Source organism: Neoarius graeffei, chromosome 8, assembly GCF_027579695.1.
Source record: "Neoarius graeffei isolate fNeoGra1 chromosome 8, fNeoGra1.pri, whole genome shotgun sequence".
Taxonomy (NCBI): domain Eukaryota; kingdom Metazoa; phylum Chordata; class Actinopteri; order Siluriformes; family Ariidae; genus Neoarius; species Neoarius graeffei.
Window position 1 is genome coordinate 66,437,340 of NC_083576.1, and position 72,089 is coordinate 66,509,428.

The 72,089-nt window shown below is 41.8% G+C and overlaps 1 protein-coding gene across 4 annotated transcripts; it reads right to left on the reverse strand.

Moving 5' to 3' along the window:
- Positions 1-918: 918 nt before the first annotated feature.
- Positions 919-54,714, reverse strand: arhgef37 (Rho guanine nucleotide exchange factor (GEF) 37). Of its 4 annotated transcripts, XM_060928044.1 has the most exons (15): positions 54,292-54,714; positions 43,754-43,829; positions 32,888-32,923; positions 31,166-31,501; positions 29,139-29,268; positions 28,419-28,566; positions 22,596-22,795; positions 22,326-22,456; positions 20,391-20,495; positions 20,053-20,166; positions 14,605-14,922; positions 14,132-14,260; positions 11,116-11,311; positions 5,751-5,923; positions 919-3,441 (listed from the first exon to the last, which is right to left on the reverse strand). In XM_060928044.1, exons 4-15 carry the CDS (start codon positions 31,481-31,483, stop codon positions 3,232-3,234), a joined length of 2,172 nt encoding a protein of 723 aa, XP_060784027.1. In that variant the 5' UTR covers positions 31,484-31,501; positions 32,888-32,923; positions 43,754-43,829; positions 54,292-54,714; the 3' UTR covers positions 919-3,231. The 4 variants fall into 4 exon arrangements, with proteins under 4 accessions (XP_060784027.1, XP_060784030.1, XP_060784026.1 ...); XM_060928047.1 differs by lacking the exon at positions 43,754-43,829; XM_060928043.1 differs by lacking the exon at positions 32,888-32,923.
- Between the last annotated feature and the right edge of the window lie 17,375 nt (positions 54,715-72,089).

The following is a 72,089-nucleotide window of genomic DNA, read 5'->3' on the forward strand; positions in this document are numbered from 1 at the left end:
CATTTCTTTCTGGAACGACACTAGTGTTCTACCATTGAGCAGAGCTTTGAAAAGAAGTTTAGACGAAGGGACTAAAGTGAGATGAACTCATTCTGTGGAAAGCCTGGAAGAAGTTCGAAGGATCACCAACATCGATTAGAGTGACTTTAATCCCAGGTTATTGCTGCACTGCAGCTCTGAGCAGAACTGTTGTGCGCTCTGAAATTCACTTGCTTGACTGGAACTAACGCTCTCCATAGGACTGGATACAGATGGAAACCGAAATGGAAAAAATCCAATCTAGCACTAGGTCTTCTATATTCCTATTAAACTCTTATTCGCTGCTTATTTCCTCTGCACATGGTACTTAACACTACACGCACACACGAGAAGACGTAAGGAAGCCATAGCATGTGACCCTGGCTTTGAGAGGAGTTAAAAAGGAAGGGGGAGGTACAAAAAAAAAAAAAAAAAAGTGTTACGGGAGAGAAAACAGACGCAATAACAGCGTCACAGAGGGAGTACAGCAGGGCAGAGGGATCCTACCGACAAGCAGCTATTTTTAGCCCACTGAATAGAAAAATTTATTTATAGTGTGTTGTGCCACAGTGAGGGGGGAGTCAATGCATCAAATCATTGCCGACAAGCAACTGTGGCTGAAGGAGGAGGAGATAGTGACTGACTGACACAAATACAGCCATCACTGGTGGTGCAGTGACATTCACACGCTCTCATAGGAATGGCTGCGTTTGGCTAAATGCAGCATCGAACCCTGGTTTCTGCTTTCAAAAATAAAATCACTAAATCAGACCAACAGACTCCAGGTCGTGCATGTAAATCTCCAGATATCAGCAGGTTACCGAGAGGTCATTAATAAGTCATTTACATGACTATCATGTGACAGGAGGAAGAAAAAATAAATAAAATGAAGAAAAACTCTTCTGAGCAATTGGACAATTTAATAAGTTATAAGCAATCTGATATTCTTGTCCTTAAACTTAAGGTAAAATAAATTAAAACAGATTCCAGGATCAGAGTAAAACTGTACCATTGAACAAGACATATTGCTTCTCAAAAGGAGTCCAAAGATTATTTTACCACTTGGTTTAAAGCTCAATATTAACTGAGGTAATGCTTAAACCAGAAGCTACAGTTCTTTGAGTTTGGCCACAAAGCAATTCCACACAACACCGGACACCAGAGAGAGTCTGTGATTACTTCTGAGTAAACCAGTAGACAGAATCAGCTAATTCCAGTGAAGAGAGAGGCTGTGAGAATGGAACTGTGCTGCCCCTAGTGGAGTGCTAGAGTAGCTGCAGATGGGCAGACACTGCAGCAGGCTGGGTGTTCTCTCTGCATTCGATGCAACAGATACACAAAATGCTCAGTAGGTAAGTCAGTGTAACGCAGTGGGGGGGGGACAAAAAAAAAACCCAATTACAATGCAGTGCTAATCCAGTGTGAAAATGAAGTAAATATTTCACAATTCATAATCATACATGTCAACCTTTGGTCAATCAAACCTGTATAACCAACCTCCAAAATACGTATTTCCCTTATAAAATCCGTATAAGATGCAAATTAAAATCTCATTATCTGTAGCCGCTTTATCCTGTTCTACAGGGTTGCAGGCAAGCTGGAGCCTATCCCAGCTGACTACGGGCGAAAGGCGGGGTACACCCTGGACAAGTCGCCAGGTCATCACAGGGCTGACACAGACACAGACAACCATTCACACCTACGGTCAATTTAGAGTCACCAGTTAACCTAACCTGCATGTCTTTGGACTGTGGGGGAAACTGGAGCACCCGGAGGAAACCCACGCGGACACGGGGAGAACATGCAAACTTCGCACAGAAAGGCCCTCGCCAGCCACAGGTCTCGAACCTGGACCTTCTTGCTGTGAGGCGACAGCGCTAACTATTACACCACCATGCCACCCGCAAATTAAAATAATTTACCTAAAATTTGAATGATAATTAACAATGATATAGCCAAGTTACTTTTTATTCAATATTAATAACAATAAACCTTCAGAATGAATACAAAGCTCCAATGTTTGACAAAAACACAAAGTGTCACTCTAATGTTCTGAATTGTACTCCATGACAGCTTTTTTTAGCACTCTGCACTAATACCTCACTAGGCTGCATGTCACAGCAAGTGTCTGTGTTGATCTTGACGGAGTGCCCATTCAGAATCTTTTCAGTCGCTAGTGAAAGTCGCTCAGGTGGAAATGCGCGTTTCAAACAAAATGTTACTTCCCGGTTGGCGGGATTCTCGCAATGTGGTGTGCACATGATCAAAAGTGGAACGAAGTCTCGCTACCACAAGATAACGCACGATTTCATAAGACTCTTTACTGGCTGTTTGTGCTTTCTGTGGTGTACAGTACGTTTGTAAATGTTATGCGCTCTTATCATCGTGAGAATTGATTATAGCTCTAAATAAATATTGAAGTTTTTTTTTTTAAAGAATCCGTATATTCCGTATAGGTTGACATGTACACATAATTCCAGTTTTAAAACTACACACTTCCATATACCAGTGTCCCAATTACAAAACCATCCCAGTACCTTCTATTTATTTCACTCAGGAATTATTTTACATTCTGTTCAAATAAAAACCATCAGTAGTGAGCCTGGTAATGTGACGCTAACAACACTGTCACGGTGTTTAAAAAAAATAAATAAATAAAGCTCAATCTCATCCAGTCATCAAATAGAGATTACATCCCCTTCTGCATGGTAGTCAGGTTTATGCTCCTGCCTTCAGATCCACATTCAACACCAAAGCTCAAGGTTCCTAAGTTCCTCCGAGAGTCAGAGACAGATATTGCAGAGTAGGGCTCGAGGCACAGAACCCGTCCATCACCCTTCATCTTCTCACTCCGTCATGCTACGCCCTCCACGGTGCTCAGTCAGAGAGCGATTTGCAGAGAGAAATAATTCTGCTGAAGAGTCTGTTAGGCCCACACAGTACACACTCCATCAGTGCCACACAGCTCATCTCCACCTGGTAGCGTGGCTGTGACAAACAGCTCGCTCTGCAGCAGATTTAAACAGAGCCGATCTGCAGACGAGACTCCTGATGAGGCCCGAGCACCACTCCAATTCGCAGACTGGACAGCAGAATCATCACCTGCCCACTTGCACATGGAGAGCCCTTCAGTAAAAGTGTGTGCACAGGGTGACCAGTGTGTGTGTGGGTGTGTTTGGAGTGCACATGCAGATATACTGTGGTGGGTAGATTCTATTGGTAGGGCAGGGTGGGTGATGCCACCACTGAAGGCAGAATGGTGAGGTAGTTTGAGGGGACATAGCCTTTTTGACCTCGCACCTCCACCAGACTCCACTCGGCATTGCCCCGCTTATCGTGCGACTCCAGTACACGCACCGGTTCCCCAGCCCGCAGAGACAACTCATGACTGCTCCGTGCTGTGAAGTCATACCCCGCGAACACCTGGAGAAACAAAAACAAGGGGGAGCTTGTAATGCATCAGAGTAGTTGACGTTCATGTCTGCTTCACTGTAGAGCAAACTGGGATGCAATCCAATCTACATAATTCACAGCAACTATTTATAGAGGATAAGCACATTAATGATACCTTTAGTAATAGCTGTACACAGCAGTTGGAAAATCTATTTGCAGTGCACCATTAGTTCATATTCTGCTTCTTTTAATACAGGCTACAACATTCAAAACATTCACTGCAGCAGCAGAGGGTTATAATAATGGGAACGTTTTGATACGTTATTTTTATGCCAACAATTAACACATGTATAGTGGATGCACCACAAACTAATCATTGATAAGGTGTAGCTTTCTGCGAGATTTTTATTCAGCACTGGATTCTCCAGTGTCCGGGTCTTTGTAACAAATCAGAGGTAAAGCTGGATTTTTTTTTTTTTGACACAGGAAAGTCTTCAGGACTTCAGCACATCCTTGATAACAAAATGCAGCTTGTGATGTTCTCATTAGCTTCGGGGGGGGCTCACGAGGAAACAGCTGTTTATAGCCGTTATAATATTAAGCGAAAACAGGACTTCCATAACATTAAATGCAAACAAACAAAAACGGTGTTTTTTAATTTAAAAAAAAAAAAAAAAAGTTAGCATTTGCAAACTTCTATAAGAGAAATAAAACGTTTTTGGGATTTGGGGGGGCGAACAATGTGCCAGTCAAAAGTTTGGACACACTCATTACTCTGAATGAACTGGTACTGTACATCACACCACCCTGCCCTTGAATATTTTCCTATAACATCCTGTCAGGTTTTTATTTCCTTTTGTAATTAAAATAAAGAAGAAAATGGTGAATACTTGAGCAAAATACACCAGAGTGTTTCACTGTTGCTGTGCCGACTTGGTCTATTCTGCTATTATACTCCAGAATATACATTATAATGATATTAACATGCACTCATTTACTAGTGCGAGACTCAAATCATAAAAAGAAGCTCAAGTATGCCCCCATGCGGCCAATATAAGTAATGTCTTCTACAAACGAAACAGCCATCCATCCTCTGTACCACTTATCCATCAGAGTCATGGGGGAAGTTGGAGCCAATCCCAGCTGAGTTTGGTGGAGAGTCGGGGTACACCCTGGGCAGATCGCTGATCTATCACAGTGTTAACAGACATCTATGGGCAATTCGGAGTTGCCAGTTGACTAATCTGCATGTCTGGTCTGTGGGAGGAAACTGGAGGACCCAGAGGAAACCCATGCAGACACAGGGAGAATATTCAAAGTAGACATAGAAAGGCCCCAATCAGCCATGAAGTTCAAACCCAGAACCATCTTGCTGTGAGGTGACTGTGCAGCCCCAAATAAAACATCTAAGAAAATTAATAAATGCATTTATTTATTTACTGTCTGTAACCATTTATTCAGTTCAGGCCCATGACAGATCTAAAGTCTATTCTGGAAACAAGGCACAAAAGTACTCCCTGAAAGGGATGTCAATCCATCACACAGAATATATAAACTAGAGGAGCAACCCATAGCACCCAAAGGAAATCAACACAGATGAGGGTAGAAAGATGCTTGGCAAACTCATGATCAGCTTCTTCAGAAATCACACCAACACGACCCGCTGCATCACTGAACCGCCCCACCAAACGGTTTTTTAAATGGAGATCTTGCTGGCAAATTAACAACCTCTCCCACCCAAGCTGACAAAGGTGAAAGATCCAACACATCTCTGAAATTGGCGATTGCTTGATTGTGTTTAATGATCCAATGATTAATGACTCTGCTGGGGGCAAGAGGAAGGAGGGAAACAATAAACTAAAAATCAGCCACACTTATTGTCACAGCTGCTATAAATCTCATACTCGCACCTACACCCACCCAGCTAGACAGCAAGTCATCTTGGCTTCAGATGTCTCAGTACAAGCTGGCAAAATAATATGCAGTTTGACAGCCAAAGCACATGAATGAATAATTCAGTGCGAGTACGTAACCATGGAGAATTAAAATCCAATATGGCTGGCCAGACAATGCTGCTCATTTCTGTGCTCGTGATTTTATTGTGCTAATATTCTACTGCTACACAAAGCTCACACCGACAGTTAACCTTCCTTAAATGTGGGCATACTCTTTTGGATTTGTCCAAGTGTGTGTCTTCGTGATTGATGTTCTTGAGGCGGAGCAGGATTGCCATCAATCTCTGCAGCTCTCCATCTCTCTGACACACAAATCAGACTGAGTAACGAGCCAGCATTCATAACCTGTCACTTAATGCTCACAGCAGTGTCCGTGTTGTTCACCTGGAAGCAGGGCGTAGTCATGGTGATGGTGGGCTGAATTCCCGGTGTGTACGAGTGTCTCCTTGTTCCTGGACCACTGGATGTGGCATCGAGGAATGGGGAAGGAGGCGGCTGTGCCATGGCAATGTGGTTGTAGTGAGTCAGCTTGGATGCTGGAACATAACCCTTGGGACCTGAAGAGAGAAAAAAAAAAAAAAAAAAAACACTTTTTTTTTTTTAAATGTATACTTGAATGTTTTTTTTTTTTTTTTTGGGGGGGGGGGGGGGGGGGTACACATGTAAGCTAGTGCAGCGGCAGCAACTGAACAGTAGATGTCCCCACTGATGCTCGAAACACCTCACTCATAAACGCAGTGTCAGTGCCACAGCAGTTTACGGTCATTTAGCACAAAAAAGTCTTTTTGCACAAGCCATTTAGCACAAATCCAAAGTCCTATCTAAAACTAGAAAAGCACTCGGAGAGCGCAGACCTCCGCCAAGAATCCTTTAAAAAAACCTGGGATCCAGAAGGTGATCCCAATCACCGCCAAAATTTAATGGATTGTTACTTGTGCCCAGTCACATCTCTGGAAAAAATTTCAGAGCAATCCGTTCATAACTTTTTCCGTAATGTTGCTAACAGAGAAAGCAACCAACAAACCAACGCTACCGAAAACATAACCTCTTTGGCGGAGGGAACAATGGGATCGATGGAGATGATTTTTAAGCTTAACAAATGTCTTGTGTTGTTAAATTGTTTGGAGGGAGGATTGGTGACTACCAAGGTGACCATCTGTCCAGTTTTGAAATAACACATCCGTCTACTGGTGCAGTTTTGAACCGGACACTCGTTTGTCCTCCTTTTGAGATCTCAATTTTATACTTCCTCTAATGGTATAAAATGAATATTTTTTGTTCAGGTCAATTCAAAGTAGTAAATGGTATTAATACATAGGTTTTGCCCAAATATACACTCACTCAATAAAGACTTTTGATTTTACAAATCTTTAGATGGTGTCAAATATTGGAAATTTGATTGGTCAATAGCCGAATGTAACCAAATGGGCCATGTGGCTTGAGGTCATGTCACGCCAGGTCAGAGACAGTTTGGCCAGCTACAGACCCAGTTCTGCAAAGATCATCAATTTATCGCAAAAAGCAGAAAGGATAACTTGCTGTACGTTGTCGTTGCAATGTGGATGTAAGCAGAAAAAGTAAAGGCACAATTGAATGACGTGCTGCACAGACGAGCACAAAGGCGACTCAGAGTGTAGGTGCCTCTTCATTTTTATTATTTTTCCATGAAGCTTAATCATCTAAAGATGACAAAACAAACCTCATTCATGGTAAGTGTGCCAGAGTCTCATTATGTGTTAGGGATTATTTTCCGTTTTTGTCTTTGCTTCATTGAATTTTGAAAAAAAAAAAAAAAGTGTCCTCCTTTTTGGTGTCATGGAAATGGCCATCCTATGGCTAACATGCAGGCTACATCAAACATGGCAAAATACAATCACAACTTCCATAAAACTTATTTAAACATGATCAGTATGTATTTAAAATAAAGATTAAATGTTCTTATAATGGGCGGCACGGTGGTGTAGTGGTTAGCACTCTCGCCTCACAGCAAGAAGGTCCTGGGTTCAAGCCCAGTGGCTGACGAGGACCTTTCTGTGTGGAGTTTGCATGTTCTCCCCGTGTCCGCGCGGGTTTCCTCCGGGTGCTCCGGTTTCCCCCACAGTCCAAAGACATGCAGGTTAGGTTGACTGGTGGCTCTAAATTGACCGTAGGTGTGAATGTGAATGGTTGTTTGTGTCTATGTGTCAGCCCTGTGATGACCTGGCAACTTGTCCAGGGTGTACCCCGCCTTTCGCCCGTAATCAGCTGGGATAGGATCCAGCTTGCCCATGACCCTGCACAGGATAAGCGGCTACAGATAATGGATGGATGGATGGATTGGTGTTCTTATAACTTGTGCGAAAAGACTTTTGTGCTAAATGACCAGATACCTGTCGCAGCTATGCCAACAAAATGGATTAGCGTAAAACAGACAACTGTACTTTAGGATCCACAAATAAAACAACCACAGCACAGAAATAATCCTTTGAGAATATATAAAAGTAGTAAACACCCTATTAATAAAGCAATAAGTCAGGACAGGGTGTGTCTTGCAGTTTTAAAATCCCAGGTAATGGTGTTCTGAGGCACATGAAAAGGCACCAAAAACAACTTACACTTATTATTAATAATATTCACAATAAACAATTGTTCCATCACGGACTGTAGTTTGTTAAGAGTAAGCTCTGATTAACATAACAGGCAAATATTAAGGTATTCTTTGGATAGCACAATGACTGAAGTGCAACAATGGTTTAGTTCATTTAATACTGATGCCCCGTAGGCCAAAGGCTGTCTGCATCTATCGAGAGCATACTTTATCCACCGCTGGCTAGGCTAGGCCTGTCACAGCTTCCTAGACAACCAACCATTCATTCACACATACTTTCACATCTACTGTATGGGCAAGTTAGAGTACCCAGTTAACCTAACTGCATGACTGTGGGGGAAACCGGAGGAAACCCACACAGACGCCCCCATCAGCTACTGGGCTTTGAACCCAGAACCTTCATGCTGTGAGGAGACAGTGGTAACCACTGCACCACCATGCCGCCCCGCAAGAGTGGTTATTGGTTTAAAACCTGGCGTGTTAATATAGAAAATCAATTATTGTGACGCGCTCACAGGTGTATGTGTATTGAGGATTTTTACAACCACTTCAACGGCAGTTCAGACAATCGGATTTTAGAATCAAACTATCCATTTTATAATTAAGCAATTGCTGGGTTTCATGTGACATCACATCTGCCTCAGTTATTCAAAACTTTAGCTGGTGGGCTACCAAAGCTCAGTTGACAAAGCGTTTGTATGGAGAAGATGCATTACTTGCATGAAAAATGCCTCACGCTTGCGTTGTTTTAGGTTGTTCGAATTGATCAAATCGTGAAACTGATAAGTTTCTTCAGGGTTCCCCGTGAACTAATAAAAAAGGCCATGTGTATGTTATCTATGGATATTTAATGTAACCCTCAATAAAAAATGTTGAAATAAATAAATAAAAAAGGGTGAACGAAAACAGGATTTCATAAAAAGACGACGTCGAGAAAGGTGGCTTTTGAACCTCTCACTGAAATCGAAGGGAGCCGAGTCGAAGCATGCTCGAGTTTGCAGTGATCACTTCGTGAAAGGTTTGTATCTCCCTCTCAGCTATGGCCTTATGTTTTCCAAGTACTTTTCTTGCCATGTGGTGTTACTTTATGGTACATTTCTTTCGTCACGAAGCGCTAAAGTCCCCAGCTGTTTCTTTGTTTACTCCTCACAAAGTCCATATGCATGAAGGTCGCGACAAAATTCTTACCCAGCCATACAGTTAAGCCCCATCTACACGATCATACATTTGTCCAAAACATTATCATACAAATGTATGATGTTCAAGTTTGTATGATCATGTTGTGGATTTCTGTCCACACGATCATACATTTTGTAAGTCACATGACAGGCAGTGTAGATCACATGACCCGAATTAACAATCTGATTGGTGGATGACCCAAAATGTTGTAAGATGTTGAACATTTGTTGGAAAGTAGAAACACGATTCTAAAAATTTGAACATCATACAAGTATGACGTTGTTCAAGTTTGTTGGGAAAACCGTCCACACGATTATACATTTGTCCATGAACATCATACATTTGTATGACGATGTCCATGGACAAATGTATGATCATGTAGACGGGGCTTTACAATGCACCATGATCACTTCTCTGTCTTGTTTAACTAAGATCCAGGTCTTTAAAGGGGTTTCTGATGATCTTTATGAATGATTTACCTGAGAGATAAGAGCCAACACAAGTGAGAATCAAGCGAACTGTTGTTTGTTTACACTTCAACTTGCAGCGCTTCATTGTAAAGATGCAAATGAGAAGCTTTTAAAAAAAAAAAAAAACGGGCAAAAACAATACAGGATTCATTCGGCAGTGACTTGATCCCGAGGTCCTTTACCCAGCCACATAAAAAAGCTGTAAGCCTCCATACTCTTCCATGCTTTCATCTGTTTTGCAGTGTAGAAGGATGTCTGCAACACCAGACAGTTCGAGATGTCAGAGAACTCGACTGAAGGGTAGTTTTCGAGATCGTATGACAAATCCTTCTTTCCCAGACTGTAGGGGTCGATTCCATCGCACATAGCAATCTCCTGAATATATCTAAAGCGAGCAGCGGCTTCTAGATTACGAGGATACTCTGATATGTTATTGCTAGTTGTTTGCACTACGGCAGCTGTTTAGACCACCAGCTATATCACTTCTGGTAAAACCGCGAAGAAAAGTCACGTGATTGAAACCCAGCAATATCACATGAGCAAGAGTGCTGTTGTACTGAAGATGAGCACAGCTGTGATTTGGCTGTAGGCACATATTCTGCATTGTTTTTATATCACATTCTATTAACAAGAAATTAAATATCAAGCAAATGACACTTCAGTTTGATGAAAAAAAGAAGATATAGCTGGATAGATAATTGCGCATTGCCAAGCAATGTACAGACTGACAGCTTGTAGGAAGTGGAGAGACAGTTTCTATTGCTAGAACTGGAATTGTATGTGAGAATTGACAGATATGTGAAGTGATATAAACCGTGAAATGTACCAGCACCGTTACATCAGTATTCTGAATGCTACATTTCCAGTAACAGTGAACCATTTTATAACATTTAGAGAGAGAGAGCTTCAAATCAATGAAATGACATCAGAAAACCTATTCTAAAAAGTAACAAATGGGCATCTAAGAAAATTAATGCGGCTTTTAATTTTATTAGAAACTGTCTACATACAGTATATTATACCTTAATACTAGCACCGTCAATGTATTTTATCTATAGCATTAACCATTTTCCCCCTCAATGTGTCTAGCCTTTCATAAAAGGCTCATTTAGAGTCTCATGAGGATCTTTGAGTGGCCAATTAAGAAGTTCTTTCATACAAACATTTCGGTTTATGTTGCAAGATTTCTCCTTATTTATTTGCCATTGTATGCTGCTAGGTTTTGTCTAACTGTAAAGGAGCTATAATAATAACCAAGACACGCCAGGTTCAACAACTCTTGTCTGGCAGGAAGTTTGAAATTGAAACAGCACATGTTCTAGGAATGCACATAAACATAGAATAAAAGGACCAACAGGGAACCCTAGAGTGCTTAAAACAATCAATTTATGTTCTATTCCTTTGTCTCTACGTCTCGTCACCTTGCACACGTTACGATAGCTTGTCTTCACAGATATTATTAGATCAGCCTTTCTTGCAATCTTGCTATTAGTGTCGTTTTTAATGATAATACCTCCTGCATCCACCAGCCAGCGGCGTCGATCCCCTCGCGTGTCCATTTCACTGATCACAGCCACCAGCTCGCCTGTGTTCAGGGTGAGGTCGAGGTCACGCGTAGCCACCACAGGCCCGGTCAGCTGGTAGAGCTTTTTTGTGCCATGTCTGCCTATCAAGTCTTTCAGACGCTTCTCAGATACTGCAATAGCAGGCTGACGGATTACATACACAAAAAGGACAGTAGATTTTATCAAAGCAAAAGAAATACACAGGTTATTATAATACTACTATACCATAGCACATCGTCTATATACAAGTTTAATAATAAATTAATAAAAATAAATGACAGCATGTTTTTAATGTGTCTAGTCACTGACATGGGGAAACTCTAAGACGACATTTATGCAATTTCTCTACTGGAGTCTCCATTGCCAGCACTTTGTAACAGTAAGTTAGTTTTCCATCACAAGAAAGTCTTCGCACTGTCTGGTTTCTCTGTAACATGACAAGCTATGCCTTTTTCTGTCTAATCAAAATCAAGTGGGGGGTGGGGGAGGAGACTGGCAATGGAACGACTTTTTATAGCTGCTACAATGCAAGTGATAAATAGGAACAAATTTGTCTCATAGACATTCCAAAACATTAACTGTAATTATGAATTCACATTCAAAAGTATGCGCCTCTCATTAATAAATTGTACTCATTGGCAAATTGCAGTGTTATAAGAGGAATAAAACTATATGACGTGCTGCTGTTGGAAAATGTGCACGCCAATGGAAAGAGTGCTCTGAGAGCACAATATCCCCCGCTGCCAACTATGCCGTAACTCTGGTAAAATGCAACTGAATTGAACAAAATTGCATATATTACCGACATATAACAAAATCCTATCAAGTTTTGTGAAATTCCTCCAAAAATTGAGTTGATTTCAGAAGGTGAGCACCCTTGCTGGGAGGGAGGGAGAGAGGGAGGGAGGGAGGGACGGACATACATCACAATCCCTCTTTGGGCCTTTTGGCCAGCGGGGGATAATAAAAACTGTGAGGGAAATTGATTTCAGTAAGCAAGCACACCTTGATGAAATTGCCAAAAGTACGTTTGTTAATAATCAAGGGCATAACTCTGGTAAAAAATAAATAAATAAATAAATAGATAAATATTTGCCCAAATTAAACGAAATTTCAATATGCACATGGTGAAATTCTTCCACAAATTGAGAGAAGAGTTCATTTCAGAAAAACATACACCCTCATGAAATTGTCAGTTATTTAATCAAGGGTCAAAACTCTGGTAAAATTTTCACAAATTAAATTAAAAATCGCAATGTGTATTACCGTCATATAACAAGGCCTTTTGCCAAGCTTCAAGAAATTCATCCAAAAATTGAAAGGAGTTGATTTCAGAAGGAAAAACACACTCATGAAATTGTCAAAGTATCATTTTGTTAAATCAAGGGCTGTAACTCTGGTAAAACGTGACCAAATTTAACAAAATTACAATATGTGTAGTACCGACATACAACAAAGAATCCTGCCAAGTTTCATGAAATTCCTCCAAAAATCGTGAGAGGAGTTGATTTCAGAAGGTGAGCACCCTTCCCGGGACGGACAGACGGATGTCGCCACGACATAATCCCCCACGACATAATCCCCCTTGGGGCCTTTCAGCCACCGGGGGATTTTAAAAAAAAAAAAAAAAAAAAAAAAAAAACACCCTGTTGATTTATTTTCTGTAGCAGCGCACCCATCCTTATTTCTTATTGCTACGAACCTGGTAAGCTCGTCACGGTGTTCATAATGAATTTTAAACATATTTGAGTTAACAGGAATAATGAACCTGACTCACATGCACAAGGCACTGCTGAAGTCACTGCAAGGAAAGTAATGGCCTTAGCCAGTCATACAAAAGCACAAGTGGCAAAATCACATTTCAAAATGAGATTATTGAAAGCATGATAGTAGTGTTGCTGCAACTTCTTTTCTCAAACCAAACAAGAGAGTTGTTATAATAACAATAATAATCATAATCTGATGTGGAACAGTCAACCTACAGAACCTTTTCAGTCTGGTAATAATAATAATAAATAGTGTGACTCACAGTTCTAATCATTACCCAGGACACTGTGAAAGCCATTGTCTTGCAAGCTACTGCCAGGATGAATTAAACCAGTGCCACAAACTACAGTATACTGAGATGAGATCACCACAACAGGACATTTGAATTGTTCGTTTGGTGCAGCTGTAAGAGAATGTCTCAGGCACAGAATTAGAAAATGTCTTTAAATACCCCCATCACCCAAAATAGTGCGCAACTAGACCAGTCAGCTATTAAGTTAATAATAAAATCATCTCTACATGCCCCAAATGAAATAAGACCGGGCACTGATCATACACAGCATTTGGCCTTTGATGATTCAAAGCCTGTTTATGAAGATGTTAGTATAAATGTCAGCAACAGGCATAAGCTATTGATTAGAAACTATGCGCTGATACTATGCTGAAAAGATCAGACACAACCCATCCATCAGAATCTGCCTGTTCAACATTCTCATCAGATGAAGAAATGACCACACACCCATCGTTAGTAACCACAGACAGTGAAGTAATGGGATTTACCAAACAGGACAGCCACACCATTACGAATAATGACAACTATGTCACATTTACTTATTTTGTTAAAATAAAAGCAAAGGCTAAGGAATACAACTATTTTTAGACACATACTTTGCTATCTTTCTTATTTCTCATAGCCTGGTCATATGCTCCATGTTAAAAGGAATTGTGCAAATAGATGACAGATGTTTGCGACCAGCTGCAATATAGGTGTTGTTGTCAGTGTCTGGCTTGGATAAGGAGTTCGCTTAATGGGCAGGCTCATCTGAAACATGACCCTTGAGCTTGCTAATTCAAGGTGAATGGCTCTACTGAGTACATCATCCTGCTATGGCTCACAAACTCCATAACAAGTTCAGCGTGGATGTGCCGTAACCCATGCAGCATGTACAAATAACTGGGCTCTGTTCTGGGACGGACCTGCACAATGGGAGCGTTGAGCGCATCCTGAACACTCTGACACAGTGTCTCCAGCTTCCTGGCACCCTCCAGCACTGAGCTCTCTGCCCACTCCCAGAACGCACTGCTGTCCAGATAAGCATGTGGGAGCTGCATAAAGGAAAAAGAAAGAGAAAAATAAAATCATAACAGATCTATTCAGCCTCTAGATTGAGATGTGTTTCCTGGTTGGTGGGCTCCACCTCAGAAGTACAGTACTGTATGTGACCGGATAATATGAACGAATCAAGGTTTTGCTTTTATTCCAGTATAGTAAAATACAAGACTTGAATTCAACCTCTATATCCAGCCAAGCTCCTACTAACTGGAGCGGAGTGCAGAACAAAGAGCATCTATTTTCACTGACTGGATTACAGGAATTTTTTTCCCCAAGCTACGCCTTAACTCTTTACACAAGTGGTTCTGTTATTCCCAATTGCCCTTCTCCTACCAACCTCATGAGTAAAGCTAGTGGCGAGCTGTTCCATGTCCATAGCCAGGTCCTTTTGCAGGCAGCTGAAGGCACCCAGAGTAGCCCACAGTAGCTGCAAGGCTTTGGCATTGAACTGAGGCAACTCGTTAAGCAACAGTGTGTTGATCGTCTTGTAAGTGTTGGCAATGGCCTGCTCATCATAGCTCAGGCTACTCTTCTCTTCAATCATCTCAAAGTCTAGCAGCTTGTCCTGCCTCTTGCGGATCAGGTTGCGTGGCCCGGCCATCAGCTCACGTAGAGAAGACAATGGCTTGAATACTAGAGTCTTCAAGCGAGCCTCCTGCAGGAACCAAGGGTACAATTATTAATATGGGGCATATCACCACAAAAGGAGTCCAGTTGGTCAAAAAATGAAAAAGTTGTTTTATTGGATATTCTAAATCTTACAGTTAATAGTCTTTACAATTCATTAATTAAAATTGGTGCAGCCAATCCAGAGAAATTAGTGAAAAAAATGTTTAAGGCATCATCTTAACAGGACATCAAGTTTTGGAGAAAATCAGCTGTAAACTTGTGATGTATAAACTGAAATTAATGCATAGCACACATTTATTTGGCCTACAATGTCATTTATAGGCTGTTTTACAGTATAATATTCTGGTTACCAATACATTATAGATTAAGAAATGTATTTATGGCAAAATTAGAAAAAACCCAATCGGTGGGCCATTTTGCGATGCAATCTTGTTTCAAGTTAATACATCTCAGATTGAACTTTAGCAACACTGAACTCATTGTGGTGGCACGCCCCCATATGCTCAGTGTATAATCCCAATTACAGGACGGGAGGAGTATTGGCTCTGAATAGGTTAAAAGTGTTGGAATGAGGCCCTGTCCACACGGCAAAGGATTCAGGTGAATCTGATAAAATTGCTTATCGTTTCGGCCTGGCGTCCACACGGCACCGGCGTTTTGGGTGCCCCAAAACGATATTTTTTGAGAACGGGTTCCAGAGTGGAAAAATCTGGCAACGGCGCCGTTGCGAAGTCGTCTGGATGAGTAGAACGGATTTGTTTACGATGACATCACAACCACATGACTAGAACAAGCAGCACTCTCGCTGTTTTGTATGAACCACTGCATTGCATTCACTTTTGTATACAGCTTTTCTTTTAAATAAACAAGTAACTGAACCATTTCTTGAATTTCTTTTTTTTTATTGGACAAGACTGCTTTTCAAAATGTTCACACACAATAAGAAAATTAAGTTATATAAAACTATGCACACTAATAAAACTAATTTGTACACACAGAAGGCACGATTTCCTTGCGTAGTCGCAGCCATCTTCTTCTTCTTGTGTGTTTGTTCCTGTGAGTACTTCACGCCGGGTAGAAGAAGGGCATGTGTATTGCATTGTTTTCAGCAAGCGTTGCGTTGCCATATGTACCTAATATTTTACTGATCCGTTGCCCATGTGGACGCGATTTTTTTTTTAATAAAATCTCGTTGCCGTATGGCTGTAGCCTGAAAATTAATTTTACTGTGATGAACCTTCTACTCTGCACATTTGCACAACATATCCTCCTCAGTGTAGCTCAAGATGACTCAGACATATGACGCAAGAATGGTGTTGGTGCAGGCACAGGATGATAATCTCCAAATGTCATCTCCCAAAAAAAAAAATAAATAAACACCCCACCACCCCACACACAAAAGAATGAAACTGAACAAGTTTGTTGTGTGTGGCAGAGCTAATTATATACACCAATCAGCCAAAGCTTTAAAACCACCTTGTATAGGTTCCCCTTGTGCCCCCAAAACAGCTGTGACCCATTGAGGAATGGACTCCACAAGACATCTGAAGGTGTGCTTTAGTATTAACCATCTGATGCTGCTTAGGCTGCTGGGCCATAGAAGGTTCACGCTGCACGCTACACGCGTGTAAAGAAAAGTGGACAAACGTAGCATGACTTGCTCTGGGCCATAGAACGGCGTTCACGTTGCACGCGGCACGCTTCACGCGTGAAGCATGAAATGAACATGCACACTTTTTTCTAGGCGTGAAGACGGAAATTCCAGTCAATGCATGCGGTCACCGCCGCGCCAGCCAATCAGAACGGGTCTAGGGAGATAACTCTATGCTTTCAGGGGAAAACTTCAGAAAAAATATAATTGAATGGTATAATTGAAAAATAGTTCTTCATCGGGATTGTCAAGCAGATTATAGAATGTTCGGTGAAATTCACCACGGGTTTCTCTCAGAAGGAAGTGTTCTCGGCTCCAAATTCTGTTCCTTTTTCTCTTCCTCTGTCTCAGTAAAAGCAGAATGAGGCAATCGTCGTCATCCGAAGAGTCCGTATTGTTGGTTACTCGGTCAAAGTAGAACAGACGCAACACGTGAACATCCAAGCATGAAGTTTAATGGCCCAGGGTCCGGTTCTTCACGTGAACGTGTAGCGTGCAGCGTGCAACATGCAGCGTGAACCTTCTATGGCCCAGCAGCCTTAGCTACACTCTCCCATGCCATCACTTTGCAGTCTCCAACATAAAATATAGTCCACCTGAGAACACCTTCCATTATCCTGCTGACTACGCCTTTGATAATGGCCATCAATAATATAAAGCTACACTCTCCCATGCCATCACTTTGCAGTCTCCAACATAAAATATAGTCCACCTGAGAACACCTTCCATTATCCTGCTGACTACGCCTTTGATAATGGCCATCAATAATATAAAGTTTGATTTCATATTTTAATTTATATTTAGTTTAGACAGACAAAAGGTTAATAAACGTATCCCCCTTTTCATGTCGGCATCATATAGCCTAAAACCAGTGTTTCTCAACCTTGGAGCTGCAGCTCACGCGCCATCTAATGGGCCACAAATTTTTTTTCAAGTTTGAATTCAAATATGAAATAGGTCAGGATGTCGTAGTGTCTCAAACCCGGTAGCTGGTTTGACGTACACCTTTCCAAGTGGAACAAATACATTTGTGGGTAAATTAAGAAGTCTTTATTAGTGACACCTGCTTTGCATTTAACCCCCGCGCGCACACAGTGTGCATGTAGCAGGCTGAATAAATAAATACACTTGTGGGTAAATTATATGGATCTGTGATACCTGCTGGAAAAGAAGAGCAGGGAGGATTGAGAATTGAACAGCTGTGATTTGTTTACACCCGATACTAAAACTTGTAGCGTCCTAGCAACCATCGCAAAGATGCATACAAAGCCCAGAAACTCCTCCTTGCCCAGGCAAAAATGATACAGGATTTATCTTGTGTCCTGATCCACAGATCTTTAACCTAGCCACATTTAAAAAGTTGTACACCTTCATGCTCTTCCAGATTTTCATCTGCGTAGAATGATGTCTGCAGCACCAGGTAGCTTGAGATGTCGGGGAACTCAACGGATGGATAAATTTTCCAACTCAATGAATGAATGAATGAATGGATAACTTTATTTAAGCACGATAAGTTGATCAGCAGAGCTGGTGGGGTCGTGTACAGATACAAAGAATTCCGAATACAAAAGACTACAAATAAACACAACCTTAAAAAACAAACAAAAAACCCTGAAAATATATTGATCTGTTAATTACTGTCACATTAAATTAATAGTATGCATAACTATTGTCTTTGTATTTAGTTACAGCTATAATAGGATCAAGATTTATTCTACTAATGTCAAATTTAGCTAGTAAATTTTCTCTCTTTCACAAGAAAAATCCTTCTTTGTTAGCATATAAGGCTCTATCCCATTGAGTGGTTTCTATATCCACTTCTTTTGAGTGTACTTCTTGATTTTAATAAGTTGCTTGTTTGCTGTACACAAACATGGCAACAAGTTCTTGTGTTAATGGACCAGACTCCACTTTTGGATCATTAATCTCTTTTGACTGAGAATGCCCTGCATGCATGGTTTTATGTTGGCTTCTGGCACATCCATACAGTTTTAAATACAATACCTACAATTAAAAACAGTCAGTTTTTATTGCATTTATTTAATTCCTGGACTCCCATCTGTAACAGAGAGTGATGTTGCATCCCATTAAATACACTTTACAGTAGATTAGATTCTAATAGAATAGAGGAGCCAAAATAATTGGTGAGCTTTTTAATGGGCCCCAACTCATTACAAGTATGAATAGGTGGGCCTCAAAGCAGAAAAGGTTGAGAACCCCTAGCCTAAACATTGAAACTGTAGTGAAAGGTATCAGTTATGTAATGTTGCTAGTATGATGTTCATATGACTATCAGCAAATCTTATCATCGTCTATTTTTACTGAATACCACTTACCTCATACATGGAAAAATAGCCACGCAAAAACTCTAGATGACAAGCAGCCGTTTTTGAACCTTTTTTTCGCAGTTTGCATTATCCTGCCGAAAGAGGCCACTGCCATTAGGGAATACTGTTGCCATGAAGGGGTGGACTTGATCTAAAACAATGTTTAGGTAGGTGTTGTGTTTCAAAGTAACATCTACATGAATGCCACGACCCACATTTCCCAGCAGAACATTGCCCAGAGCATCACACCACCTCAACCAGCTTGCCTTCTTCCCACAGTGCAATCTCTTCTCCAGGTAAGCGATGTACATATGCACCCAGCCATCCACATGAAGTAAAAGAAAACATGATTCATCAGATCAGGCCACCTTCTTCCATTACTCCATGGTCCAGTTCTGATGCTCACATGCCGAATATAGGCATTTTTGGCAGTGGACAGGGGTCAGCATGGGCACTCTGACCAGTCTTGCAGCGATGCACTGTGTGTTCACACACCTATCATAACCAACATTACATTTTTCAGCAATTTGTACTACAGTAGCTCTTCTGTGGGATCAGACCAGATAGGCTAGCTTTCGCTCCCCACCCACACACCAATGAGTCTTTGGGCACCCATTCACCGGTTATCCTTCCTTGGACCACTTTTGGTAGGTATTCACCATTGCATACTGAGAACGCCCCATAAGACCTACCGTTTTGGAGATGCTCAGACCTGGCTGTCTATCACAAGTCATTCAGATCCTTATGTTTGCCCATTTTTCCTGCTTCCAACATGTCAACTTCGACAACTGACTGTTCACTTTCTGCCTAACATTTCCCACCCCTTTACAGGTGCCATTGTAATGAGATATAAAAATGTTATTCACTTCACCTATCAGTGGTTTTAATGTTATGGCTGATTGGTGTATATAGCCAATATTGCAAATCAGTTGTGTGCGATTATTACAGCTCTAGAAATACTTAAAAAAAAAAAAAAAAAAAAGGACCTAACTGAAATCAGATTTAAATTTGATTTCCAAATCCTTTCAAGATTTATTCCTAAAAATTCTTGCCAGTGTCACCTTCAGCTTGTTCATTAGCAGTCCAGAAAATCCATTAAAACTAAAGCTGATGCTTAGCTGCCATGACACACTGACCCCCATTTCTCATAAGTTTCATGTACAATCTGAAGACTTACATAAACGGGGAATATCCACTGTTTGAGTGCGACAGTAATTTCCTTGGAGAAGAGGGCGGCCTTCTCGCCCTCCAGGTCCAAGTCGGCTTCCTCCGTCCTATAGCTAAGGAACCTCTGGAACAAAAACAGTTCACAGTTCAGAACACTGCACGATCAGAACACACAGATGGGACAAATTCAGTGGCACACGATTTCCAGATCAATGGCGAGCAATGGAAGCAAGCACCTCAAGAAAAATAAATATAAACAATTACAACATTTAAGGTAAGGATATGGCAAACAAAGTCAGAGCAAGAGTCAAAGTAAGGAGTTTTAAAAAGGATGTTGACATTCTTTACCTGCAGGTGGCCGAGATAGACTGCCATGTTGGCATGCAGCTCTGTGATACCCTTCTCCAAAACAAAGAACAAGCCTGCAAGGGCATCAAACTCTTCATCCTTTTGCTACAGAGTTAAAAATAAATAATAAATAAATAAATAAATAAATAAAGAAAAAAATAAGGTGGCACGGTGGTGTAGTGGTTAGTGCTGTCGCCTCACAGCAAGAAAGTCTGGGTTCGAGCCCCGTGGCCGGCGAGGGCCTTTCTGTGCGGAGTTTGCATGTTCTCCCCATGTCCGCATGGGTTTCCTCCGGGTGCTCCGGTTTCCCCCACAGTCCAAAGACATGCAGGTTAGGTTAACTGGTGACTCTAAATTGACCGTAGATGTGAATGTGAGTGTGAATGGTTGTCTGTGTCTATGTGTCAGCCCTGTGATGACCTGGCGACTTGTCCAGGGTGTACCCCGCCTTTCGCCCGTAGTCAGCTGGGATAGGCTCCAGCTTGCCTGCGACCCTGTAGAACAGGATAAAGTGGCTACAGATAACGAGATGAGAGAGAGAGAAAAAAAATTAATATTTTTTAAAAAACCCATACTGGTCAACAATTTTTCAGAAGTTGTCTGCTTCAGAGATGAAATTGGCTGTTTTATGAAATTTGGTGTGTTGAATTCAAATGACAATTAAAACAGCTGACTGGCTATGGCTTCCAAGATATTTAAGATTTTACATTTTATACTTATGTACATTGTGTAGATAGTAATGTCTCATCTCATTATCTCTAGCCGCTTTATCCTGTTCTACAGGGTCGCAGGCAAGCTGGAGCCTATCCCAGCTGACTACAGTCGAAAGGCGGGGTACACCCTGGACAAGTCGCCAGGTCATCACAGGGCTGACACAGACACAGACAACCATTCACACTCACATTCACACCTACGATCAATTTAGAGTCACCAGTTAACCTAACCTGCATGTCTTTGGACTGTGGGGGAAACCGGAGCACCCGGAGGAAACCCATGCGGACACGGGGAGAACATGCAAACTCCACACAGAAAGGCCCTCGCCGGCCACGGGGCTCGAACCCGGACCTTCTTGCTGTGAGGCGACAGCGCTAACCACTACACCACCGTGCCGCCCTAGATAGTAATGTTTTAAGTATAAATTGTAAACCTAGGACTCATGTGTTTATGGTTGGTTTACATATTTCACCTGTTCTCTTTATGTAAAACACGAGAAAAACCAGCAAAAAGTTTATGTAAATAAAATGTATTATGAACCAAATGGCAAAAAACAATTATGTACAAGTAGTGAATAGGTTTAGTCCTTATTCAGTGTGTACTCAGTGCTTTTTGGCAGCTTGTCTCTTGTATTCATGAAACGGAGCATCTCTTGTCAAGCAAAGACTTAATCTCGAGTGCATCATAATGTATGATTTTTTTTTTTCCCCGAGCTGATATAGTGCAATTTGTTCAGCAGAGTGATGAAAGTTGACTTATGATTGCATCATCAGTGACTTCTAGGAATAGCATATCATGCATGATGCAATACCGGCTTCAGATCGCATCATTCATTGTTTTGCCAAAAAAAGTAAGTACTATCCAAACCCAATCACAGATTTATTCATAGAGCCAATTAGCGATTTTAAGTTTCATTTTCGTTCTCAGCGACTCAGATTTAGTAAAGTTTGACTACATTTCAGAAGCATTTTGGCTGTAGACCAGTGTGATCATTTACAGTACTAACAATGTATCTTGAATGTATATAAACAGTACAGCTTTTAAATTGCACAATTCTTTTCAGCAAACTGATCAACTCTCAGCTATTGCCTGTTGCAATTGACAATGTGTAAATTGTTAGAGTATGCGCAGATGTCTGACTGCCTGTTAGACTCATTTACTCCAAACCCTAGCCGTTTCATTATAGGGTGTACAAGAGCTTTAGTAAACAGGGTGCAATACCTTTGGTACAATACCGGTTTCATGCTTAATGTACTGGCCCAGTCTGGCTGTCTTCTTAGCAATGCTGTGACTACTCAGTCGATTGATCTTGTCTTTCATGGTCAGGTTTTCTGTCTTCTTGTACTTATCAGCTGTCATGTGATGGAAAAGGAAACACATGCAATATAATAAACCTTCCCTGTGAATAGCCAATGGCCAACCATATTTACATACTGTAAGCAAGCTGTGTTGATGCTGTAAATGTTTCCAGAACTCAAGTCAGGTTCTCACCCACTTCACGGAAGCGCTTGTACTCGTTAATCCTCCAGTTGAGCTGGACGGTGGTGTGAGCTGCGCGTTCCAGCAGGGAGTAGGCAGGATGTTGGGTATCAGTGTGTTTCTGTATGGTCTGCAGCAGCAATGGGTAGCGGGCAATTCTCTGAACGGGCATCACCAAGAAGAAACTGAGAGTGAAGGCATTCACATCTGGTCTGATGGAGACAAAAAGAAAAGTAAATGTTAGCATGTGTTAATAATACAATGCATTCATTGACAGTAACTGCTTTATCTGTGCCAAGATCCAAAATCTACCCTAGGAATATTATGTGGGAATATATCCTGTATGGAACACCAGTCTATCACCATGCACAAACACATTCGCACACTCATTCACACCTAAGGGCAACACCAATTTACCTACCAGCATGTTTCGTGGGAGGTGAGAACCCAGAAACTCACATGGACAAGACACCATGCAAAAATCTAACCTAAGCTCAAGATCAAGGCAAGTAGCACATAGGTTTGAGTAACATCGCATGCTGTTCCATATATTATGCAGAATAGCTTAAATGTTCCTACCATTTCCGGTTCCATTTCCCACCCCAAATTCTGAGGTCAATAATATTACAGCCTAGTACACACATGTGGGTTATTGTCAGGAAATGCACATTACATAACTCAGTATTCAGGTAGAACTCAGATAGGCCTGTACACAATATAGACTGGTACCAAAATTCAAAAAAGTGCTTATTTAAGGAGTTAAAGGCATTTTTGAGACAAAGTCGGCAAACAGTCTTATTTTGTCAATTTGGGTGTGCCGAATTCAAATCTGCAATATGCCGAGCTCTACCTGACCTCTGTTGACCTCTAGAGGTCATTGAACTTTGGGCCTGTAAACGTCTCAGCTGAACCCAGTTTCTCAGCTTTCTAAGGAATGAAATGTACTAAAATGATTAATGAAGTTAGCAAATGGCCTTGTTTGTTAAATGTTTGGGCACTGAATTCATTTTTCATTTGTAAAACGACATATGACCTCTGATAACCTCAAGGTCATTAAACTTGGCCTATAGGCCTATGCATTTAATGGCATTTTTAAACTGACTTTACTCCCCCAAAAAGAATATGAACAGACAAAAAACAAATAGAAAGGAACAAATACAACATTAAATGCCAGTCCATGTACATGTGACTTACTTTTCACAATGAGAATGCCTAGGCGATCACCTTACATTACATTGCATTTAGCGGTTATTGTTTATACAAAGCTACTGAAAAAAGGACAGATTCAGCAGCATACAAAATGTGGGGGCATACAGGGTATACAGGTTAATCAGGGTTAGTATACATGAGAGTTTTTTTCTTTGTTGTTTGTTTTTTGTAAAGGCTTTACCCTGTTTAAAACAAAACAAAAAACAACAAAGAAAAAAAAACCTCTCATACTGTATATACTAACCCTGATTAACCTGTATACCCTGTATGCCCCCACATTTTGTATGCTGCTGAATCTGTCCTTTTTTCAGTAGCTTTGTATAAACAATAACCGCTAAATGCAATGTTATGTAAGGTGATCGCCTAGGCACTCTCATTGTGAAAAGTAAGTCACATGTACATGGACTGGCATTTAATGTTGTATTTGTTCCTTTCTATTTGTTTTTTGTCTGTTCATATTCTTTTTGGGGGAGTAAAGTCAGTTTAAAAATGCCGTTAAATGCATAGGCCTATAGGCCAAGTTTAATGACCTTGAGGTTATCAGAGGTCATATGTCGTTTTACAAATGAAAAATAAATTCAGCACCCAAACATTTAACAAACAAGGCCATTTGCTAACTTCATTAATCATTTTAGTACATTTCATTCCTTAGAAAGCTGAGAAACTGGGTTCAGCTGAGACGTTTACAGGCCCAAAGTTCAATGACCTCTAGAGGTCCGAGGTCAGATAGAGCTCGGCATATTGCAGATTTGAATTCGGCACACCCAAATTGACAAAATAAAACTGTTTGCTGACTTTGTCTCAAAAATGCCTTTGGGTGTCACAATTCTGGATTTTGGTACCAGTCTAATATGATTAGCTAGTTTAAGAGAGTCGGTGAGTTTAAGACACCTTTATAGGATATTCACAGCACTAGTGCACTAATGTAGAGTGGCAGCTACAATTATCGACAGTTTGTCAGATTTATCAATAAAACACAATTTTACAAAAGGTGAGTTTCAGTTACAACAGTTATTATTGGTTAGTTAATTAAATCAACTGGAAGACCCCCCCGCGCCCTTTGATCTTGTCGTCTGATGACGGTTCGTTACCCGAGATGATCAGTAATTTGAGGAAAACCTGGACGTTATCACAGGTAAGCATGGTGGAAAGATCATGGACATGTTTTTACTTATCAAATGTCACCGATATTTCATGAGATCCTTGTCAAAACCTTTGTTTCTTACTCTTTCATTTGACAGTCACCATTTTGTGTCTAAATACACGTTTAAGAAATCACGTAGGTGTCGATAACAGGGATCACTTTCACCGGTGTCCACCATTATCGACACCCTGTGGAATTAAGTGACATTTACAACTGTTCCAGATCGATCTTTGTAACGTTGCTGGAGTAGATGAAATTTTTTTTTTCTGATTCATAACAGAATGGAATGCTTCTTGAGTATTTGGAATCCTACTGCAATAAATAGAATTAGACCAGAATTAAATTCCCAGCATATAAAAAAAAAAAAAAATTTTACATGCTTGAAATATTCAGATTTTTTTTTTTTGGCAGTTTGTTACAAATATCTACCACATATTACAAAAGATATTTTATATTTTGGTTTGAGGACTGACATGTGACCTTTGACCTGGATTTTCATGTGGTTACAATGTCAAATGCCTGTTGACATTTATTAGTAAACTACAAAACTAGAAATTACTACAAACAACGAATGATTAACAAAATGTGATCTACAAAAATACTTAGAAAGTGGAACAAAGATTTTCTGAAACAGGTTAAACATTATCAGTTCATTTGTTTACAAACATTAGAATTACTTCATTTACGTAAGCACCGATATTGATATACAGTGGGGCAAAAAAGTCTTTGGGCAGCCACCAATTGTGCAAGTTCTCCCACTTAAAAAGATGAGAGAGGCCTGTAATTTTCATCAGTTATACCTCAACTATGAGAGACAGAATGGGGGGAAAGAATCCAGGAAATCACACTGTAGGATTTTTAATGAATTAATTGGTAAATTCCTCGGTAAAATAAGTATTTGGTCACCTACAAACAAGCAAGATTTCTGGCTCTCACAGACCTGTAACAACTTCTTTAAGAGGCTCCTCTGTCCTCCACTCGTTACCTGTATTAATGGCACCTGTTTGAACTCGTTATCAGTATAAAAGACACCTGTCCACAACCTCAAACAGTCACACTCCAAACTCCACTATGGCCAAGACCAAAGAGCTGTCAAAGGACACCAGAAACAAAATTGTAGACCTGCACCAGGCTGGGAAGACTGAATCTGCAATAGGTAAGCAGCTTGGTGTGAAGAAATCAACTGTGGGAGCAATTATTAGAAAATGGAAGACATACAAGACCACTGATAATCACCCTCGATCTGGGACTCCACGCAAGATCTCACCCCGTGGGGTCAAAATGATCACAAGAACGGTGAGCAAAAATCCTGGAAACACATGGGGGGACCTAGTGAATGACCTGCAGAGAGCTGGGACCAAAGTAACAAAGGCTACCATCAGTAACACACTACGCCGCCAGGGACTCAAATCCTGCAGTGCCAGACGTGTCCCCCTGCTTAAGCCAGTACATGTCCAGGCCCGTCTGAAGTTTGCTAGAGAGCATTTGGATGATCCAGAAGAGGATGTCATATGGTCAGATGAAACCAAAATAGAACTTTTTGGTAAAAACTCAACTTGTGTTTGGAGGAGAAAGAATGCCGAGTTGCATCCAAAGAACACCATACCTACTGTGAAGCATGCGAGTGGAAACATCATGCTTTGGGGCTGTTTTTCTGCAAAGGGACCAGGACGACTGATCCGTGTAAAGGAAAGAATGAATGGGGCCATGTATCGTGAGATTTTGAGTGAAAACCTCCTTCCATCAGCAAGGGCATTGAAGATGAAACATGGCTGGGTCTTTGAGCATGACAGTGATCCCAAACACCGCCCGGGCAATGAAGGAGTGGCTTCGTAAGAAGCATTTCAAGGTCCTGGAGTGGCCTAGCCAGTCACCAGATCTCAACCCCATAGAAAATCTTTGGAGGGAGTTGAAAGTCCGTGTTGCCCAGCAACAGCCCCAAAACATCACTGCTCTAGAGGAGATCTGCATGGAGGAATGGGCCAAAATACCAGCAACAGTGTGTGAAAACCTTGTGAAGACTTACAGAAAATGTTTGACCTCTGTCATTGCCAACAAAGGGTATATAAAAGTATTGAGATGAACTTTTGTTATTGACCAAATACTGATTTTTCCACCATAATTTGCAAATAAATTATTTAAAAATCAGACAGTGTGATTTTTCTGGATTTTTTTTTCCTCATTTTGTCTCTCATAGTTGAGGTATACCTATGATGAAAATTACAGGCCTCGGTCAGTGGGAGAACTTGCACAATTGGTGACTGACTGACTACTTTTTTGCCCCACTGTATTTATATAAAAGACATTTTGTACTAAATAAGTCTATGAAAAACAAATTTTAAATAAAAACTATACGTTTTGTTAACTTAATACCACCATACCAATTGTTTTTTGTTTTTTTTTAAATAAATAAAATCATCTGGATGTCGATAACTGTGGACAAAGGTGTCGATAATTGTGGAACGGGGTCACATGATCTGATGCGCTAAGTAATCGCATACATGTCAACCTATACGGAATGTCCGTATTTTATACGGATTTGATTCAATAAACGTAGTATACGGGCATATAAATAAAGTTATATGGATTCTTTAAAAAAAACTTCAATATTTATTTAGAGCTATAATCAATTCCCACGACAGCCAGTAAAGAGTCTTATGAAATCGCGCGTTATCTTGTGGTAGCGAGACTTTGTTCCACTTTTGATCATGCACACACCACATTGCGAGAATCCCGCCAACCCGGAAGTCATAGACAAACATAGACGCTGCCTTCTGCGTAGAATCATACGTCATCCTCACCGCCATATTGGATGTGGCAAAGTGGCGATTCTGAGAATAAAGATGCCTCATTCATGTGCTGCGTTTAACTGTACCAACAGGTTTACCGTCCAAACGAGATCACATGGGATTACCTTTCACAGGTGAGACTGGAAAAATACTTTTCATTGTATTTGGTCATTATAACGTAATTTTACGAACAGATTTTCCTGACTTTGTGGCTAATATGAAGTCTCGTGCATAATAGCCGCTCGGTGAAACCTGTTTCCAAACAACGAAGTATTTCCTTCGTAACTACGCTGATAACACTGTGTTTTTGTCAAACATTGGAGCTTTGTATTCATTCTGAAGGTTTGTTGTTATTAATATTGAATAAAAAGTAACTTGGATATATCATTGTTAATTATCATTCAAATTTTATGTAAACTATTTTAATTTGCATCTTATACGGATTTTATAAGGGAAATACAGATTTTGGAGGTTGGGTATACAGGTTTGATTGACCAAAGGTTGACATGTATGTAATCGGGAATCAACTCATTTTTTCCCAGTGGAAGCTTGAGTAATTATTCGTGTGCAATTTACGTATTGAAAGTCTTTTCGACTTTTGCAACGGCCAAAAGATTGTTAAGGTGCTGATAACTGTAGTCGCTGCTCTATTACATTAACGTGAGTGAGTGAAATTGTGTGACATCGACTTACACAGAGGACTTGATTACTTTCACCAGTTCTAGCCACTGGGCTTCCTTCTGCTTATAGCTGTTCTCTATGGCTGTGACATTATTATAGTTGGCCAGATATTCCTTGTATGCCATCTCTATGTCTTCCGACATAGACAGGAAAGAACTACCTACAAGAGAGGACAATTAAAATTAAGTAGTAAGTTTAGAGACAGTTGTAATGTCTTAAAAATTTGCCCACCATAAAGTTAAAAAGAACCTAAACATTTAACCTGTAAACAACATAAGCATGGATCGGCTTGAGCCTTAAAAACAAGGTTGTTTTCCTGCTATGGCTGAATAAAAAGGCTCCAATTTCCCACTTCAATTTAGGGCATCTGTTTAGTAGACCGTGAGGCTGAGAATAAACTGGGGGTGTGTGGGGGGGTTATTTTCCCTTTCCTTTGTACACTCAAAGACCTGATGCAACTCCATCATTACGCAGCAGTATTCAGAGTGTGTCATAGCTAATTTTAGTACATTCCAAACAAACAACTCATATGGCTGAGGTATGATGGGTGTAAAACCAGAACGATGAGAAAGCACTTAAAAGAATTTGATCTTGAAATTCCTGTTTCTTCTACAATGCCAAGTATTTTAATTATCTACAGTTTACGCATCTACACCATAATCACAGCCAGTGCACAGAAAGCTATTCGAGGAACCTGACCTTGACAGTCTAGTTTTTCCTGTAAATACTTACAGAGAGTTTCAAGGTACTGAGGATCACTGGGCTTCATCTGTGCCTGGTCTAGCATGCTCAGGAGTCGGCCGGACACGTCCATCACTTCGTCAATGTGCTGGAACATTCCATCAAGATTGGCTAGCGGAGGCTGCAGTGGGCAGAATGGTTTATTATGTAACATTTTCTACCACGGTGCTGTTGAATTCTTGATTTGGATTAGTCAGAAAGTGTTGATAGCACAGCTGCACATCACAAGTAACACACTTGACCAAATACGTTTCTATAGCAACAGTGTTCCCAGGGGTATGCCTGATAGACACACCACATAAAAAGATTAAAATTAATGCATGTAATTCACAGTATTGTGATGTCTTCTGTAAGGAGAGATTTATTTTGCATTTTTGAAAGGAGTCTCTATTGTCAGTGCTTTGTAACCGAGAGGCTGGCAAATTGTTTATAGCTGCTGTAGTATAATCAGGTTATAACAGGAACTAACTTGTTTTGCAGGAGTTCCACAATATTAAATGGAACACACGTTCTGTCAAATTAAAAACAAAATATATGTTAGCAATGGCTGTGATAAGAATAGTAAAACACCTCAGGGTGTGCGGTTATTGTAACTTAAAATCAACTTCCTTGTCAATCAAGGTGAATCACATCACGTAAAACACACTGCCCCATCCTGCTTTATTCCTTTCACATCAAGCTCTTACACACGAACTATAGAACAGCATTTACATACAAGTGGACTTCTATGTACAGGTTTAATATTCTGACCATTTTCTTCACTGGATGATCACAATACTTCTGAAAGTAATTGTTTACAAATATTCTCTCATTTCATCATCTCTAGCCGCTTTATCCTTCTACAGGGTCGCAGGCAAGCTGGAGCCTATCCCAGCTGACTATGGGCGAAAGGCAGGGTACACCCTGGACAAGTCGCCAGGTCATCACAGGGCTGACACTAAGGCTACGTTTACATTAGACCGTATCTGTCTCGTTTTCTTCGCGGATGCACTGTCCGTTTACATTAAACCTCCTGGAAACGTCGGGAAACGGGAATCCGCCAGCGTCCACGTATTCAATCCAGATCGTGTCAGCTCCGGTGCTGTGTAAACATTCAGAATACGCGGATACGCTGTGCTGAGCTCTAGCTGGCGTCTCATTGGACAACGTCACTGTGACATCCACCTTCCTGATTTGCTGGCGTTGGTCATGTGACACGACTGCTGAAAAACGGCGCGGACTTCCGCCTTGTATCACCTTTCATTAAAGAGTATAAAAGTATGAACATACTGCAAATACTGATGCAAATACTGCCCATTGTGTAGTTATGATTGTCTTTAGGCTTGCCATCCTTCCACTTGCAAGTGGTAAGTGATATGCGCTGGGATCACACACGCACAGCAGCTCAGTCCCGAAAACACTGCTCGTGCGCTTCACTCGCGCGCTCTGTGAGCTGCGCAGGGCCGGAGTGCGCACCCTCCAGAGGGCACTCGCTGTTCAGGGCGGAGTGATTTGGAGCGCAGGATGCCTGCGGAGCCGAGCGTATCCGTATATTGGTATTGCTGTGTGCACGCAAATCGTGTATTGGCGTTGCTGTGTGCACACTAATCATTTTAAAAATGTTCATCTGATGATCCGCTGATACGGCCTAATGTAAACATGGGCATAGACACAGACAACCATTCACACCTACGGTCAATTTAGAGTCACCAGTTAACCTAACCTGCATGTCTTTGGACTGTGGGGGAAACCAGAGCACCCGGAGGAAACCCACGCGGACACGGGGAGAACATGCAAACTCCGCACAGAAAGGCCCTTGCCGGCCACGGGGCTCGAACCCGGACCTTCTTGTTGTGAGGCGACAGCGCTAACCACTACATCACCGTGCTGCCCTGTTTACAAATATTAGCCTTAATATTTAATACAGTGAAGTCCAGTAACCTTGGTACATACAGACTATCTAATTGGTCAGTGCTGACAAGATCGAAGGTGGTAATGATTACATCAAACGTCGCACTGAAAGTGAGAAGTGGACCCACCTCTAGCTTCTGTAGGTTGCCTCGGATAGTAACTGCACAAATTTGCAGGTGCTTCAAGTAGTTCCTCTCCGTGTCCACCAGCTCTTGTATGGCCATGATCTGCTTCTGAGCCGCCCTTTCCTTTTGTGCCGCCTCTTCCTGTGCAGTCTTTCTCCCTGTGTTCACCTCTTCATTCTCGGCAGAGTCCTCAACAGCTCCATCCACATCTTCCACAGCCACCACTGGTATCTGACATCTCACCTCCCCGGCCACTTCCTTCAGCTCAGGGAGTTCCTCCGATGTTCCTCGACTGCTTAGCCTTCCAGTTCGACGCTGCATACTGGGCCTGCTTGAGAGCTGGAGAAAAACAGTACTTCAGGCTAGCATTAAAAAAAAAAAAACCTAGCACAGAAATCCAGAGATGACCTGAAGGAGGAAGGAAGCAGTGCATTTGCCAAGTGAAGTGACAGTCACTAGGTATATAAACATAAAATCTAGATCAAAACAAAACCTCAGTAAATTTCAATGTTATAATCCTCCTGTCAGAAACAGGTACTGTACCTTTGCGTTCCCCAAGAAGTGAACAATGCAAACATCCCCTCATAAGGTAGAACACTGGTCCTTAAAAGTATAAGTACTAATATTGCTACTCTACTCTTGGGGTCATCAACCAGACCATGTTAAAATCCCAATTTAGGGGATTCTAAATTTATATTTTTTCTGAAAATCTCGAAAGACTCCAATTAGGATTAACAACTTCCAAAAACGGGGCGGCACGGTGGTGTAGTGGTTAGCGCTGTCGCCTCACAGCAAGAAGGTCCTGGGTTCGAGCCCCGGGGCCGGCAAGGGCCTTTCTGTGTGGAGTTTGCATGTTCTCCCCGTGTCCGCGTGGGTTTCCTCCGGGTGCTCCGGTTTCCCCCACAGTCCAAAGACATGCAGGTTAGGTTAACTGGTGACTCTAAATTGACCGTAGGTGTGAATGTGAGTGTGAATGGTTGTCTGTGTCAGCCCTGTGATGACCTGGCGACTTGTCCAGGGTGTACCCCGCCTTTCGCCCGTAGTCAGCTGGGATAGGCTCCAGCTTGCCTGCGACCCTGTAGAAGGATAAAGCGGCTAGAGATAATGAGAGAGAGAGAGAACTTCCAAAAACGAAGACATCCCGTTATTGCGATTTTGCAAACAGACATTGGTACTTCAGAGCCATTCATGTACTCCTGGTTAGCACTGCTACATGTCCTCTGGGGTGGAATACCACAGGCACACAAAAACTTGCCCTCTCTCAAAATGATGCTACTTGTCATGTTGCAAGCTTTCATATAGTCCTTGACCTTAAAAAAACCTGCTTAATTAAAAAAAAAAAAAGAAGAACCAGGAGTTGTCAGAAAGGTGCTACCGGTACATGGCACGTAAAGGAAACAACATTTCTGGGAAATCATCAAGCACAATATTTTCACTCTGTTCTCTTCAGCTGTGTCAACATTCACAGAAATACAAAGCTTCAACTCACACGTTACCAAAGTAAACCTTACAGATCTCCTACAGGAATGAATTGAGTTAGCTGGGCTGAGATTGCATGTACACAAACGGAAAAAAAAAAAAAAGCCCCTGCTCAGCACGTTTCCGCAGAGCTCTGACAGCCCTGTAAAAAGTGGTGCAGTGCAGTGAAATGTTTCTGCAGTCGAGCCTGGAGGAAAATAGCAGGTTTGTATCAAGGCAAAAATATCTATTAAAGCGCATCGTTACCTTCAGAGACGGCACTCAGGTCACTGCTGGATCTTCCTGTGGAGGCAGAGCAGTGAGTTTCAGCAGAGGAAAGTCTGGCACAAAACACACACAATCTGGCTAGGGTAACTTTCTCCACGGAGTCAGACTGCAGGGCCTCATGTGGCATGGGTGTGTGACTGAAGGGGGATGGGTGGGTCAGTAGAAGAGAGTATTAAAAGGGAAGGAGGGGCAGTTAGCAGGAGGGAATGGGATAAGGGACAGTGAGGACACGCACACACCTAAATAGGGTGATTGACTGCAGCAGCTTGTGAAAAGGAAGTGATGCTTGCTGAGGAAGCAGCCGAAAGTCTAAACGCAACAAGCAGCACGGATATGCATGCGCTTGCGCGCGCACACACCAAAGTAAAATCAGACAGTAAACAACCGAAAGCAAACACACTGCACAGTCCTGAACAAGCTTAAAATTATATACATCAGACCACCAGCATACTGTCTGGAGTAACTCTGTATTCTTAGGGAACATCACCGGTTCTGCTCCTGGCATTCATTCATCTCCAATAAGAACTTTATCCTGGTCAGGACTGTGATGGATCCGGAGCCCATCTTGGAAACACTAGGCACATAAAGCCTAGGTCAGTGGTTCTCAAACTTTTTATACTCTGTACCACCTGAGAAAATATTGAGCTCTCCGAGTACCACCATGATGACCAACATTATAATATAGCAGCATAGGCCTTCCCTATTAGCTTCAGCCACACAGGAGAGATGTTTATTCCTCATCTCATCTCATTATCTCTAGCTGCTTTATCCTTCTACAGGGTCGCAGGCAAGCTGGAGCCTATCCCAGCTGACTACGGGCGAAAGGCGGGGTACACCCTGGACAAGTCGCCAGGTCATCACAGGGCTGACACATGGACACAGACAACCATTCACACTCACATTCACACCTACGGTCAATTTAGAGTCACCAGTTAACCTAACCTGCATGTCTTTGGACTGTGGGGGAAACCGGAGCACCCGGAGGAAACCCACGCGGACACGGGGAGAACATGCAAACTCCACACAGAAAGGCCCTCGCTGGCCCCGGGGCTCGAACCCAGGACCTTCTTGCTGTGAGGCAACAGCGCTAACCACTACACCACCGTGCCGCCATGTTTATTCCTTATTATGGTTATTTATTGATAGCTGTTAACACCGAATCAGACATTTACAACTCTGTCCAACAATTCTCACATACTCCTACATACACAGCGCAATACACACTCAAATTGCAACTGAATGAAAATGGCACAGAGCCATACAGTACATATTCGACCTCTACAAAATTATGCTCCTAATCTGGCCCACAAATAACACAAACATCAAGTCTTTTTTTCTCAGCAGAAGATGTGTGAAACATCAAACATCTCAGCACAAAAAAAGGAAAAAAAAAAAAAGAATCCTGAAAACTTGCATTGCCACAAAATGTAAAAGCCAGACATAATTTTTCACATTCTCACACGTAGCTACACATTTCTTTTGAAACGTTGTATTTATTATGCACTGTATGTTTCAGGGTTTTTTTTTTTAAGCTGAAAATGTTAATGCGAAAATATGACTTTCCCCCGCGTACCACCAGAAAGCGCTCGTACGCGTACCACAGTTTGAGAACCACTGACCTAGGTCACAACTGGACGTACGATTTTTTGGCCGTGCGATTTTTGGCATTTCCCAAATCGCTGCGGTTTGTGTGTTCATGGAGAAAGACGCACGTTGGCCGTAAGTTTGTCTTGCAACCTGAAAACGTAAGCGCCCATAGAGTTTGACATAACGAACCTCTGCGGCCGGTCTGCGGCCAGTCTACGGCTCGAAAATCAGCACGTCACACGCGCACCCTCCGTGCGTTTCACGTGCGCCCTCCGTGCGTTTTTTGCACGTAGACCGGCCGTAGGAGCACGTACGGCCGGTTGTGACCCAGGCATAAAGCAGGAATACACTCTGGATAGGACACTAGTACCAGGCAGAAACACACTTTGGAGCAATTTAGAATAGCCGATTCACCTACTGCCATGTTTCAGGAAGGTGGGAGGAAACCAGAGAACTCAAGAGCCCACAGGGGACAAAACCCACATGAGCACTGGGAGAACCTGGATCAATCTGGGTGACCCTGAAGCTGTGATGTAGCAATGCTAGATTTGCATCCAGCCTCCTTGTCGCATATTGTACAATATGCATACAAGAGTGGACTGACAAAAAAATAAAATCATTTAAGTAACTGCAGTATGAAGGACAAATAAAGCAAGACACAGCCTTAACTTGATATGAAAAGCCTAAACATCCTACAGAGCTAGGGTTGCCACCCGTCCCGTAAAATACGGAATCGTCCTTTATTTGGCAATTAAATCTTGTGTCCCGTATTGAACCGATACGCGATTTGTTCTGTATTTTCATAAAAGTGTCCAATACACATGTCTGTCTCACACACATCAACACTAAATCTAACAATAATGAACAAAATAAAACAGGAAATACTACGTTGCAGGATCTACCCAGGACACAAACCCCTCCACTCTGTGTCACGCTCTGTGCGTCTGTGCCTGGCTGCCTGCGTCACCGCGTGTGGCGCTGTCACGGTTGCCTAGAGACAGACAACACACACCGGCGCTGCTCAAAAAACCCGAGTTTTACAACAGCGATTTGAAAGACAAAGAGTTACTCAGTGCAGCAAGGAGTAACAAGAAGTACACTTGGAAAAAGAAGTGAGGGAAATCTGTTGACTGTTTAAATCTGGTCTACTCCACAGACAAGAGAAACACAACAGTAAATGATGAACTCAGGACTGCTGAGGGAAGGAGTAATGTTTTGCACTTTCTTGTTTTCTGCATTCTTGAACAGTGTTGGGCATGCTACTTTCAAAAAGTAATTAGTTATAGTTACTAGTTACTTTTCCCAAAAAGTAACTGGAGTTAGTAACAGAGTTACTTTGTCATAAAAGTAACTAATTACCAGGGAAAGTAATTATTCCGTTACATTTTGTGTTACCCCCCCCAAAAAAAAAATTCAATTAGTGTAATCATAATAAAAGTGAATGTTAAATGTGTTTAATGACTGAAATTGACACTTAACAGAACCAATTAGCAACGTTATCTACACTATATTAATATTTTTGTGGGACAATGTGAGATAAGACATCTATCAAATGTAATATATTTTTGTAGTTATTAAAATTATGTTACTAATTACTGACCACTGACGAGGACAAACGCTTTGTCCCTCGACATAATGTGCATTGCACGTAGACATTTTTGCCTTTTATTTCAAGTAATGAAAAGTAATGGCTGTATTTCCAATGTGAAAGCGCAGTGCTGGGCTGACCGCTCGCCATCGCTGTGTCTTCTCATTGAAAGTGTGCGCAGTAGTGCAGTAGGCGTGGCCTACCTACGTATGCTGTCCAAATCTACTCTGATTGGCTTACTGTGCCGTTGTCTCGCGTCTCCCCGCCCCACACTAAAGCAGAGGAAAGAAAGGCTGAACGAGCAGTGTGCCAGATGAAAACAGCTTTAATAAAGTAACGCATAGTATTTTATTGTAAGTAACGGGAACGGCGTTATAACGATGTAAAAAGTAATTAGTTAGATTACTCGTTACTAAAAAAAAAAGTAACGCCGTTATTCCCATCACTGTTCTTGAATAAGCAGACATACATGTTTGTTGTGTTTTTGTTCTCTTTTTTCCCCTCTAAGTAAAAATGTCCCCAAGGTTCACAAAGAGTCCCTACACCAAGAACAGTTATGCACTTACATTTACAGTGATATTAAGTTCTCAATATATTTAGATTATATTTTAAAAGTTCATTGTTGCCCACTTGTACATTATACATTTTTACAGCATTGGCAATAAAGCATTTCAAGCTTTAAGTATGAGTAATTGCTTTCTTGATCACCCCTTTACTAAAAACACCTACAAAATAAAACATACCACTGCTGCGGGCACCCCACCCCATGGGAGTTGTGCCCGTGGTGGTCATGGCCCCAAGGAGCCGTGGTGGGCGTCCCTTATTTTCATTTCTGAATGGTGGCAACCCTACACAGAGCTGTAACACGTCACATTTACTTACAGACTACTGTGAAACTTAAAGCACAAACTCCAAACAGAGCAACTGTGAACAAATTAACAAGGCATGGTGCAAAATCATACACAAACGTGTGCATGTGACCTGCTGTTACACAATGGCACGGAGAAGGTAGCAGCGATCATGTAGTGACACACTGCCCTGTAATACATGGAAGAAAAACTCAAAACGGTGAAGCTTTAATATTACATTGTTAGGACGCAAAGCAATCTTTTCTTTTTTAAAACCACAATTTCATGACAAACCATGTTTGTCCATCACACACATGCTGCGACTGATTAAAATCCCAACAACGCTCATGTGAAACAACTAAGATTGGTCAGGATGCTCACAACCCACAGTGAACTAGTTACTGATTTTTATCTCCATACTGCAGGCCAAGTTCATGATGACATTTATTTATACCACAGTGCTGCTGATTTCTTAACTCCAACTGGTCAGAGTCAGTTTCTATAACAGTAGCTCAATGCAAGGTTTATATTAATCTAATGCATTCATATTCAATAACTCCGAGAGACTTGCATGGAGGACACCACTGAAATGGATTTTACTTTCAGTTTCTCTGTAACATGACAAGCTGCATATTTTTGTATTATTAACTTGAGATGATGGCGAGGGAACGACTGCTGCATGAGTGAAAACAGAAACAAACATGCACTGTGGACATTCCATAATATGTTAAAACGCCACTGTACTGTAAATGATCTCATTATCTCTAGCTGCTTTATCCTGTTCTACAGGGTCGCAGGCAAGCTGGAGCCTATCCCAGCTGACTACGGGCGAAAGGCGGGGTACACCCTGGACAAGTCGCCAGGTCATCACAGGGCTGACACATAGACACAGACAACCATTCACACTCACATTCACACCTACGGTCAATTTAGAGTCACCAGTTAACCTAACCTGCATGCCTTTGGACTGTGGGGGAAACCGGAGCACCCGGAGGAAACCCACGCGGACACGGGGAGAACATGCAAACTCCGCACAGAAAGGCCCTCGCCGGCCACGGGGCTCAAACCCGGACCTTCTTGCTGTGAGGCGACAGCGCTAACCACTACACCACCGTGCCGCCCCACTGGAAATGATTTTTTTTTTTTTATAATATTTCCTTTCACAAATGAAAGTGTGTTAGCTTTGGCAAGTCTTTGTGGCAGAAGATGAATAAAACATTTTAGGATGTGAGGTCATTAAAAATATGATTAACTTCGGGGTGGTTACCACCAACAAACCACCCAGTTGTTGACGTTCTTATAACAGCACACCCTGTCAGTTTTACTCATCTGCCAAACATTTTGAGCAAAAACGGCTTAGGGTGTTTTCACACTTGGTCCCTTTCAGCCATCTAACCGAACTCAGATCGATGACTCAGCATTTTCTGCACATATGTGAACACTCCAACCGTACCCAGACCCCTTTAAAGCAAACCGAATTGAGACCACCTCAGGAGGTGGTCTCAGTACGGTTCGCTAAAAATCAACGGTATGGTTCGCCTAATCTGCGCATTGTGAACAAAAAGCGCACCGGGTTCACTTTGCCTTTTTCACTGTAGTTTAACCTTCTTTGTTTGCCGTAGTTGGTCACGTGACTGTAGCAGGGAAACTCAACTTCCTTTTGGAACTTACCAGCCGTGTTTTGCGCTCATAGATGCTGGAATAAATTTATTTTCCTTAATCCGGACTATTTTGATCAAAGAATACAGCAGGGCAAGCATGGCAGCAGACATTTTGATTCAAGAGAAAATTACCCAGAATTCCATGCACTGGGGGTCTGAGGGCTCTAGAGGACCTGGTGTGAACAGAAAGAGGACTGAGGCCCCATCAAAGCTTAACTGGACCAGAAAGAGAACCCAGTCCTCTTTGTAATAAATTCACAGTGTGAACACAAAAAGAACTGAGTTCTTTTTCTGTTGGTCCACTTTTTGGTCCACTTAAAGAGGACCGAGTCTGGTTCCTTTAAAGGGGACCAGGTGTGAAAACACCCTTAGAAGTGAAAACACCATCCACACGCAGAATCGAGCAGCTGAGTGTTAGGAGTCTTGCTCAAAGACTTAACTATGGCTCGGACACACACTCTTTCTCTCTCTCTCTAATTTAGAGCCTGTTTAAACTGAGGACAGGATTTCACTTCCAGCAGCTCAGCCACTGTACTACCATTTCCCTAGATTAATAACAACAGCTCTGATAAGTGAGCAGTGGCCCAGAACCCATATGCGGGCTGAAGTGCAGATGTTAAAACTTACTAGAAAGCAGACAGACAATCTGATCATAAAACCTTACTGATAAAATCCTTGATGTTAAGTGAAAGAAATACTAAAATTCATACGATTTACTGAAATAGAGAGAACTGTATACTGAAAAAATAATTATTGCAGAATCAAAAAGACTAACCTGCAACAATACTTTGCTAATTTTGTTTAAAAAAAAAAAAATACTTGGTGCTTCATGAGATTTTGTGTCTCTTATTTCAGTTGCCTCTCAAGTGTTTTTTTTTTTTAAATAAAATAAAAAAACAGCCTCAATGAGGCTGCAGCTCATTCCAGCCACGACGCCCATAAAATTGTAAATATGAAAGGTGGCACCATCATAACGTTTATGGAAACCCACCTGGAGAACATTGTATGCATGTTTGATCGAAATCTGATCAATCCTGTAAGAAGAGTTGCAATTTTTGTAAATTGTGGATGGATGACAACGATGGACGGACGACGCATGATCGCATAAGTTCATCCAGCCTGGCCTGCAGCCGGATGAGCTAAAAAAATGGACTAGATTACAGTTGACATCGGTCTCCAACTTCTGCAAGATAGAGAGACTCTTCCCTTCTCATACTTAGCTTCAAGGATGTGAGGAAACCTTTAGTTCTCAGAATCAGAAAGCAACTTTATTACAAAGGGAAACCTAAGCAATGAGAGAGGTCGGTCTTGAAAGTGAACACTGACACGATGACCATAGTGCAGGATATTAAAATTCTCAAGGGCAAGATATATTTGCATCCTCTGTTTGGCCAGTTCTAATTTACCAAACTCATTCTAGTACCCCATTCCCCCTCTCACTGAAAAGTGTTTGTCATTATGCTGTAATGGTATTATGCGGGAATGGGAGCAAAATGGTACCATTCAAAACATTAACCTATCCCCTGGCGATCTAGTAACAATAATGGTAATCTTTTGCCACAGCTTCAGTGGAAACTGGAACCATTGGATTAACATGTGACTGGTCATGACATTGCTGACATGGACGGCGTGTTTCCCACAGGCCTGAAATATACTTGTGGTGGTACAGTGGCAGTCAGAAAGGGCTGCATTACCTGCCGGCACAAAAAACGATCTATTGCACGTAATTTCGGATTGCCTTGGAACCTGCTCCTCTCGCTTGGACTGGAATCTGCTCTGCTCATTTATGATTTCAATTTTTGGTTTACAAAGAAGGACGAGAAACACGACTTGCTTTTGAGTCTGCGATTTCTGATAATAAAAACAAAAGTGGCCTATTCATTTCTTACAGACACGAAAATAGAATGCTAAAACGTACACAGACCAGTAATGTCTTTTCAATAATCAGTTAAATAAGCTGGAAAAAAGTGCTATTAGAAAGCTGAATGCACGTACTGGACTCAAGCACTCAAATGTTGTCATGGTAGCATTGACAGTAACCTGCATACTGAATAAGACTGTCCAGTGTGAAAGCTCTCTGTTCTATTTAGCCAATCATTTGAGCACAACACAGTTCCTTTTAGCGATACAGTAAATCATGTTCATTATTATTTATCCATCACTCAACACTATTGTTCTTTATACTTACGTACTGTTACTGTACGTTTGCATACTACAGATGTAGCGGATCATTTAGGTACTGTTTGACGACTGTTAAAGGATATGGGACATGGATTTTTACCTGGGCATAATTATGTATAAAGGACATAAGAAATGCCATCTAAATCACTGCAGGGCGTCAAAAATGTGAAAATCACCACATTATTCAAGTTTTTTTATACATCAGCGTAAAACAAGGGATTTGTTAATGAGCTAGGTGGTCACGTGACCTGTGACGCGACAAAAACTTTCCAAGGAGCCAGCGCTTGGGAATCTAATGTAAACAGGTTACCGAAATGGACACCATCGACAGTGACATTCCCGATGTTTCACAGAGATGTGAAGTTAGACCCTATCAATTCGAACCGATAGCTCGAAATTCACATGAACATGGATCTTGTCTTTACTCTGACGGGTCAGATGATTCTGAGAGCGAGAGTTCATTCAGCCCTCATGAAACTGAAAGTGGTCGGCTCGATAACACTTCCTGGTAAGTTAAAAACAATTCTGCTCAAAGGCTAATGATCTGTTGAAAGAAGTATTATTTTTGTATCATACATTGAAAGTTCATCATAGATCTAGCTAAAGTCCGTTGCAAGCTAGGTTTTTTTTTTGCTGATATTTTTCGAGATTGATTGAGATACAATGCTTCCAGAGTCCGAGATGAAAACATTCAAAATGGAGAAACGAGTCAGAATTATGATAATCAATAATTGATACATCCAAAATTATAATACTAATCCTTACCTCGGCTTTCAGTCGCTTAGCGCAGAGGTCTTCAATTGGGGGGGGGGGGGGGGGGGGGGGGGCGCGCGAAATTGCACCGGATCACTCATATCAACAAAAATATTCCTGCCCTGTCCCCTGGCCTCCGTGCAGGGATGCAAACAGCGCGCCTTTCGGTGGATGCCGCCTTTTTCACGGCTGAATCACGCAGATCCGATTTTTTAAAAAAAAGCGATATTAATTCATGAAACATGAAGTATAAGGATGAGAAAAAAAAACAGTTTAAATCGGGAAGCTGCACACATTTGTGCAGCCTGGCGCAAATGTGCGCAGCTTCCCGATTTAAACTGTTTTTTTTTTTTTTCTCATCCTTATACTTCCTGTTTCATGAATTAATATCGCTCAGTACCTGAGTATTATGCTGCGTTCATGTGCTATGGGAAGATGATATTTTCCAGTTGGGAAGTGGTATTTACCAGTGTGTTGTGTTCACATGCTTTTGTTGTTGGTGACAAATTAAAGATGGTGGACCGGATTCAAGTTAGCAATAGTTAGTTAGCTATCGTTAGCAATAGCGTCTGCTCTGGATAGGTAAAAACAAACCATAACACATTTTTAAAGGAAACGGATTTCTAACGTATTGTTACACTTGTTAATGACGCAACATTGCATAGACACAAAAAACTACCCACTAGTACTAGTAAAAAAAAAAAAAACCTTTAGTAGCGTACAATGCTTAACATTCAAGTGTCTTGTACCGCTCGCCGCCATGTTGAAAAGGTTAAAGTTCAGCTCATCTCGGCAACTCGTGTATCAAAATTTTCTACGAGTTGCCCAGTGGAAAATACCACAAGAGGGGGCGTTCATGTGTGCTTTCCATGTCGGCGTTTGGTATTTACCATAATTCCCATAGCACATGAACGCAGCATTAATGTTGAAAGAATCCTCAGTGAAATGGTCCGAACACAGTTTGTGGGAAACAGTAGGTGCAAAGTTTTTTCAACAGGTGTTCTGTAAAGTTATCCTACCTCTTGGATTTGTCCTACCAAGCCTACTGCGCATGCGCAAAGCCTACCGCGCATGCGCAGGTGAGCCCACACTTTCCTCAGCTTCGGGTCCTTGGGGAATGCAAAAAAGCTTACTCCAGGGCATTTCCCATTGGAATTATTGCAACCATAAGCAGCACAATACACCATGATGTCCAATGTATGATGTCCAATGTACTTTAAAGACTATAAAAACAATTTTGTCATCCACTTCTCCATTCATCTACCCGCTTGTGCTGTGCCCGAAAGTTTTTGTGACGTATGATCACGTGACAGCGGTTCTTCCGGTTGCAAAAAATGCATATTGGAAGTCGAGCAGAAATGCCATATAATCACGAATATAACGATTTTGCTGAATTTAATAGATGATTTTGTATTTGTTGATGCAATTAATTCATATTTTTAATGGAAAGAAACTGATATAGTGTGCTTTTATGTTTCATGTCCCATATCCTTTAAATGCCTACTGAGTATTCGGACACCCTACGGATGATGACGTACTGCTCTTTGCACTCTACCCTACAGACTACGATGTAGTCTTCAGTAAGGCGGTACGAATACTTGGATGTAGCCAGTTTGTGGGAAAAACTGGATGTAAATGATATAGTGATCTTGCAGCAGAATTACTGACCCCTACACTTGTATTGCCTCACTGTAACTTGACCAGTGGCAAATTCATAAAGAACTTTTCTGCAGGTATGGGTGGAAATCGGAACGAATTATACGTCATATTCAATCTCTCACGTTTGATACGTTTTGTAGAGGTTCACACTCCGTAGCATCTCCATTAAATACAGTCAGGTGGGAACACACATCACCTGGTACTTTACCATTATGGAAGACCATGAGAATGAAAATTTGTCAAAATCTATCCTGTACTGTTTTTACCTCATACAATAACTGTTTTGTCTGTGAATGGGGCTTACTGTAACTCTCTTTTACCATAACTAGGTGTCTCCACATCCCTTTAAATCACCCATTTGCCTTTTAGCTTATCTAAAGTAAACACGGCTGCTGAGACCACGCCAGAACAAGCCGTCCTGAGATGTCTCCACTTCTATTTTTATTGATATTTGATACACATAGCTCCAGCATGTGTGCTGTGAGTTCTGCCAGTTTATCCATCAAAGCTTTTACGTCATCTTAAGCAGTCCTCTGCATAGCCTGGTACATAATAAAGACAAACTTACTGTTCCCTGCCTCGGCAATGGAGCGTGTTGGTTACCCTCTTCTTCTGGTAATGTTGTGCCCACTCCTCTCCAAGTCCTAGGAGGAGTAAAGGACATTTGACAACAATGAGATGTCTTCCTCATGTGAAGTTGCCCTTCACGCACAGGCCCCATTTCAGTGTCACTTCTCGAGTTACATTAAGACCAACATTGGATTATATGTAATATAGCATAGGTCAGATGAAAATCTAAAGATGCATTCTGATTATTTTTCATACTTCATTCAGGTTTTTTTTTTAATCCCTTCCAGAACATCATCTGAATGCTTTAACATTCAGACCAAGCTCTTTGCATTACGAAATTCAGTTAAGCCACAACTTTTCCTGTGTAATGTGTAACAGACAGATGCAACACGTTTACTTTGTGACAAGCTTGCAACACAGCATCAATTTCACTCTCCACATTTGTCTGTCTTTTATTTATTTATTTTTTGAGAAAATCAGCAAGTCTATTTTAGGAAAGTCTCCCCCGTCTTACCTTGATTTTGTGTTTGCACAGCACTATCTTGAAAGCAAACATGGATTGTTATGATTATTGATATCAATAAACATTTTTCAGTCAACAAGTTTTATACTCAAGTTCTGACAAAAGTACGAAGTGCTCGGGGTCCAGGTTGTTTATTAAAGAAAAAAAATAATCCCCTCTCATTTAAGTAATAAATGTTGAAAAGCCTCTTTTCATTCAAATAAATAAATACTGTAAATACAAACAAATTATATTTGCATTATAATTCCCAGTAAGATATGGGAGTCTTACATTTGTAAATGATTTCAAAAGGACTGAAATGGCACTGAAAGATCAGAATATTTTACCAGGCTGAAATACCCCCCCAACTTCATGACCTCAACATATGGGGCATATCACCGCAAAATGAGTCCAGTGTAGCAAAAGTTCGTTCTGGGATACAGGGATGTGAAACGAGAACGCAGAAAAAAAAAAAATTTCTAACTTCGCCGTAAACAAACAAAAAACAAAAATCTATAAATATGACTTTGTAGGCCAAATATCTGGTTACTATGCATTAATTTCGATTGATACGTACGTCACAATTTTACAGCTGATTTTCTCCAAACTTGATTTTCTGTTCCTCCTGTGAATCTTTTCATCATGGCACACCTTCAGCCTGTTCAGTGTGCTGAGTGCAGGATGTTTAGTCATTCTTCCTCCGTCGCTAGCGATAGCTTTATTTGTGATAAGTGCAGATTAGTTAGCTCTCTGACGGAGAAGATTACAGTGCTAGAAGCGCGTGTCCAGGCTTTAGAGAAGGTTAATGAGCGTGAGAACAGTGTAGTTTCTGTAGAGGAAAGTCTGGATGCCCTAGGTGGAGTTAGCAATCTCCCAACTCCGGCATTAGAGCCCTTACAGCGGGGCGAATGGGTGACGACTCGGCGGCATAAGCGTAGAGCCAAAGCTACCACTGAGGCTCGCCCACAGGAGCACCACTCCTCTCCGCATCACATGCCGAACAGGTTTGCTCTCCTTAGTGATGCACCCACTGAGAAACCTGAAAGAGCTCTGGTTATAGGGGACTATCATACGGCATGTGAAATTAGCTCAGCCTTTAGGGGCACCAGCAGCTTTAGTCAGGTGTATACCAGGAGCCAGGGTGCCGGATATAGCAGGTAATCTTAGGGTCCTAGGCAAGCACAGGTTCTCAAAGATAGTTATCCATGCAGGAGCTACACCTTCGTCAGTCTGAGGTTACTAAGAGTAACTTTGTAGAGGTGTTTAAATTTGCGAAGGCGATGTCCGATGCTGTAGTATGCTCTGGCCCCATCCCAATGCGGCGTGGCGATGTAGCTTACAGCAGGTTATGGTCACTGAACTGCTGGCTGTCCAGTTGGTGCTCTGAAAACAGTGTGGGCTTTATAGATAATTGGGCTAATTTAGAGGGCACTGCTGGCCTGTTAGGGCGGGACGGTATCCATCCCACTCGGGAAGGTGCTGCTCTCATTTCCTGCAGCATAGGTCATAGTCTCAGAACAAGCCTAGTTAATTTCTGACAATCCAGAGCCAAGGCCAGGGAGCAGACAAACAGGCTAAACCGACTGTCTGCTAGCTGCACAGAGTCGTCACTCAGGGTCCACTACATCGAGACTGTGTCTGTTCCCCAAGCTAAACAAAAAGGTAGAAATTCAGAGAGTTTGTTCCAGTAACCTAATCAAAATAAAATTAGATCATACTGACTGTACAGCTGCTGTCAGCACCTTTGATCTAAAGGTGGGGCTATTAAATATTCGATCTCTTACATCTAAAAGCGCTAATGGTTAATGAACTCATTACTAATCAGGAGTTTAATGTACTTTGTTTAACTGAAACATGGATTAAGCCAAATGAATATATAGCATTAAATGAAGCGAGTCCTCCTGGATACAGTTATATACACCAGCCTTGTCAAACTAGCAGAGGAGGAGGCGTTGCGGTTATTTATAATGATTATCTAGGTGTAACACAAAAACCTGGTTATAAATTTAATACATTTGAAGTTCTTCATAGTCATATAATGTATGTAGCCTCGAAAAATAAGTCTACCCAGTTAATTCCATTACTTATTATTTACAGGCCCCCGGGGCCATATTCTGAGTTTCTTTCTGAATTTGCAGATTTTTTTTTTTTATCTCAGATCTGGTTATTTCCTTAGACAAAGCTTTAGTTGTCGGAGATTTTAATATTCACTTCGATAACCCAGAAGACCCTTTAAAAACAGCGTTTGTGTCCATCTTAGATTCAGTAGGGATTAATCAGAATGTCATAGGACCAACCCATAATGGTGGTCACACCCTTGATCTAATACTAACATTCAGATTAAACGTAGACAATATAGTCATACTTCCACAGTCTGAAGTTTTCAGATCATTATCTCATTTCATTCAAACTATGTCCGAGTAATAATATATGCACCTCACCACGCTACTGTATTAAACATACATTCACGTCAACTACTGCACAGAGCTTTATAAATGATCTCCCAGAGTTATCAACTCTGATTGGGTCACTGTCAGCCCCTGCAGAACTTGATCAGGCAACTGAATGCTTAGAGTCAACATTCCGCCATACTTTAGATAATGTAGCTCCTCTTAAAAGGAAAATGGTCAGAGACAAAAAATTAGCACCCTGGTATAATGATGACACTCGCACATTAAAACAGACCACTCGAAAATTGGAACGTAAATAGCATCAAACAAAATTGGTAGTGTTCAAATTGGCGTGGAAGGAGAGCTTCCTGAAGTATAGAAAGGCTCTTAGTGCTGCGAGATCAACATATCTCCTCCCTAATAGAAGATAACAAATAATCCTAGATTCCTATTTAATACTTTAGCAAAATTAACCAGGAATAAGTCCACTATCAACACATGCACACCTGCAGTATGTAGTAGCAATGACTTCATGAATTTTTTTTAATGACAAAATTGAGAATATCCGACAAAAAATTCAAACTACTAATTTAAGGTCAGACAATGAAAGTGACCTTGTAGTGAACTATATAACTATCAGATCATCAGTTAGAATGTTTTACTCCCCTTAAAGAAACTGAACTACTTTCATTAATCTCTGCATCAGCTTGCGTACTAGATCCCTTACCTACACGTCTATTCAAACAGATACTACCTGAAGTAATTGAACTGCTTCTAAAAATAATAAATTATTCTCTTACGATTGGCTGTGTACCCAAATCCTTTAAACTAGCAGTTATCAAACCCCTGATTAAAAAACCTGACCTTGATCCCTGTCAGCTGTCCAATTATCGGCCAATATCAAACCTCCCCTTTATCTCCAAGATCCTTGAAAAAGCTGTGGCACAGCAGTTATGCTCATATTTACATAGGAATAACATCCATGAAATGTATCAGTCAGGATTTAGACCTCATCATAGCACAGAGACAGCACTGGTTAAAGTAGTAAACGACCTACTGTTGGAGTCTGATCAGGGCTGTATCTCGCTACTTGTGTTGCTTGACGTTAGTGCAGCATTTGATACCATTGATCATTCCATTCTTCTGGATAGACTAGAAAATGTTGTGGGAGTTAAGGGAACGGCCCTCTCCTGGCTCAGGTCTTATTTAACTGATCGTTATCAGTATGTTGATATAAATGGTGATATTTCTAGACGTACTGAGGTAAAGTTTGGTGTTCCACAAGGTTCTGTCTTGGGTCCACTGCTTTTTTTTCTCTCTTATATATATATATATATATATATATATATATATATATATATATATATAACCTCTGGGTGATATTATTCATAAACATTGTATCCACTGTTATGCTGATGACACACAGTTGTATGTCTCTGCAAAACCTGATGAGAGACACCAGCTTTATAGAATTGAAGAATGTGTTCAGGACATTAGACACTGGATGCTTATAAATTTCCTTCTGCTTAACTCTGACAAGACTGAAGTACTTGTACTAGGACCACATACAGCTAGAAGTAAGTTTTCTGATTACACAGTAACTCTGGATGGTCTTTGTTTCTTCACGTGCAGCAGTAAAAGACCTCGGAGTGATTATTGACCCCAGTCTTTCATTCGAAACTCACATTGATAACATTACCCGGATAGCTTTCTTTCATCTCAGAAATATTGCAAAAATAAGAAATTTAATGTCGTCATTACATGATGCGGAAAAACTAGTCCATGCTTTTGTTACCTCCAGGTTGGATTATTGTAATGCCTTACTGTCTGGATGTTCCAATAAGTGCATAAACAAGCTCCAGTTAGTTCAAAATGCAGCAGCAAGAGTCCTTACTAGAACTAGAAAATATGACCCCATCACGCCTGTCTTATCCACACTGCATTGGCTCCCAATCAAATTTCGTATCGATTATAAAATACTACTATTGACCTTTAAAGCACTAAATGGTCTCGCACCACAGTACCTGAGTGAACTTCTGCTCCTCTATGACCCGCCACGCCTACTTAGATCAAAAGGTGCAGGCTATCTGCTGGTACCTCGTATAGTGAAGGCTACATCAGGGGGCAGAGCCTTTTCTTACAAAGCTCCACAGTTATGGAACAGCCTTCCAAGTAATGTTCGGGAATCAGACACAGTCTCAGCATTTAAGTCTAGGCTGAAAACATATCTGTTTAGTCAAGCCTTTTGTTAATGGTGTTTATGAGGTAAAGGTGTAGATCTAGAGCAGGGGTCTTCAATCCTATCCACAAAGGGCCAGTGTGGCTGCAGGCTTTCATTCCAACCAAGCAGGAGCTACACCTGATTTCACTTGTTTAATCATTTCACCCTCATCTCCAGTCAACAAATCAAGTGAGCCTCCAATTTGGCTGTAATGAAAGCCTGCAGCTACACCGGCCCTTTGCGGATAGGATTGAAGACCCCTGATCTAGAGGGTCCTCAGACAGAGTGTTTTGGTAAACTGGGATGTATGGATGCTGTCAGTCCCCACTCGCTTGCTCACTCGAGTTTGTTGACCGTGTAGTGGCTGGCTGCTTTATGTCCTGGGGCTCTCTCATGCCTGTGTTACCTTCTGGCTCTCCCCTTTTAGTTATGCTGTCATAGTTAGTTGCCGGAGTCCCTGCTTGTACTCAGTGCAATATGTATACTGTTCCTACTTATTCAGGTGACATTGGGCATACCCAACAACCTGCGTTTTCTCCCCCCCCCCAAAATCTGTCCCTCTGAGTTACATGGAGTCAACAGGAAATCTTTTGGTGGAGACCTCGACTGGCTATCGTAGCCTGCAGGGAATCGGCCGTCAGACATTCTGTCGCATGTCCCAGACCCGGTGAAATGTAACTGAATTGTCTTGGCCAACCCTAAGGGTCCCATCTGCATCTCATCATTGCTGAGGAGTGTGCTCCCATCACCCAATCAAGCATCCAGGTCATGATATTTTTTAACCATATTAACATGCCATTGTTGTGCATTATGCCTGATGTCAAGACTCTCGTCTCTGCAAGCCTACCACACAGATTTAATACTTGTCATTTTTAGGGCATACCCAACAACCGGTGTTCTCTCCCCCCCCCATCTGTCCCTCTGAGTTACATGTTGGTCCTGGGATTGAGATGCTGGCCTCTTCTGCCCCTCGGACCTGCTTGATCCATCCTGGTGCCCGGTGTCTTGTCGGAGTTTTATCGCATCGCTCCTGTGAAGGACAGCCCCATGAGGACAGTTGAGGGTTATACCTGGAGGATGCTCTGGACTCTTACAGTAATGCTTTTATGGCTGAGGACTACAGTTAACTTGCTAACTTTAGGACTGCAGCTGTCATGAACAGTTTTGCACTCAAGTTTCCATCAATGAAGAGTTTATAACATCAACGAAACTGTCTTCATGTTAAAACTGTTAATGTTATAGTCATGCTGTCTGTTGTTGACCAAATGAGGATGGGTTCCCTTTTGAGTCTGGTTCCTCTCGATGTTTCTTCCTCATGTCGTCTGAGGGAGTTTTTCCTTGCCACCGTCGCCACAGGCTTGCTCATTGGGGATAGATTAGGGACAAAATTAGCTCATGTTTTAAGTCGTTCAAATTCTGTACAGCTGCTTTGCAACAATGTTTATTGTTAAAAGCGCTATACAAATAAACTTGACTTGTTCAGACGATTAAGATGATACCTTAAAAACATCTTTGCTAAATTTGTCTAGATTGACTGCACCAAATTTAACAAATAATCCCATATTTTAAAAGATTAATGGTAGTTTTAGAATATCCAATAAAACTTTTTTTTTTTTTTTTTAAACCAACTAGGGGCATCCATGTCCTAAAGGTCAGAGAATTAGCCTTGGGCCCAAACAGTTGTCAGTTTGATTCCCTGGCAGGATATGTCTGTCCCAAGCATGTGAAGGCTGGACCCAGTGGAGTGTGCAGAAGTTGTCAGATGAGACTCAACATTCACTAAGGCAGCAACAGCAAGTCATTGTGGAGCACCCAGACACGGAAGATGTCATGGTCATCCACTGCAACCAAAGAAGTCCCTGGTCATGATGATTCTTCGTACCACCAGAACCCGACTTCCAAGGCCGAGAGAGTGGGATTGCCCCAGTGCAATGATTTACCCACTTTAAAACAACTTCCCGCACAGGTTTCTTTGTGCAATCCCCCAACTCGGCCCAAAAAGTCCTGCGGCGATGGGGAAGGGGTGAAGCAACAGGTAGAGGTAACCACTGGGAGTTGTAGTTCCAGCCCTGCATGTAGGCGGCCTGGTGACAAGAGTCGCACTCTCTCTCTGACCCCAGAACGACAGAGGAGTTTGGTATTCCCCCAGGCAACTGAGCAGCCCTATTTAAGACAGCACTGCTCACCCTCACATGAGAGAGGAGACTAGAAAAGGTGCCTCAAATATTGCTCACCCCTCTACCCATGGTCAGCTTACTGTGGCTGGCAGTGTTACCCCTCAAGTGGTCGAAATACAAAGAACAACAAAACAAATGACTTTCGGAGCATGCAATGTCCAAACCCTAATGGACAAGGAAACATCAAGACCTGAGAGAACAGCAGCCCTCATAGCTAGTGAATTGGTGCACTACAACATTGATATCGCTGCCCTCAGCGAGACCAGGCTGGCTGACAAAGGATCCATCACTGAACTGAAGGGTGGCTATACCTTTTTCTGGAAAGGCAAATCCCAAGATGAGGAGAATATACATGGGGTAGGCCTGGCCATCAAGTCCATGCTTCTCAAGCAGCTCCCTGACCTCCCCACCTCTATCAATGAGCATCTGATGAAGCTCTGCTTCCCAGTCAATGCCTCCCGTCATGTCACAGTCATCAGCACCTATGCCCCTACTTTGGCCAGCAATGACAAGGCAAAAGAAACCTTCTACAAGGACCTCAACAACCTCAAAGGCCACAACTCCCAGAGACAAGGTCATCCTGCTAGGAGACTTCAATGCCAGAGTCGGCACAGAGTGCACTAACTGGACAGGCGTGCTGGGGCCACATGGCATAGGCAAAATTAACTCTAATGGCCTACTGCTCTAGAGTCTCTGTGCAGAAAATGACTTGATCAACACCTTGTTCATACAAGCAGACAAGTATAAAATCAACTTGGATGCACCCACAATCAAAACAATGGCATCTCACTGACTTTGCAATCTGCTGCAGATGTGACATCAGAGACTTCAGGATCACCAGGGCCATGTGAGGAGCTGAACACTGGATCTACCACCAACTTCTTAAGTCAATTGTCAAGCTGCACATCCTCCTTACCAATCACAAAAAGCCAAAGCTCGTCAGACCGTTGTTCAACACCAAACTTCAGAACCCAGTATGTTGAGATAACTTCATGAGCTGCCTGGACGACAAGTTGACCTCCCATGGACCCCTCATTGGAACCCCAACTCGGTAGTGGGACCAGTTCAGCATGGTGGTGAAGCAGGTAGCCCAGTCAATACTCGGCCCAAAGAAGAGAGTTCACAGGATTGGTTTGATGAAAATGATGTTACCATTGGCCAGCCCCTGAATGACAAGTGTTCACAGCATGGCAGAATGACTTGTCCTCCAACCAACCCCAAGTGTGACTGCTTCAAGCACCTCCAGAGCTGTGCCCAGGCCGCTCTCCACCGCATGCAGGATGAGTGGTGGCAGAGGAAAGCGGACGAGGTCCAGCTGTATGCTTACACAAAGAACTCCAAGATGTTCTTCAGCACCATTAAAGCCATGTACGGACTGTCCCGACCCAGCACCCCCCCTTCTGTCCACCGATGGCACGTTGCTGAAGGAGAAGAGCGCAATCAATGAGAGGTGGAAGGAACACTTCAGCACTCTCCTCAATAGACCCTCCACTGTCAGCCTCGCTGGCCACGGGGCTCGAACTCGAGACCTTCTTGCTGTGAGGCAACAGTGCTAACCACTACACCACCATGCCGCCCAGATTGGCTAGTTCATAGCAAAATCGAAAATACCATGTACTGCAAAGACTGCAGAAAGTATGGCAAAGACAGGCACCAGTAATTTTAACTCGAAACTATAAAGGACCACGAAAAGTCAAATGCACACATCGGTACTATAACATCAAAACCGGCAAAGACGGCTGGTTCACTACAGGACAGCATTGCTTTCAAGTCCCTGGCTGTCATGAAGTCGGCTGAGCTGGAGAGGATGGAGCTGCTGTTTAGAAACGTTCACGCGATTGTAAAGAAGTTGATCCCACCCCAGCTATCAACTTATGGCCTGCTGGAAGCCTCAGGTCACGAAAACCATTTTTCATGGACCATTCAGACTCATCTGATGATGAATGTAATGAGGACATTTAATGTCTCTCTCTACACATGTTCTCTCACACACACACACTTAATAGATAACATAATATACATAATACACATAATACTTGCATATCAAAACATCAAATGTTTTTCAATGATAAATGTTTTGAACTGGACTTTTAATATTAGAATAAGTTCAGTTATACTGAATGTTATTTTTCATATTATACAATATTTCATATTGTAAGGGCTTGAATTTGAGTTCAATAAACAGAATACTCTGTTTATATTTTTGTCTGAATTGGTTCCATGTTTTCATATAGGGAGCTACCTTAACAGCACTGAATACTTGAGTGCTACTGTAGAGATATATTATACGCTGCCATTCATAATTAAATCTAGATCTTCCAAACTTTAACGTATCATGGTCAAGAAAAAACTGCGATTTCCTGGCAACAAAATTGTGGCTAGTGAAAAGGCTGAATGGCTAGTGACTCGGGAAAACCAAGTCAAGTCAACTTTGTCAAATATGCTACACATGCTCGACATACAGCACAGATGAAATTTCAGTCCTCTCTGACCCACGGTGCAAACAGGCAATGCAATAAATAAAAATAAAAATAGAATAATTGAAAAAACAAACAATATAAACAGTATAAACACTAGATAGGAACTAGACATAGACTAAACACTCAGACAAACAATATAAACAGTATAAATAAACAGTATAAACCACTAGCCACAGTGGCCGGTGAGCAAAAAAGTTAATGTGCTTTTTATATACAAAAAATTAAATAAAAAAATATATATAGTGCGTCTGTAATACACCCATACTATATTTAAAAACAAATCATACCATATCACACACAATGAAGCAAAAGATGAAAAAGTTTCCATCTATGGATAGTGTCTAAATTATACAATTTCACTCGCAGTTAATTCAGGGAGGCCAACATTTGTTCATGAATATAAAACAAACAATAAAATAAACATATTTCATTCCTGTGATTATACCAGGATAATTTCCAGCATAAAAACACGATTCTTGACATGAGGACAGTTGTAATATTTATAACTTGTCTTTACATAGAATGTGTGTACACACTTTTTAATTCTAAGTTTTAGCCAAGTATAATAACTCTGTTGTTGGATCCTTTAATAAATACAAAAAGTTACCGAGTGAAGTGAAATTGTCTCCTGGAAGCTTTATGGTAAAGTGTTACAGGTGAACTCGCTTTATTCGACAAGAATAAATAGAAACCAGAACAAACCAGTTTATTAAATGAAACAGAAGATGAAAGTTTATAGCCACCTGTTGACAGGAGCGCCGCTTACCTACAGCCAAGAGGAGCCCATTTCACTCAGCCTCACGCTCCTCATGTTCTCCCAGGGATGCGGATACTGTTAGTGTTTCCGCTGTTTGGTTTAAATCCTGTGAAACGCTCACATTTAGCGAAGTGTGTTATTATAAACACCGGTAAAGAGCGGAATAAACCGAAACCGTGACTCAGGTCATCACCTTCTGGCGACATTCCTTTCTGAATCCTTCCACAACTGCACGCGCAGCGTCACTAAACACTACAGTGCGTCCTCAACCCAACCCAAACACACACACACACACACACTAAAGTGCGTCCCCAACCCAAACACACACACGCACACACTAAACACTACAGTGCGTCCTCAACCCAACCCAAACACACACACACACACTAAACACTATAGTGCGTCCCAAACACACACACTAAACACTACAGTGCGTCCCCAACCCAACCCGAACACACACACACACTAAACACTACAGTGCGTCCCCAACCCAACCACACACTAAACACTACAGTGCGCCCCAACCCAAACACACACTAAACACTACAGTGCGCCCCAACCCAAACACACACTAAACACTACAGTGCGCCCCAACCCAAACACACACTAAACACTACAGTGCGCCCCAACCCAAACACGCACGCATACAAAACACTACAGTGCGTCCCCAACCCAAACACGCGGACACTAAACACTACAGTGCATCCCAAACCCAAACACGCGGACACTAAACACTACAGTGCATCCCAAACACGCGGACACTAAACACTACAGTGCATCCCAAACACGCACACTAAACACTACAGTGCATCCCAAACACGCACACTAAACACTACAGTGCATCCCAAACACGCACACTAAACACTACAGTGCATCCCAAACACGCACACTAAACACTACAGTGCATCCCAAACACGCACACTAAACACTACAGTGCGTCCCCAACCCAAACACACACACACTAAACACACACACACTAAACACTACAGTGCGTCCCCAACCCAAACACGCGCACACTAAACACTACAAACTAAACACTATCAATAAAACACTCCACCACATCTACCTGACTCCACAGTAACTCACACTATCAATGCTCACATATGAAATAATATCTGTAGGAGGCGCGTGAGCTGGAGCTCACCTGTGGTAACGTGACGTCACACGCGCGAGGACAGGAAAGGAGAACTTGGCTCAGGTATATTAGCGCTCATCAAACAGCGATGTGGAAGTTCACCGGACAAGTTACAAATAAGTCCCTACTGGACACACAGTGCACTAAGTAGGGTGTAGAAGTCTTCAGTCAAGACCCTATATAGTGCCCCGATAAAGATTTAGGACATAACCTGTGTGGGTCGCAAACACTCCATTGTGAGTCCTTCTCGGGAGCCAGAGTGAAATAGCGACATCGTGTGGTGGCTTTTCTTAAAGCAACATACTCTATAAGATTATGTTTAAATGGACATTTTGTATTATAAGTCTTTTTTTTTATCACACACAGTATATACAAGTGACTGCATTGTGTTATGATAATAATAATAGCTCAAAGCAGCAGCACGGTGGTGTAGTGGTTAGCACTGTCGCCTCACAGCATGAAGGTCCTGGGTTCAAGCCCAGAGGCCAATGAGGGCCTTTCTGTGTGGAGTTTGCATGGTGTCCGTGTGGGTTTCCCCCAAAGGCATGCAGGTTAGGCTAATTCTTCTTTCGGCTGCTCCCGATTAGGGGTCGCCACAGCCGATCTTTCGTCTCCATTGCTCCCTGTCTTCTGCATCCTTCTCTACCACACCTGCCACTTTCATGTCCTCTCTCACCACATCCATGTATCTCCTCTTTGGCCTTCCTCATTTTTATTTGCCTGGCAGCTCCATCCTCAACATTCTCCTTCCAACACGCTCTGCATCTCTTCTCAGGATGTGCCCATACCATCTCAGTCTCATCTCTCTTAGCTTACAGGTTAGGCTAACTGGTGGCTCTAAATTGACTGTGAGTGTGAATGGTTGTTTGTGTCTGTGTCAGCCCTGCGATGACCTGGCGACTTGTCCAGGGTGTACCCCACCTCTCACCCATAGTCAGCTGGGATAGGCTCCAGCTTGCCTGCGACCCTGTAGGACAGGATAAGTGGCTACAGATAATGGATGGATGGATGGATGGATGGATAGTTCAAAGCACAGGTGTTTAGCACCTACAAGGCATTTGCCTGTCGCACGTCTACTAGTGCCAATGGGCCAGCTGCAGGGTCATCAGCTGGGAGCCACCCTTCACAGACGTTTCACCCCTTTAATCCCAGAACATCTATGGGTGGTGGGGCCACAGTAGGGATGTCTCCCTTCAGTTGGCTCTAAGATCATTGGTTTCCCTACTTTGGGTCTTTCCTTCTAAAGGCCAATTTATGCTGACAACCCAGTCCTCACAGATGGCGTCGCAGATGGCGTCTGCGAAGCCCCCCCCCTTCGCAGACGCTCTGCGCGCACCTCCCAAAAATTGTGACCACCGCAGACAGCCTCGCAGACAGCGTCGCAGACAAGAGGGCTCTGATTGGTCCACTCTACATCCGCTGTACACGCACTTCCGCTTCCCTACTTTCCCGGTTTGGTTTGTTTTCATGACCGCCATTTTTAAAAACACGAGCGAAGATGGAGCAGCACGAAGAGCAGTTGATCGAGGAAGTGAGGAAGTACGTACATCTATATGACTCCAGTTCTAGTCATTATAAGTAACGGGAGGATAAACACTCCACTAACCACACCCACCAACTACTCCTAGCGATTTCGCGACTTTGCGCCCCCTTGCGTTGTGGCGGTGAATAACATCACGCACACCTATTACTCCCCGCTCAATGATAAATTACAACTGTCTGCGAAAAGCTATCTGCGAAAGCCTTGTCGCAAGAGCATGCAGAGGCCTTTAGCCATAGCCAGAAGCTACTTTTCTCTGCCACCTCAGCAAGTTCCTTGAGTGTCCTCTTTTGTCTGGACCCAGTGACTCCAAGAACTTTCAATACCCGCTGTATAGATTTTCCAACAAAGCCTCTGCATCCAACTTCCACAGGGTAGGTGCACACCTTCCACCCTGCTTCTCTGAATGACGCAGCAAGCTTGCTGTACTTCTCCTCTTTTCTCTCAAAGGCTGTCTCCATAGCCTCATCCCACAGCACAGTAAGTTCTGCCATGATTACTGTTTTGGTGGAGATGGACCACAGGACAATGTCTGGTCATGAAGAGGTTGTAATTATTTCAGGTGGAAACTTCAGTTGTTGGTCCAGGTCAACCCTCATATGCCACTTGCCTCTAGGTGTCAGTACAGACCACTTCTTCTGTTTGGTGTTTTCAGCTTTTTTCCCCTTGCCTGACAAAGTGGATCCGCGGTTTGGAAAATGACGGGCTTGTCTTGTTGGCATCGAGCCTGCATTCCTCCAAGACCTCTGCCAGTTTTCACAGCACTTGATCGTGACGCCACCTGTACCAGCCCTGTGTCAAGGCTGATTTGTAGCAAGTTATATTGTGCTGCAAACTGGGATTGTGTGTATCATTATTTATTTAATTATTTTCAGTAACCACCTGAGAATCCTGAGCCTATCCCAGGAACATTGGGTGTGAGGTGGGAATACACCCTGAATAAGACACCTGGAGGAAACTGGAGAACCTAAGCTCAGGTGGTAAGCTGTGAGATGGCAACACTAACCTCTGTGCCACCGTGCCACTTATTATTATTATTATTATTATTATTATTTATTTTTTTTAAAAAATTATTATTACCTCGCCCCGAGACAGAGTCCACCGGGGGCGAGGTATTGTTTTTGGTCGGGTTTCTTTATTTCTTTGGGGTTTTTTTTGTTAATGATATTACAGGAAAATGGCTGGATCAATCTTCATGAAACTTTCAGGATAGATGAGCATTGATCTCAAATAGAACCTCCAACATTTTGAGGGTCATCTGATTAAGGTCACCAAAACGGTCAAAATCATTTTTGTTGTGTCTACTGCCTCATATAGAGGCGCTAGCCACTATGTCATCGTGCTGTAAGGCAGCTGGGCCATAGAAGGTTCACGCTGCACGCTACACGCTACACGTTCACGTGAAGAACCGGACCCTGGGCCATTAAACTTCATGCTTGGATGTTCACGTGTTGCGTCTGTTCTACTTTGACCGACCAACAATATGGACTCTTCGGATGACGACGATTGCCTCATTCTGCTTTTACTGAGACAGAGGAAGAGAAAAAGGAACAGAATTTGGAGCCGAGAACACTTCCTTCTGAGAGAAACCCGTGGTGAATTTCACCGAACATTCTATAATCTGCTTGACAATCCCGATGAAGAACTATTTTTCAATTATACCATTCAATTATATTTTTTCTGAAGTTTTCCCCTGAAAGCATAGAGTTATCTCCCTAGACCCGTTCTGATTGGCTGGCGCGGCGGTGACCGCATGCATTGACTGGAATTTCCATCTTCACGCCTAGAAAAAAGTGTGCATGTTCATTTCTCGCTTCACGCGTGAAGTGTGCAGCGTGCAACGTGAACGCCGTTCTATGGCCCAGAGCAAGTCATGCTACGTTTGTCCACTTTTCTTTACACGCGTGCAGCGTGAACCTTCTATGGCCCAGCTGCCTAAGAATGTAAGAGTGTAACAGTCATGTACTGCGCATGCGCATACACGTGTTCTGATTAAAATGACCAGTGAATGTATACAATTCGGTTCACCATTCAAAATAAATGGACGAGACTAAAGAAATCACTTTCAGACATGTTTATGATTTATTGAGGAAAATGATCCAATATTACATATCTGTGAGTGGCAAAAGTATGTGAACCTTTGCTTTCAGTATCTGGTGTGACCCCCTTGTGCAGCAATAACTGCAACTAAACGTTTCCGGTAACTGTTGATCAGTCCTGCACACCGACTTGGAGGAATTTTAGCCCATTCCTCCTTACAGAACAGCTTCAACGCTGGGATGTTGGTGGATTTCCTCACATGAACTGCTCACTTCAGGTCCTTCCACAACATTTCGATTGGATTAAGGTCAGGACTTTGACTTGGCCCTTCCAAAACATTAACTTTATTCTTCTTTAACCATTCTTTGGTAGAACGACTTGTGTGCTTAGGGTCGTTGTCTTGCTGCATGACCCACCTTCTCTTGAGATTCAGGTCATGGACAGATGTCCTGACATTTTCCTTTAGAATTCGCTGGTATAATTCAGAATTCATTGTTCCATCAATGATGGCAAGCCGTCCTGGCCCAGATGCAGCAAAACAGGCCCAAACCATGATACTACCACCACCATGTTTCACAGATGGGATAAGGTTCTTATGCTGGAATGCAGTGTTTTCCTTTCTCCAAACATAACGCTTCTCATTTCAACCAAAAAGTTCTATTTTGGTCTCATCCGTCCACAAAACATTTTTCCAATAGCCTTCTGGCTTGTCCACATGATCTTTAGAAAACTGCAGATGAGCAGCAATGTTCTTTTTGGAGAACAGTGGCTTTCTCCTTGCAATCCTGCCATGCACACCATTGTTGTTCAGTGTTCTCCTGATGGTGGACTCATGAACATTAACATTAGCCAATGTGAGAGAGGCCTTCAGTTACGTAGAAGTTACCCTGGGGTCCTTTGTGACCTCGTCGACTATTACACACCTTGCTCTTGGAGTGATCTTTGTTGGTTGACCACTCCTAGAGAGGGTAACAATGGTCTTGAATTTCCTCCACTTGTACACAATCTGTCTGACTGTGGATTGGTGGAGTCCAAACTCTTTACAGATGGTTTTGTAACCTTTTCCAGCCTGATGAGCATCAACAACGCTTTTTCTGAGGTCCTCAGAAATCTCCTTTGTTCGTGCCATGATACACTTCCACAAATATGTGTTGTGAAGATCAGACTTTGATAGATCCCTGTTCTTTAAATAAAACAGGGTGCCCACTCACACCTGATTGTCATCCCTTTGATTGAAAACACCTGACACTAATTTCATCTTCAATTTAACTGCTAATCCTAGAGGTTCACATACTTTTGCCACTCACAGATATGTAATATTGGATCATTTTCCTCAATAAATAAATGATCAAGTATAATATTTTTGTCTCATTTGTTTAACTGGGTTCTCTTTATCTATTTTTAGGACTTGTGTGAAAATCTGATGATGTTTTAGGTCATATTTATGCAGAAATATAGAAAATTCTAAAGGGTTCACAAACTTTCACGCACCACTGTGTAGCCACATGTACCCACAGGGTACCTATTTTTTGTGCGATATCTTCCTTCATATTCATCATAAGTGCTACCGGGTGAGGTTTGTTTTGCCTGGCAACACTTATTATTATTATTATTATTATTATTATTATTATTATTATTATTATTATTATGTTCATTCATTTGATATACCACTTATCCATTGCAGATCACGGGTGAGCTGGAGCCAATCCCAGCTGACACTGGGTGAGAGGCGGGGTATATCTTGAACAGGTCACCAGACTATCGTAGGGTTAACACAGAGAGACAGTCAGACATTCATGCTCACATTCACACCTGTGGGTGCCCTCTGTCTTTCCAAGAAAAAAATACACCAATATTAGGTTTATTTGTAGCATCCATGTCAGATTATTTGCTGTTCATAAATGTTTTAAAGTGAAGTATTTTTGTCTTTTGTGGAACCTAGCACAACAGCACAACCAGTGGTTGTAAGCAAAATACACAAATAGTAACAGAAGTGAGACTGGGGCTGATTTTTTTCAAGCCCAGACTGTAGATTCGTATAACACCCTAGATTTCATATTCATTTGGTCTGATAATTTCCAGCCCATTTTGCTGACATTTATAATTTCATCAGCAGTGATTGATATGTGTGTGTGTGAGTGTAAAATAGTTTACCCCATATCTTACTTACATGGCCATCGATGAGACCTCATGATATCATGCATTGCTCAATCCAAATTTCATTGGCTAGCTATCGACAGATATTAGATTTTAGCCCTCCCAGCCGTCAATGCTCCTCTTTATTTTTCTTCTGTGCAGTACGCCGTTTGATTATCTTGTGGACTAAAACATGTCCCTTATTTACAATATATGTATTTTTTCTCCCTCAGTGGAAACAGAGCTTTCTTTATTGGCTCCTGTTGGGTTGAGAAAGCTGCCCCAGGCTCCTGTAGCATATAAAAGGAATTGTGTTCATGAAAAGTTGCATAAACCATAAAGCTGATCTAAAACAAATGGCTTTACAAAAATCATGGCACGTTTTTTGCAAACAGCACTGCCATTCCATGGTTTCGAGAGGTTAATCGCTTTTTAGCATGTGTAGCTTAACCTATGGCTTTATATTCACATTAAAATATGCATTTTTTTCTCCTTGGGCACTTGGTTTTGGTCAGTGAGAAAATTACGAAATATAAAATCATTCCCCGACTCACATTTTGACTAGTTGCATGCAACGCGTTTCAGCATAAGTTTTCCATGTGTGCTTGATTCGTGTCTCCAGTTTTCTCTGTGGTTTCAGGGTTATTGATGTTGGAGAAGTAAATTGCATCCCCTTGGATGGATTTTGGCACTGAGAGAGGAACCGTGGGTCCGGTTCACATCTCCATTACCCTTGCTTACAGACACTATAGAGATGAATTAGAGTCGAACCTGCAAAATGATTGAGGGCACAGAGAAAACAGCCCACTTATTTTGCAAAATGCTGAAACCACAACTGCAGTCATCTCCATACATAGCCAGATTATTATGAAATTGTTATTCCTCTTTTTTCTTTTAAATCTATACATACTTTCATTTTCTTAAAGAGAAAGAAAGAAAATAGTAATTCTGTGAACAATTGTATATAATCATAATAGGTTCCAGCCCAAGTAGCAAGCCTGCTGGAGGCCTTTGAAATAAAAGTGTGGATGAAATTATTTGTATGCTTATCTCATTATTTATTCTGCTTATATGGTAATATATGAATTGAGTTTCTAGATTGTAAAGTTGGCGATGAATTTCAAATTCATTAAACATTTATTATGAATCATGATACATACAGGGCACTTTTTCAATGGAATAAAAACACGTGTTCTATTCCCTTCTGGTGGGTTTCATTCATTTGGTTTTGATAGCATGCAATATTGTTAGCATATTGCTTATCCTACGTGTATTATGTCACTCTGCCCAATGGAGAATGAACGTTGAATATAGTTTACGATATTGCATGGTTGTCAAGACAACATGATGTCACACATCGGAGCTGACACGAGTATCCAGTAGGAAAGTTTTCTGCTGCACATGTGCAGAAGCATTTCTTTATTCGCCAGGAAAGCGAAAGATGCGTTGAGCACTCGAAAGGCTACCAAAATTTCATTGGATATTCTTCACGCATATTTACAAGAGAAAAGCATACCAACGGACGTCAAAAAACTGGAAAACAGACACGTTGGAGATGTAAAACTTCCATGCTAGCAAGCGACTGTGGCAATTTGTAAACAAACATGGCCACCAAGTTTGCTTCATTAAATACGGAAGATTTTGAGAGAATTTTGAAAGAGAAAGATGCGTTGAACACCCAAAAGGAATGTATATGTATAATAATAATAATAATATTAGCTGGCTTTTTTTTCATGGTATATCAGATATATTCCATTCAGCTAACACGATTTTGAACTTGTCTTCAACTCGTTCAGTACCATGCTAGCTGAATGGAACATATCTGATATACCACGAAAAAAGCCAGCCAATATTATTTAAATATATATCTCATGCCATGGGTAGATCAAGAGTTTGGAGTCAGGAATGGAAATGTGTGTGTGTGTGTGTGTGTGTGTGTTTCCTAAAGACAATCCATCCATGAATCAGGAAGTTAAACACAATAGTTGCCAATTGACACTAAACTCACACTATAAACGTCATACAGGATGCCATAAGGCCATTAATCACCATGACAATTTATGTCTAGTTATAAAACACTGTTGAAATTATGAGTAATTGCTGTGATAGCTGTTTCAATGTTTACAATGACATCTTAAGTCGCATGCAATTTTTTGCGAAGGGCACTCTCAATAATTTCATGACAGATAGGCCTACTTTCATAACCTGACAGAGTTTATGCCATGGCTTCAAAAATACTTACATATTTTACAGCTTAAACCACTAGTGCTTCTTTAGTTAGCAGCTAAACTCTGTGACAAGGCCTTTCTGAATCTGCCATGTCATATTTAACAGTTATTCCATGAAATCGAGTTGTACATGAGCTGATAGCTGGTGAGGCGTGAAGCGCTGAGTCGGCTATAAGCTGTGTATGACAAGATTGAGTGGAATAACTGTTTTATTCTATCCACATTCACTGGATTTTGAGAAACTGGGCATTTTTATTTTTTGCAAATTCAATAAATAAAGACTTTATGCAAAACATCCGACAAAATCATTTCCGCTTAGAATGTAAACAAACTGGGGCGGCACGGTGGTGTAGTGGTTAGCGCTGTCGCCTCACAGCAAGAAGGTCCGGGTTCGAGCCCCAGGGCCGGCGAAGGCCTTCCTGTGCGGAGTTTGCATGTTCTCCCCGTGTCCGCGTGGGTTTCCTCCGGGTGCTCCGGTTTCCCCCACAGTCCAAAGACATGCAGGTTAGGTTAACTGGTGACTCTAAATTGAGCGTAGGTGTGAATGTGAGTGTGAATGGTTGTCTGTGTCTATGTGTCAGCCCTGTGATGACCTGGAGACTTGTCCAGGGTGTACCCCGCCTTTCGCCCGTAGTAAGCTGGGATAGGCTCCAGCTTGCCTGCGACCCTGTAGAAGGATAAGGCGGCTAGAGATGATGAGATGTAAACAAACTGGCGAAATGACAGTAGCAATTTCTGAAAAATGCTATTATAATAACAATTCTTGAAAAATAAAAAAGATAAGTTCTTCCCATCAAATACTTTCATTCCATATTTTGCTTTTTTTTTTTGTATTTTTTGAGTTTCGTTTTCGACGAGAGTTTTAATTTCGTCCTTGGTTGGTTCAACAACACGCTCTGCCATTTTGTTTTTTCTCTACTCACGGTATATGAGCTGATAGCCTAGTAGTAGAGTAACCAATCAGAGTGCATGATTGTTCATATCCAGTGAATGTGGATAGAATAATATACAGTACACTCACTGGTAGGGGGCATGGTGGTGTAGTGGTTAGCACTGTCGCCTCACAGCAAGAAGGTTCTGGGTTTGAGCCCAGCGACCGATGAGGACCTTTCTGTGTGGAGTTTGCATGTTCTCCCTGTGTCTGTGTCTCCGGGTGCTCCAGTTTCCCCCACAGTCCAAAGACATGCAGGTTAGGCTAATTGGTGGCTCTAAATTGAGCGTAGGTGTGAATGTGAGTGTGAATGGTTGTTTGTCTCTGTGTGTCAGCCCTGCGATGATCTGGCGACTTGTCCAGGGTGTACCCCGCCTCTCGCCCATAGTCAGCTGAGATAGGCTCCAGCTTGCCTGCAACCCTGTACAGGATAAGCGGCTACAGATAATGGATGGATGGATGAATGGATGGATACTCACTGATAGTGTGATGCATAAAATCACAGAGATAAAGTTCAAGAACTTTTCACACCAAGCATGAGAATCGGGTAAAACATGATCTCAAATGTGACCTGCGATTTGATTTCAGAGTTGTGATTTCAGAAGCTTCTGATCACCTGGGATGTTCACACACACACAGAGCAGTCTACATAGAATGGTGTGAAAAAACAAAAAAACATCAACTGAGCAGCAGTTCAGCTGCCAGAAATTCCTTTTTCTTTTGATGAAAGAAGTTATAGGAGAAAGCCCAGACTGGATTGTGCTGACAGGAAGGCTACAGGAACTCAAATAACCACTCTTTACAACTGCGGTGAGCAGAAAAGCATTTCATTCAGTACAGCACACAACTGGACAGCTGAAAATTTGGGGAGAAAAAAATCACATGGTCTTCTGAGCTGTAACTTCTCAGTTCCAGTGAGCTGGTGGTCTCAGTAAAAATAAAACCAGTTGATGAATTGTCCACTAGATGGCAGGACAGGTAAGTGTAATTTGTAACAGCTCCGTGGAATAAAAGCGGACCCTATAGAATTTATTAATTTAATCAGTACTTAGGTTGAATATAATCACGTTTAAGGGGCCCCAAATGATTTTCATACTTTGTGACAGACACAATCTGAAACAGAAATATTGTGTTCTGTGTGAGCATACGCCAAAATCCATGTGTCAAACAAAACTGGGCTGTATTTGAAGTTCGGCTAAAAACGAAAGATCTTGGCCTCCAGGGTTTGTTCCATCCATCCATCTCCCTCTCTCCCTCTCTCACACACACACACACACACTCTCTCTCTCTCTCTCTCTCTCACATACACACACACTTGGCTTCATGCAGTCCATCCAACACAAACACTCTAACCAGAGTGAGAAACATGTGTTGGCCTGGTTGTCATTCCTAATAATATGAACATTTCCTTTTCCCATTTGGCTGCATGCACATTTTGTCATCATGTGTGCCCATGCGCATAAATACCAGCCCTTTGGAACGGTAACGTTGGGTGGCTAGAAACACAATGCAAGCAACCAATGACTTCATCCATCCTCGGGGTGGCCCTTCTGCTTGAGCAGTATCGGAGCTCTTTCAATTCTCTTGGCCACAGTACCTTCCACTTCCAGCTGCCCCTGCACCCGTGCAGGTATGGTTGAATGAAAAAACACAGAGGATGAGAGATAAAGAAACCTTGGCGTGTGCAATGCGATGCGATCTGTCCAAATGCATCTATTCATGACAAGAAGGCTGTATCTGAATGAAAGAGAGTAAAAGGAAAAAACAGGGAGGTAAACCGCTCCACCCCAAACACTCAAAGACGCATCAGATTTTGATTTTAGATCATCCTGCTTCAATCAGCTGATAAACCCAGAAAGAGCCAGGACATGTTTGTATAAACATTTCTTATATCACTGTGCTATTGCTCAATTCTGTTTGGTCAGAACGTGTATGAGTGACTGTAGCTGTATCAGATTCTGCATTTCCTCTAACAACAACTCTGACAGTAGCTCTTTCTGTAAGGTTTATATTATTTCTCTCATTTGAAGAAGAAGGCCAAAGAACATTATCATTTTCAAAGAAACAACTTACACCAGGTAAAATGCTCACCGGCCACTTTAATAGGAACTTGTTCTTGATTCTAAGGCTACGTTTACATTAGACCGTATCTGTCTCGTTTTCTTCGCGGATGCACTGTCCGTTTACATTAAACCGCCTGGAAACGCCGGGAAACGGGAATCCGCCAGCGTCCACGTATTCAATCCAGATCGTGTCAGCTCCGGTGCTGTGCAAACATTGAGAATACGCGGATACGCTGTGCTGAGCTCTAGCTGGCGTCTCATTGGACAACGTCACTGTGACATCCACCTTCCTGATTCGCTGGCGTTGGTCATGTGATGCGACTGCTGAAAAACGGCGCGGACTTCCGCCTTGTATCACCTTTCATTAAAGAGTATAAAAGTATGAAAATACTGCAAATACTGATGCAAATACTGCCCATTGTGTAGTTATGATTGTCTTTAGGCTTGCCATCCTTCCACTTGCAAGTGGTAAGTGACGCGCATGCCCGATATGCACTGAGATCACACACGCAGCGGCTCAGTCCCGAATCACTGCTCGTGCACTTCACTCGCGCGCTCTGTGAGCTGCGCAGGGCCGGAGTGCGCACCCTCCAGAGGGCACTCGCTGTTCAGGGCGGAGTGATTTGGAGCGCAGGATGCCTGCGGAGCCGAGCGTATCCGTGTATTGGCGTTGCTGTGTGCAAGCGAATCGTGTATTGGTGTTGCTGTGTGCACACTAATCGTTTTAAAAACGTTAATCTGATGATCCGCTGATACGGTCTAATGTAAACATGGGCTAAGATTCCTGTTCTTGGCTGCAGGAGTGGAACCCAATGTGGTTTTCTGCTGTTGCATGCTGAGATGCTTGTCCGCTCACCACGGTTGTAAAGAGTTGCTATGAGTTACTATATCCTTCCTGGGAGCTCAACCAATCTGGCCATTTTCCTCAACAAGGCATTTCCACACACAAAACTGTCGCTCACTCGATGTTTTTTGTTTTTCGCACCATTCTGTGTAAACTCTAGAGACTGTTGTGTGTGAAAACCCCAGGAGATCAGCGGTTTCTGAAATACTCAAACCAGTCCATTTGGCTCAAACCAACACCCACGCTACAGTGAAAGTCACACTTTAAGATCACAAATTTTCCCATTCTGATGTTTGAATTGAACAGTAACTGAAGCTCTTGATTTGTATCTATATAATTTAATGCGGGGCGGCATGGTGGTGTAGTGGTTAGCGCTGTTGCCTCACAGCAACAAGGTCCTGGGTTCGAGCCCCATGGCCGGCGAGGGCCTTTCTGTGCGGAGTTTGCATGTTTTCCCCGTGTCTGCGTGGGTTTCCTCTGGGTGCTCCGGTTTCCCCCACAGTCCAAAGACATGCAGGTTAGGTTAACTGGTGACTCTAAATTGACCGTAGGTGTGAGTGTGAATGGTTGTCTGTGTCTATGTGTCAGCCCTGTGATGACCTGGCGACTTGTCCAGGGTGTACCCCGCCTTTCGCCCGTAGTCAGCTGGGATAGGCTCCAGCTTGCCTGCGACCCTGTAGAAGGATAAAGCGGCTAGAGATGATGAGATGAGATAATTTAATGCACTGTGCTGCTGTCAAGGGATTGGCTGATTAGAGAACTGCATCAAACAGCAGGTGGGTGGGTGTTCCTAATAAAGTGGCTGGTGTGTATATGACAGATGCGCCGCATAAACAGATTGAGAAAAAAAAGTAAGTGTTAATATGGTGAGATTTTCTGTAAGGATACATTTATTTATTAATTTGCTTTTTTGGGTGGCACGGTGGTGTAGTGGTTAGTGCTGTCGCCTCACAGCAAGAAGGTCCGGGTTCGAGCCCCGTGGCCGGCGAGGGTCTTTCTGTGCGGAGTTTGCATGTTCTCCCTGTGTCCGTGTGGGTTTCCTCCGGGTGCTCCGGTTTCCCCCACAGTCCAAAGACATGCAGGTTAGGTTAACTGGTGACTCTAAATTGACCGTAGGTGTGAATGTGGGTGTGAATGGTTGTCTGTGTCTATGTGTCAGCCCTGTGATGACCTGGCGACTTGTCCAGGGTGTACCCCACCTTTCGCCCGTAGTCTGCTGGGATAGGCTCCAGCTTGCCTGCGACCCTGTAGAACAGGATAAAGCGGCTAGAGATAATGAGATGAGATAATTCTCAGGGGTCACCAATTTGTAACAATCAGATGAAAAGTTCGTAGCTATGTTTTCCAGTTTCTTGGTTACATGACAAGCTGCATTGCCTATTATTAACTTAAAGAGAGAGAATAATAAGATACTGGTGAGAAAACAACTGTTTATAGCTACTATAATGTAACTGATAACAGGAACTAACATGCTTTGCATATGTTCCACAACGTTATGCGTATATAAATGTATTTGTGCATATTGTAGAAAATAAAATTTAAAAATGTATAAAATACATTTATAAAATAAAAATTTATACAATTATACAGTAAAATTATAAAATTATATAATTATAAAGTAAAATATGTATGAATTATAAAGTTATGAAATAATAATCTAAAATTGTGCAACTATAAAATTATGCAATAAAATTTATAAAATTATACAATAAATCTGTACAAAAATGTATTAAATTATACATTATATAAAATGTATAAAATTAAAAAAGTATTAAACGTATAAAAAATTATAAAATAAATAAATGCATGAAATACATTTTAAAAATGTATAAAATAAATTAAAAAACAAATTAATTTGTATTTGTGTATATATAACATAATATTTGTGTATATATAACATGTATACATTTTTGTTTATGAATTAACAAAACCTACCACATTCTTTAATTAATAAAAACAATTATGAACTAGAAGGACACTCTACCAATTCATAGACAAAAAATGCATATATGCATAATGTTATACATACACAAATAAATTTATTTGTTATTATTTATTTTATACAGTTTTTATTTATTTTATGCATTTATTAATTTTTATAAATTTTATACACTTTATACTTTTTTTAATTTTATACATTTCATGTAATGTATAATTTTATAATTATTACACAATTTTAGATAATTTCTCATCTCATTATCTCTAGCTGCTTTATCCTGTTCTACAGGGTCGCAGGCAAGCTGGAGCCTATCCCAGCTGACTACGGGCGAGAGGCGGGGTACACCCTGGACAAGTCGCCAGGTCATCACAGGGCTGACACATAGACACAGACAACCATTCACACTCACATTCACACCTACGGTCAATTTAGAGTCACCAGTTAACCTAACCTGCATGTCTTTGGACTGTGGGGGAAACCGGAGCACCCGGAGGAAACCTACGCAGACACGGGGAGAACATGCAAACTCCGCACAGAAAGGCCCTCGCCGGCCACGGGGCTCGAACCCGGACCTTCTTGCTGTGAGGCGACAGCACTAACCACTACACCACCGTGCTGCTTTAGATAAATTATTATTATTATTATTATTATTATTACTACTACCTCCACCAAGCCTCATATTAGAATATCCTGTACCCACATACACTACGTTCACACTGCAGGCTGAAGTGACTCAAATCCGATTTTTTCGCCCATATGTGACCTGTATCCGATCTTTTATTGACAATATGAACGACACAGATCCGATTTTTTCAAATCCGACCCAGGCCGTTTGGATATGTGGTCCTAATTCCGATTCCTATCCGATCTTTTCATATACGACTTCAGTCTGAACCGCCAGGTCGCATTCATCCGACTTACACGTCATCAACAAGCCACAAACGTCACTATTCTGCACTGAAGTAGGCGGCGGGTCTCTCAAAAAAAGTTACAACAACATGGCTTTGATGTTCCTTTGAACGGAGGTTGCAGTCACTACCCCGCAGAACGCCTGAGCCAAAACCCTTGCCCTCTTCCTTCTCAACCTCCTCCTTAACATCAGGCTATTGTGCATGTTCTGGCTCCATCGCAACAACAACTGCATCATCGCCAGGTACTCCATGCTGGCTACTGTCATACACAGGAAACTTTAGGTTACTTCCGTAAACACTGGCCATGCTCACTGCTTGTGATGTCGTCGTATCCTGCAGTGCGCATGCGGAACACTTTTAGGTTGCTTTTCGTTCATACTGAGGATCACATACAAGTCGCATATATTTGTTAATGTGAACGACCTCACAAAAAAATCGGATTTCACAAAAAAATCGGAATTGAGCATTAAGCCTTGCAGTGTGAACGTAGTGATACATATCTGGATTTGCATCAGAATCCAATCAATTGTTCCTTGGCCCATGTCTCACCTTTCCTCAAAATTTCATCAAAATCCGTTTACTACTTTTTGAGTTATGTTGGGAGCCGGCAAACAAACAAACAAACATAGCCTTCTCCGACAAAGCTGGCGGTGGTAATTATTGGCACAGTGCTGTGGTATGAGGAATACAACACTTCAAGACATGCTGTTATTGGAAAATACTCTCGAGTTCCGAATAATAGCGCAGTTGGGAATAAGAGTGTAGGGCGGCAAAATGGGCAAAAATTAATAAGAGTGCCGGAAAATTCTCGAGTTTCGAATAATAGTGCAGTTGGGAATAAGAGTATAGGATGGCACATTAGGACAAATATAATAAGCGATAAGCACACTTGTAGTCTAGAAAATTATGCTGAACAGATCTTGGAGACCAAATATCAATTCAGTAAACAGACAAATCATATCATGGCTGTCAAAATGTCTTGTTCGTGTTCTTTTTATCTAAAACAAAAAGAATATCTGGATACTAGTAGAGCACTTTTGCTTGAGAAACTCAAGTATGCAAATTGCTTTAATTTACCTTTATTTAAGGTCTTAAAACATCAAAATTCTAATTTAAAAATGTCAAAATTCTATTACAGAGGCAGAGGAAGACTTTACTGCACCATTTGAATCCAGCAGGTGAAAGAGCATGAACCGTTAAGTCTTCATCCGATTCTTCAACAATATCACAATTAGAATATGAAGGGATGATCAGCCAATAGATACAAACGCCTCTTAATTCCAATTAATACAATATGACTTAAGGAAAAAGGCTATATCTTAATGCTTTATTACTTCACTTCTGTGTTTAGTCCCAATCAGTGATGTACGGGGGATTTGGAGAACATTTTTTGACATGTTGACTGTCGCTTCCCGGCCATTTCCGTGATTATGGTCTATGGAACCGGCCAGGACCCGAAAAGGGCCAGCAATATTGAACCGCTGGCATAAGTATTTAATTACTTGGAAAAATTGCATTGTAATTCACTTCTATGCTATTATATCTCAAGAATATGCTACCTTATGGAACTGATGGGTGAAATTCATGTCAATTTTCGGTGGATTGAAATCGATCATAGATACTTACCGTTGTTTACCACCGGCAGTGTTGTTGGTGCATCGGCGGTGCTTCGTTGTGTCTGCGCATGTGCGTAGTGAGTCGTCTGTGTTCAGGCGTTCTTTTCGCTCATTCGTCACACGTGCTTGTATTGACAAATAGAATAAGCGTGTAGGCCCGAATAAGACCGTGCAGGCGGGAATTTTTCGCAAAAATAAATAGCCGTGCATGCACGGTTATTCGGAACTCGAGAGTAATCAGTTTCCGGATGGTAATGCAACTCGAATGTAACACCTCCACATTGCTGATTATTTTCCAGTGAAAGCGCCATGTTTTAGTTCTTACATATTCGATGTCTGCTTCTTCTGAAACAATCTCAGTTGAGTAATGGGGGCTGCTGGTCTGGCTTGATGAGAAACAGAAAGGGGATTAAATCACTTACCA

Bases quoted from the DNA above. Each gene is read 5' to 3' on its own strand.
- arhgef37 (XM_060928047.1), bottom strand. From the start codon at position 31,483: ATGCAGCGTCGAACTGGAAGGCTAAGCAGTCGAGGAACATCGGAGGAA. The intron at 28,567-29,138 runs GTAAGTATTTAC...CCTCTCTTGTAG, and splicing joins TCAGTACCTTGAAACTCTCT to GTAGTTCTTTCCTGTCTATG. The intron at 22,457-22,595 runs GTGAGAACCTGA...ATCACATGACAG, and splicing joins CAAGCGCTTCCGTGAAGTGG to CTGATAAGTACAAGAAGACA.